General features: G+C 34.8%; 4 protein-coding genes across 10 annotated transcripts in view; 1 reads left to right on the top strand and 3 right to left on the bottom strand.

Moving 5' to 3' along the window:
* The window catches only part of LOC110465271 (cyclic AMP receptor-like protein A), an 11,132-nt gene extending 1,359 nt beyond the window's left edge, over nucleotides 1-9,773 (bottom strand). Inside the window, exons 1-13 of the mRNA XM_021520979.1 lie at nucleotides 9,508-9,773; nucleotides 7,946-7,998; nucleotides 7,274-7,328; nucleotides 6,940-6,996; nucleotides 6,599-6,659; nucleotides 5,837-5,924; nucleotides 5,571-5,660; nucleotides 5,122-5,160; nucleotides 4,350-4,428; nucleotides 3,879-4,009; nucleotides 2,125-2,201; nucleotides 1,304-1,374; nucleotides 1-1,185 (exon numbers count right to left, since the gene is read on the bottom strand). The exon at nucleotides 1-1,185 is cut by the window's left edge and continues 1,359 nt beyond it. Coding sequence (XP_021376654.1) covers nucleotides 1,057-1,185; nucleotides 1,304-1,374; nucleotides 2,125-2,201; nucleotides 3,879-4,009; nucleotides 4,350-4,428; nucleotides 5,122-5,160; nucleotides 5,571-5,660; nucleotides 5,837-5,924; nucleotides 6,599-6,659; nucleotides 6,940-6,996; nucleotides 7,274-7,328; nucleotides 7,946-7,998; nucleotides 9,508-9,579 — 1,002 coding nt within the window. The 5' untranslated portion in view covers nucleotides 9,580-9,773 and the 3' untranslated portion in view covers nucleotides 1-1,056. The remainder of the gene's footprint in view (nucleotides 1,186-1,303; nucleotides 1,375-2,124; nucleotides 2,202-3,878; nucleotides 4,010-4,349; nucleotides 4,429-5,121; nucleotides 5,161-5,570; nucleotides 5,661-5,836; nucleotides 5,925-6,598; nucleotides 6,660-6,939; nucleotides 6,997-7,273; nucleotides 7,329-7,945; nucleotides 7,999-9,507) is intronic.
* A 2,232-nt stretch (nucleotides 9,774-12,005) lies between these two features.
* On the bottom strand, nucleotides 12,006-28,603 carry LOC110465306. 4 transcript variants are annotated; one of them, XM_021521023.1, is made up of 3 exons: nucleotides 28,441-28,603; nucleotides 15,432-15,680; nucleotides 12,006-14,894 (listed from the first exon to the last, which is right to left on the bottom strand). In XM_021521023.1, exons 2-3 carry the CDS (start codon nucleotides 15,567-15,569, stop codon nucleotides 14,103-14,105), a joined length of 930 nt encoding a protein of 309 aa, XP_021376698.1. In that variant the 5' UTR covers nucleotides 15,570-15,680; nucleotides 28,441-28,603; the 3' UTR covers nucleotides 12,006-14,102. The 4 variants fall into 4 exon arrangements, with proteins under 4 accessions (XP_021376698.1, XP_021376700.1, XP_021376699.1 ...); XM_021521025.1 differs by lacking the exon at nucleotides 28,441-28,603 and adding an exon at nucleotides 16,918-17,013; XM_021521024.1 differs by lacking the exon at nucleotides 28,441-28,603 and adding an exon at nucleotides 16,859-16,959.
* Nucleotides 28,186-40,589, top strand: LOC110465308 (oncoprotein-induced transcript 3 protein-like). 3 transcript variants are annotated; one of them, XM_021521028.1, is made up of 8 exons: nucleotides 28,186-28,282; nucleotides 33,238-33,312; nucleotides 34,158-34,184; nucleotides 34,485-34,673; nucleotides 35,833-35,997; nucleotides 36,451-36,549; nucleotides 39,559-39,661; nucleotides 40,302-40,589. In XM_021521028.1, the coding sequence occupies exons 2-8, from the start codon at nucleotides 33,246-33,248 to the stop codon at nucleotides 40,399-40,401; spliced, it is 750 nt and encodes a 249-aa protein (XP_021376703.1). In that variant the 5' UTR covers nucleotides 28,186-28,282; nucleotides 33,238-33,245; the 3' UTR covers nucleotides 40,402-40,589. The 3 variants fall into 3 exon arrangements, with proteins under 3 accessions (XP_021376703.1, XP_021376704.1, XP_021376702.1); XM_021521029.1 differs by lacking the exon at nucleotides 28,186-28,282 and adding an exon at nucleotides 32,316-32,419 and having other exon boundaries at nucleotides 34,485-34,646; XM_021521027.1 differs by lacking the exon at nucleotides 28,186-28,282 and adding an exon at nucleotides 32,316-32,419.
* Nucleotides 40,590-44,598: 4,009 nt separating this feature from the next.
* LOC110465316 lies at nucleotides 44,599-70,174 on the bottom strand. 2 transcript variants are annotated; one of them, XM_021521047.1, is made up of 7 exons: nucleotides 69,894-70,174; nucleotides 52,639-52,784; nucleotides 52,060-52,223; nucleotides 50,738-50,898; nucleotides 48,222-48,287; nucleotides 47,568-47,624; nucleotides 44,599-46,760 (listed from the first exon to the last, which is right to left on the bottom strand). In XM_021521047.1, exons 1-7 carry the CDS (start codon nucleotides 69,997-69,999, stop codon nucleotides 46,429-46,431), a joined length of 1,032 nt encoding a protein of 343 aa, XP_021376722.1. In that variant the 5' UTR covers nucleotides 70,000-70,174; the 3' UTR covers nucleotides 44,599-46,428. The 2 variants fall into 2 exon arrangements, with proteins under 2 accessions (XP_021376722.1, XP_021376723.1); XM_021521048.1 differs by having other exon boundaries at nucleotides 46,635-46,760; nucleotides 47,572-47,624.
* Between the last annotated feature and the right edge of the window lie 1,915 nt (nucleotides 70,175-72,089).

Below are 72,089 nucleotides of genomic sequence, written 5' to 3'. Positions count from 1 at the left end.
CAAGCAGCCGTTACCTTTTGTTCATTACTTACACGCTGCTTTATACTCGGTCTGAGTTTACTAAGCTCATAAAGGCAATATATCAATAAATAAATGCCTACCACTTTATTAAATACACTTCAAAATGACTAATTTACATAACCACTGAATTTTTCATTTGGTTAGATTCCTGTTGTCATCTGGGTCAAAGAAATACTGGAATTATATGAGTACCATAATGCCGCACCTTTATCGAACAATGATAATACAAGGTATGCTTATCACTACCGCTATGGAGGTACCCTGTCTATTGGTATAAAAAGCATTCGATAACTAAAAATAGTGATACTCAAACTAATGTACATACGTAGAAAGAGATTTAAGCACCAATGTGTGAGACATCGCGTCCAAAAAATACCTATTCTAGTGATACTCCTTCAATATCAATTGATACATGTAATACTGACTACAGCGCAATGGATAAAACTATTAACATATACGAGTGCAAATGACCTACGTGTATACGATGTTGCCAGTGCGGTCAGTTATTGGTGCCCACATGACGGGTATAGCGTTGCCGCAGATCATATGAGTGTTCAGGAGCTGTAAAGTTATAGTGTTGGTTCTTCTGTCAGATATGAACGTCTACGACGTTTACAGTGTTGGCTGTTCTAACACATTTGAGCGTCCACGACGTCTGTAGTGCTGGCTGTAGTATCTTTTACGAGTGCTCATGACTTCTAAAGTATTGGTCAAATATGTGCGTCCATGACGATTATAGTGTCGAGTATATATACTATATGGCTGTGCTACAATGTATTATATAAATACTTCATTCATTAGAGTGTGAAAGTGCCTAGGGTCACTCAAAGGGTATCACTGTCACATGAGGGTGACATCATATCCGACTCAATGTTAAAGTGAATGTGACAGTGTTAAAAGAACAATTTTCCCGACCAATCATATAACAGGATTTTCACTAGAGGCATAATAAAATAGATGAGTGTCACGACTTCTATAGTGTTAATTTTAGAATCATATATGCGCATTAAAGACTCTGATGTATTGTCATTGACGTCATATATGGGTATCCATGATTTCTATAGAATTGTTTGTGCTGCCAGCTGGTGGAGAAACAGTAATTTCCTCTTCTATCACGTATTCTTTTATTAAAGCCTTTTTTTTAAATCTTGATTGAAAAGCCATCTGTAAGTAGAAAATTAAAAACTTAGTATGTACCTTAACCTTAATATTAAAAAACTGACTCCTAAAATTTTTTATCAACAGGGATTATCGCAGTATCTTGATCAAAATATAACCTCACCTTTATACCAGACCAGGTAAGTTGACTTATTGTGTCCTTGTCAGCACCAAAAATCATTGCATTTATTGCACCTAGAATGGAAAATATACACGTGCAAAAAATCTACTCAGCTGTAGGCAGCACACAAGCAATGGCTTAGTGAATGTTAATGTTGAGAAAATAAATGTACACTGGATTGTTTTAAAATTATCAAATCATCTAGTCCATATAGTTTAATGTTGAATACATTTGCTTACAATTTCTGCGATGTTCTTTGCATTTTTACATGCAACTGTTATTTTTGTTTTTACTTAAATTTGCAATAGAAAATTGTTAAGAAACATCGCCAGAAAAAATGTTTTCCAACTATATCGAATGTATATCTTGATAAGAATGTGTCCAGTAAAGATGTGTGATATGTTGATATAAAATTTTAAGATGAAATGAACTACGAGTTACACAATTCCTGATATTCTACATAAGCGCGTGTATAGAGGAAATGTGTTACCGTTTACCCTTTAAGAGTTATCCCCCTTATTATGTTTCTTTGCTACATATAGTAAAGTACCGAAAAATCATCGGATTGTTAAGCAGGCTTGACGTTTCAGACGTGTAACATTTAAAGAAAAAAATACATTTTAAGAAAGAGACACAATCACAATTAGTTGAGTTGTGTATATATTTATCGGAATTTATTTGAGCTTTTTGTAGCAAGATAAGATAACTACATAACTAGAGGAATAGAGCATTTTAATGTGTATGAGAATATATTTTTGTGGAGAGTAAGAAATGTATTAACCTTAACTAGTCATTGTATGTACAAATAAATGGGGATACTTTACCTTGTAAGGGGGCTGTGATACACTGTCCGAGGATCAAAGCAAATACAGGCTTGTCCTCGTGGATAGCATTTTGTATCCTGTCAAAGAATAATATATATTTTATCGTATATTATTATTAATATTACATGCTCAACGGCAAATCAACACAAGAGAGATAATTAGGGCCTTAAATATGGTCGACAAAAACAAATGCAATATAAAAATAACAAAACGTAAAGATAAAAGTTAACCCGGCATGGAACATGGAAACGATGAGACACACGTATACACAAATACTAGCACAGAGTAAAAGACATAAACATGAACATTTTATAAAAAGAAGTTGAGCTTCCCCTGCACCACATTAGACTTAGTAGTAATGAACACTTTTGACACCTTTGAAGAAAAATACGTTAGTATCGTATTTATAGCATTAATAATATAGCGTATATTACAAAACTGTAGCTTTCATAATGTACTTCATTATGTATTTAAATAGAATGCAAAAACAAATTGCCGTAAACATGTGTTGTTAGTAAACTTATTGATATCAAGTAATGGGATTGTTCAATAAAAAAGTAGTTTATATATAACATTTATATTTGAATAATGTTTTCAATAAGACATCAATAACATACTAGTCTATATTTTCCGTATAAGGAATTAAATGCAATTTATTATTATTATTGAATTAACTGAATTAATATATTGTTTCGGGTAAATAATAAACCATTGACTAGCCAGAGATTCCTCTGGCCCCGACACCAGACTTAGACATTTTGACAGATAGATGTCTGGTGTGGGGCCAGAGCGCACTGCTTTATGAAAACGTGGAATTCTCCGACACCGTTTGGTATCGGGGAGTGACTAATCAACAAAAAGACGCGGCCTGGAAATCTTCTAAACAAGAATATTATATTCCGTTTTCTGTCCAGATCAGTACGGTTTGTTGATTATTCACCCAATGACCTACAAAAATGACGCTCGCTCAGGTGGGAAATTTTGAACGATTGAAAATCGAGGACACTACTGATGGAATTTTGCAGCTGTTGGTGATAATAAGAGCTGATTTGGATCAATAAATAATGCATTTATCGATATATGTGAGGTATGTATTGTGTCATAGTAGATTTTTGTTGTCAGCACCTCATAGCTCCCCGATACCAAACGGTGTCGGAGAATTCCACGTTTTCATAAAGCATCGCTTTGGCCGCACACAAGACATATATCTGTCAAAAGTCTAAGTCTGGTGTCGGGGCCAGAGGAAACTAGGGCTATCCATTGACATATATTATGTATGTAATTTAAATTAATAAATTAATGCCTTATTTGATATATCCCTTTCAGCATTGGCTAAGGTTTACCAATAGCGAATAACTCTTAGATGATCACAAAGTAGTAGAGTACTGATTTATGTCAAATTAACGATGATTGACGTGTGTATATTATGAACCGTGCCACTAATAATATGATATTTAAGGTATCGTTAAATTGGAGAAAAAAAATCACCTTAAATGACCACAGCCGTCGATGGGCTGTTCAACATAAACAAACAAACAAACAAATTTGGAAAGAATATTGATACAACCGTATCCCGATATCTACTATGAATAAATATATTCAGGCAAAACATCATATGCAAAAGACATTACGTTTACAAACATATCAAAATGTACATTCAGGGTAAATTTGCAATGAAAAACCGGTTCATCATATAAACATAGAATACTAAATCATAGCTACTCTTTAGAGTACTTAACTATCGTTATAATTACCTGTTAATAAGTGGTATAATATTTATCAGTAAGTAAACCAGTGGGTAAAAACGCAAAGCCGTTATGTCGTTCCGCAATTGCGCCTTTTTCTGTTCCACATCCGGGTCATACGTCCCATGCCACGTTGATGCCTGTTGGATAATTCAGTCAGTAAATGAATCGGCTAAGAAAAAAGGAAGGAAAATTCATTGCAAAATATTGAAGCCAGACCGATCTCATTTAAGTGCTGGCATATGTGTGAGTCACTACATATTTACAAACAAATAGTACACTAAAAAAATTTTGTTATTTTCTTACAAGAGATAATGTCTTTTTAAATGATTTCGTTGCTAATAATAACTAGCTCTGATTCTTACCTAAGTTAATATTCACTTAATATTTGAACTACATTAAGGAATGCACCAACAAATCATCTATTAAGGAAGACAGATATCTACTTATACGTACTAATATATAGAATATACCTCCTACCTTCCTGTTCAGCGTGTAAACTATATACAGGTAGACCACGATCATGAAAAATATACCAAGAAAGAGCGGAATGTACCAACTGAAAAAGGAAAACACGATATTGTCAATTACTTGAAGTTAGAACGATAAATCATTAGTAAACAAATGAAATTGTGGAATGACGATACTTCACGAATACTTCATATGTGATGGACAGTTTCGGGAAGATTTCTGTGCATGCATACATCCGGTTACTATGCACTGTACACATACAAACCCAAAAACTGACTGCTGAAGGAGAAGGGGATGTAGCATTAGACAGCTACACTACCATCGTGTGAAGTGTTGTGTACAACGGGAGCTAATTCATTCATTGGCCACAGGAATGCTTCATTTAGGCAAAGTGTCTCTTAAAGACCGCTCATGACAGAAGCGTCAACACTGCCAGTAGTCTCGCTTTCGCACGGACAAAGTCGCTAGACTACTATGTCAGCAGGAGTATATATACCACCTCAATCATGCAGTAATGTATTACTTATTGCGATATCAATCGTAGGTACTTGCTTCAATGCACTGATTAGATACAACAAGTAAGGTGACCGATGATCATCACTTTAACTTTTAAAGATACTATATGCTTCAAACGCATGTTACTATATGCTTCAAACGCATGTTACTATATGCTTCAAACGCATGTTACTATATGCTTCAAACGCATGTATCTATTTTAAGCTTTACGCGAACCGCTTTTAGGTATTGTCGATTTGTTTCAATATTAAGACATAACACTCACAGAAAAAGTCGCTCCAAATCCCATTCGTCAACAATCCAGCTGTAAATATATAATGTTAAAAAGGAAGAAGCAGTGGTTAATAATATATAAACATTATTAAAGTGTAACACCAAACAGCGCCTACCAGTAACACATCTGAGTAATGATGGTGTTTCAGATTCAAAAAGGCCCTACTGAAAGTTGTATAGGATGTGTCACTTAATTAATAAATTAGTGAATTCGGTATCATATAAAGTAATGAATTATCACAACTGACAACATGATTTCCCTAGTAGCAGTCGAGATACATTATACATACTTTAAATGTACACTGATCCAAAGACAAGAATTAATTCAGAATAACATTCAAACATATCACCGACAGTTGAAAGATGACGTGAAGTATCTCCCTTGATTTAAAAACCATAGTTGACAGATTAGAAAAGCTTATGAGAATCCTTATCACATACCACCATGCTCCTGCAGGGCCATAACGCCCAGCTATGAGAGGAACCAGGGATATCACTAGAGGTATTCCCCAGCAGTTCAAACAGAATATTCTATAAGGAAACAGAAAGTAAAGGAATCAAAAAAGATTAAGGGAGGAGTTAACAATGTGCTTTTATTGATTTAAAACGACAACAAACATTTCATAATTTTGCACATGTCATGAAACATATCAATTAAATGGACTCGGTGTAACGTTTAGCTGGACACTATATCTTCCCGTACTTACTTTTCCAGTCTCTCTGATGATTCCATCCTGACGACGTTTCTATACAGATTGCACGTAATGTGTACGTCCCAGAGCAGCACTGCCCAGTCTGGAGGACAAAACGAAGGGTAACAAGTCACGGAGCGATAGTTAAATGGAACGAGGAGTATAAGCTTAAACCAGTTATGATTATATATTATTATTGATTTTGTTTTTAAATATCGGAAAAATATTCTTACACAAAACGCACTTAATGATTTGTTTATTTTCTTTTTGAAATTCATTAAAATCATTTTGATAATCTGAGCTGATTAAGCTCGATAACAGTCTTAGTAAAACATATAATAAACTAATGATGACCTCTATACAGATTGATGACAAGTTTGCGACTTTATTGCTAATGAAACTTTACAAAACAAACCCTAGATATTCCTTCAAAACACTTATACAGAATGTATAAAAATCATATATCTACGTTTTATGTTAAACAATACATGTGCACTGCTGTTTATTTATGGTAACGAGTTTTGACACTATTTTACCATAGGCATGACCACAGGTTGTGATGGGTATAGAATTACCTTCGTTATTGAGAGAGAGGTACGTCGGTTACAATTGTAAAAAACAGCAAATTCTAGAATCAAAGTATTTTATCTTTTCATTTTTTGTAGATAAGTCACCATTCATGATTCAATGTGTTGCATGAACATGCTGATTAAGAAAATATTTGTGGATATTCTAGCATAAATATTTTAGCTTAAGATACTTTATTCACATACTTACGGAAATATGTAATCCAGAAGCCTTTAAAAACACAGATGGGGCCCACGGGATACACACCACCCTGTTAAAAGTACAGCAAGAGAGCTTTGTTAGTAGTTTGATTAACGTTTAACAATTGGTTAACAATTCACATTTGCTTTAATCAAGAGAAACATCAAAGTTAACGACCGCAATTAATTCCAGAATCTCAAATAAAAAATTAAAAATAAATAAGTTCCGGAGTTAAGAGTTGTAATTGATATCTAAGGTATCCAAAATATATACCTTTCTCAGCTTAAATGATAAAAATAGCATTCCTGAACATGTAAATATTGGAAAGATAACTAAAGCATTATAATTACCATCATGAAGAAGATGGCGTGAAAGAAAGCGGAAATGCTTAGATACACGATCATCCTCTGAAATGAATAGAAAACAGAGACCATGTCCTTATTCCAGCTGTTTTTGATTTTTGTTTTTTGTTTGCGTTGCTTTTTATCCATTGATAACATTACGTTTTTGCCTTAATAATTGTATGTTTGGTGTATTATGATTGATATGCTGAATCTAATGAGAAAACTTTAATTTTTATGTAATTAGTCTACAAATCGTTAATTCGCATGGAATGACAATATTGTCATTTAAAGGAAATGATTACATATGTAATGAGATACAGATGTGTACACAGTTATATACCTGGACAAACGCCGTGTACTTTCGGAACAGCCATGTTATGGACAGGACAAAGGAACTGTGAGATATAAACACAACACTTGATTAATTCATTTGAAGTTACTGCATTTGGCATTTCCATTGCCAATCAAACCTATTGAAGGTGTCTTCAAAAATTAAAAAAAAAAAGTCATATTGAGCAAGATTTAGAAGAACTACGGAAAGGTTTGATAACGACGAGACCTGGTTGGCAATACCTCCGATTTACACCATTCTCTGAACAACTTATATGTAAAATGTTATCATGGATAAGTAATACCGAGTTTTCGTTCCATAATGAGCAAGTGGTCAAGCTGGATATGCGATATCATTTCATGCAAACTTGACTAAACCATGCAAATAAAAAGTGAGTTTATCCTTTACCACAAGCTAGGCAGTGTGGACACTTACTATGAAGACTGATGCACTGGTACATTTGACACTTAACGCAATCTGTTAAGCTAATAGTCCAGTTTGACTAAACATGCATGTAGCGGTAATACATATTGATGTATCCTGTTTCAATGCGACAAGAGAGACTTTAAGTTACCCAATTAGGACCACAAGTGTGAACATCACATAATAATGATAGACATATCGGCGGTAACAGAGAGCGTGTCTACCAACAAAACAGAGGTTACTTTAATAAAAGATTACCTTCCAACGAGGGATAGACCTCCGGCAATGCCTCTGGTGTAGAGCAGAATATCCTAGCAACAAAATGTTTACCGTTTTATAAAACATCAGATGAAGCAACAATGGTGTACAAAAAAAGACTCTAAAACATTCAAGCATGCTTATTTTACACTTCAGTGTCGTCGTATTGAAAATTGCCCTCTCGTTATAGTGTTTAGTGTTTCGAAAGATGAACGTTACACACACACTGGTGACGGCACTTTAAAATTTGGTAATAGATCAAGTATGGCAAATCTGAGTTACACTGCACCATACATGTGTTCGTCCTCCTAAACCTCACCGGTGATGCTAGGGGCCAAAAAGTACGAAATTGTCTAAACCACTGTGGAAACAGAAGGGCAAGTGCGTAAAACCCCTTAATTTATGCATTTCAAATTTATGCGAGTACTGCTAAAATTCAGATCAAATAATCTGTAACGTTTGTGTATCATTACCCCTGCCACTACTCAAAAGAGAAGACGGTGGCTTTCAATTATTCAACCAGCAGAGTCTACCACATTGTATCTTGAAAGATGAACGTAACACACACAGAGGTGGTTGCACCGTTAATCTCTGGTTATATACAGTAATACAAACAATGAATTACATCGAATTATACAGCTGTGTCATTTAAGGACTCATCGGTGAAGTCTCACGTTCTGTTGTCGGTATTTACGCTTCGAGTAATTAAATTTCAGAAAGTGAGAATGAATTAATTACGGAAATATCTAATTATAAATTCACGTGGCTTATGTCTTCCGTAAATGCTTAAAACAACATTTCCGTGTGTTTATTTAGAGCAGAACATAACATGTACAACCAAAATGTAACTATTATAAAATGAACCCTGATCAGTAGCGGCATTACAGGCGAACACCATCCTCATTTGTTATCAAAAGTAACTGTTGGTAAAATGTTATGACCAAACAATCAAACAAGCAAATTTGATTATAACCCCATTGGATCTGTCACTGAAACATGGTTGTTTTATAGTAAATCTAGGATGATGATAATAATAATAAGGAAAACGTTGATGTCAATTCCTTAAATGACCTTAGCTGTTAATAGGATGTTAAACAAAATAAAACCAAACCAAAGTGATGATTATAATGATGATTTGAATGTCATATAATGATGATGATGATGATGATGATGATGATGATGATGATGAGGTCATGATAAAGATATATGGGTGATGATGATGTGTGAGTGTATTGGAATGCAATGAGCGTGTATTTGGGTGAAAGGGAGCATGAAAATGAACATTTTCTTTCGGCTCTTCCCATTATGTTGACTGTTACAAAAGACAAAATGTCCATGATCCAATACTCCAATGGGAAAAGGGAAATTGAGAAGGAGTGTATCAATTCGCTCTACGTATTTTCAAGTACTATTACCGATCTGTAGAATGTCAGTAAAACACACATGTGTACATGTATATACAATGTACGGTGCCGTTTAAACCTCATACAGTAATCAGTAAAGCGTAAACAGTAACACCTGTAAATAGGTATACCCAAATCCATAACAGATTTTTTACTTACACAGTAACTTGGCGTCGTTGGAAACAGCAAACAGGAGACTGTCGAATTGTCTGTGGAATCATTACCCGCCATTTTATTTACTCTGTCGTCTGCTTCTCACTGAACAAAATGTCGTTTCATGTTCCACATGAACTTCCGGGTCTGGACAATTGTTTTACCCTTGTAACCCGACTAAATCACGGTTGGACGAGCAAGACAGGATAGTAGTATGTAATGTCTGTATTTATACACACGAGTCGTAGTCTTTACATGGGTGCACATACAGGTGTGCACATAGCCGCTAATTGTACACAGGTAGAAATAACCATGGGACCTAACTACAATACACAGACGATTATTGATTTCCTGGCGGTGTTGTGACGTATATTTTCCATTTTAATGAGTGAAGCATCAATGCTATATCATACACATATGATATAAGATTTGTGAGATTTAAACAAAAATCTGATGCTATCCGTGCAATATAAAACCAAGTTAACAATGCTACACAGCACGATGGTATGATGAAATTGTGGATATGATTTTCTTAAACATAATACTTTTATTAGCACTATTTCCTCTGACTTAATGAAGTAGTTTAAACACTTTTTGCTCTTAATGAAAAGCGTTTATAGATCAGATTTGAGCTTGATAAATATAGGCAATGTAACACTGAATTTAATATATACAAATATGCATATGTAGATATTGTGATACTATGGCACTGCAATGTAACCGAATTATAATTTAATTTTCAATATACTGTGATTTGATCATATTTAGGTCATACTTTCATGCAGTTTCATTATTTCGTAAAGTACATCAGGAATAAAAGGCTGATATTTCAACAAATAAAATGTACAATTTACAATACAATTGAGGAAAATTAATATAATTGTCTTATTTAGATCATTTACGTTCCATCTGCTATCGTCTCTAAAGTTTATTTGCTCCTTGATGACATGTAGCACGGTTGATGCTGTCCCATTGCGGGGCGATGATACAGTAGATTGTTTCCTTAATCGCCCACGATCAGTGGCCATTTTTTCGTCAAATTAAGTGAAATACATTTCCGACAGAATACCGATAGACTTTCAATGGGGACAAACTATACATTTCTAGTGCCAGATAAATGTGTATGTTATTATATATCGGACTTTGTATCAGGGATTTAAGAATTTACATGGAGTAAAAAGGCGCTTTTTAGTAATGCTTGTCAAATAAATTGTTTCGTTTTGTTTTCTATTGTATTGATGAATGTTTTGTGTATATCATTTTTGTGCTTGATACTTGTGTGTTGTAAAATTTCTTTAGACTCAACGTGGGATTAGTACATGTTTAAGACTATGCTATATAAGTACCAATATTTGATCATTATTTTTATTCGTGCTCAAGAACTTTATTGTGTTTATAATTAAGTGCTTATGACCTAGACGTTCTGTGCTAGTAGTACAAGGGTTCGTTGTATATGCTATAATAGTTCTTATGACAAAAAGTATCTGTGTGTGATAAACGGTAAAATGTATTGTGTATTTGTATTGCAGTGATGAAGATGTGTCCATGAATAAAAAAGAACTTTCGCGAATCAATCGCATGTCATATATCATCCAAATATCAAAAGCACTGCAAACTCATATACACCGTCTACATTGAAGCATACAAAATATTGACTGTAAAGTGTAATGTTAAACTTTATTTGGTTTTTATTTTCGTACTTTCGAAGACAGTTTCATATATATGTTCAATAATCATTAACATGCTCTCAGATAATTCAGTGTTGTTGTTTTTTTGTAAATATGAAGCCGATAAAGTACAAGGTACTCTCAGTATTATCACATAAGGTAAATAAAAAAAAGATTTTTTTCAGAATAAAATGTGTAGTTTTGTCAAAATGAGGTCATTCATGAATTTGATTCACCACTTTAACGTTTATATTTCAGATTGGTCTCCAACCTGAGAATGACGACAATACATATATGAAAGCATAACCCAATGTAAAATTTATCGTTATGCATGTAAACTATTACGATGATAGCCACCAGGAGGCCCTACGTGCGTACTCCTCGGCGACAGGATTGCCAGCCATCCTTCATCAACATTGTTGCCAGCAGGACTATATTTACCTAAATTTACCTTTATACAGATAGCTTGTGTACCATTGGTAGGTTCGTGTTGAACATAATGGCACCTGTTGCTGAAGTAATGGTTCAGTTCTTTATCGATATACTTATTTGTTTTAAAATGTTTCCTTGTTTCATATTTCTAGTGATAATTTCTAGATATATCGGGGTCGGAAAAACGGTGTTCCAAAGAGAAAAATCACATAACTATTTTTTATAGAGAACATTTTTATTTATACAAGGAAAAATATAACAAGATGTGTGTTGTATGGACAGTAACAAATGTCTTTAGATATGTTAGAGCTATGAACAATAGGAACTGATGGATAAATGAGCATCAATATAAGATTCGTTTCATCATATACCAAATAGACACAAAAAACAAACATTATCTTGTATATTTAAAAAAAAAAAAGCATAATTAACTAAAACTGCATGCCAGGTAGGAATGCACAGAAGCAGATGTATGCCATTTTCGATAGATATTTGTGCCAAGTCAGTAATATTTTAATATTCACATCTTAGTGGGAACAACTGCTTCGCCGGTGTCATTTTTCTTCGTTGTACTCATGTTCATCAAGAGAAATCACGTTCTTATGTCACAAACATTGCCCTTCTGTTCTTGGTAAGTGTTCATACACACGAACGGGAAAACAATGTGACATTTCTGGTTGATGATAATTTCTTTTATCAGAATTTTATATTTACAGCAATTGATTTGAAAGATCTTATAACGACTTCCATTTTTTTTTTTTTTTTTTACTTTTCACAATATATTAGCTAAAGATGGCGTTATTAACTTGGTGAAATTTAGTTTCGCTAACACCTTGATATACATTGTGTATTTTTGATTATACGTGAAACTTTAGGTAGAAGATGGCTGTTTACATGATGATTGAGGTAGATTGAAAGCATGCTACTTATACTTTTATAGCTAGTCAAAAAAGGGCCCTGCTTATAAATCTATACAATTTTAAATAATATATCAAATTATACAACACATTAGATGCAGATTATTTATATCGAAACAATAGAAAAAGGTGTGCTGTTCGCATTAATATTTGGGATGATTTTGTTCAATATATTACGTTTGTCAAGGTACAATTTGTTTTTCATCTTTAGTTTCATAATAACATGTATTCACATGTATATGTATTATACACATTTCATTGAAATAATGAAATAATAGTCGTAATTCCTTTATCTTAATATTGCGATTTGACTTTTTAGTTGTTAGTTCCAATGATTTTAAAACAATTGTATTACAAATACAACGTTTCTTTTGATGTGGCATTGTATGAACACATCAGTTTAAAATGAAAAACACGGAACGAATGAAAAGAATTCTAAATTACAAAAATATAATTATTGAATATTAAGCTGGACTATGTTAATAGTTAAAGAAATGAGATACTTTAAATGATAAAAAGATCATGAAAACAGCATTATCTCGTTCGAGAAAATAACGATGATAAGAATCTTTCAAGGGAGAAAATCTGACATAGACTATATTTATATAGAAGCGTATATTACGATAGCACTTTGATAAACAGAAATCTTTCAAGGGAGATAACTCTATACAATGGTATTACGATAGACTGATAGCATTTGTACAAATAGAGCATGCAGAACTGTTGATACAATGTATGGCTTACTGCGGACGGAAATTCCTATCTAACCGTAATTAATTGATACAAAATATGTATACCGTTGTGGCGAACATTTATAGGCTCCATACCTATATAGATATTATAACGTATTTGGTAACAATTTATACCAATCATTCATATAAATACAGATACATTTAAAGAGTAACGTATATAAAAACATATAACATTAAATCGAATTCCAATATATCTTAGGAATAAAAAAAAAGTATATGTTACATGTTGTACATTGATCTCTAACAAAGTTTCTTGAACGTAATTCAATATATATTGATCATTACAAAATTGTCATTTTCAGAGTATTTCATTTTTAACATGTCATGGTACAAATTAATCACCTAACGTTGTTCTTAAACAAAGAGGAAATGCTTACGATAATATAACCCAATATACAAATAGATATAGAGAAATGTTTAGTGAACAAATTACCAATAAGTTTACCTTCTACATCTGTATTTATACAGACCAACAGTGTTAAGAGTTAACCTATATGTAACAGATCGTTTTTACCATGTCAAATGCCCGGTATGTTACGATAATAACGTGACTCCAGTTTCATGACTTTTCCCTTACGTTAGTTACTTCCGTAACTTAACTTCCATAATAACTTATTGATAATATTTCTTTTAATCCTGAACTGATTTGTTTTTAAACTCCAAAAATGCTTTCTATGGAAAAAAAGTTGAAGAGTGTTTACTTACGTTAGGGAACATTTTCGAAACTAGGATTGTACACGGACCTCTATTGTAAACTACGTTGTAAAGTCAAAATCAGAACTCAACCGGATATACACACGTAACAAGTATACCGAGAAGTCGACAGGCACGTCTCAGTACCGGTAGGTTTTGTAAGCCCAGGGTGTCCTGATGGCCGGATCTACAATATAGTTAACGTTCAAATGACTGGCGTCAACCTCGACCTGCTTAAGTCGATGGTCAATTTCGGACAGCAGCCTCTGATTGTGATACAGTTTTGCCTGGTCTCTCACGTTGGTTTCTAGAGCAGTCTTCATATCGATCTCCTCCCGTTTCAGGACTGCCATAGCCTTATCAGCTCCCAGGCGCTGGGACACGAAGGCGCGATGGACCTCTTCTACGTGACGCGGAACTCTCTCTAAATCATCTGACGCGTACTTATCATAGTAGGATAAGGATTTGCGCAAGGGAAGGTGATACTCAGTGGGTAATATGTGTGACGACAGATAGGGAGAGCTAACCCTAGCTGGAGGTGCCGGTACGTAGGGACGGTAGGTTGAGAGCTGCATATCTGACCTGTAAGGCCTGGTAAGGGCAGTGGTTGCGTATTTGTCGGTGAGGAGGTCCACTTCCCGTCTGTGTTGTAGGCCTGGTAACACGTCTGTCTTAGCAACGTACGCGTCTGCTAATCTGGAAATATCCATAGAGATGGGTAGGTCGACGTACTCCCGCATAGTTTTCACCATTCCGTGGGTCCTGCTGAGGCCTTTGCCCCACGCTTCCTGGATCGGTGTGTTCAAAAGAGAGTCCGCAATCCATCCATCATTACATAACTTTAGGATAGTGACGAATTTTCGGAACACTTCCATGCTTCTACTGCGCAATACACCTAGCAACGTGGCTATTTGTGCTTGGTCGGTTTGTTTCTGAAATATACAATATAAAAAGTTAAAGTTTCTTTGATGCAACAATACTAACAAGGTCGAAGGTAAGGTTATCTGTGCATAACAACTATAAGGACTAGCATGGTAAATGTGTGGATGTCTGTAATTCAACAATGAAGGGGGCTAACGAATATGTAACATAGCATAAGGCTTAATTATGTTCTGTCTGTTACATAAGACGTTCAGGATGGAGAAGACAGATTTTTCAATTTACACATTCAGCAGTAAAAAGACATTGTGAAAATGCTGTAAGGCTTACCAATTCGTAATGCATAATAACTTTTTTAGCTAAGTCAAAAGCAAATAGACATATGCCAAAGAGGATCGTTGTCTTTTAGGTGCGATAGAAATAATCTCAAACCCATTTCAATTGTATCTGAATTCTCACTAATCTCTTAAGATAGTTTTATCAAAACGGAATACAACAAATATACTCGTTTTGAATCTTTTCTGTGCAATCTCTGTAACCTACAGTATATTAATTATAGGTTAATATAATCGGAAGTGACGTAAACTTACGATGAGCGAGTGACGTGTGTAGTCATTGATTATGCCGGCCTCGTACAGACGGTCAATCATGGTGACAGTAACAACCAGATGACGTCGTAGGAATTCCCAATTTCTGTCAATCACTAATTTCACGCGCGGATCTTCCATGATTGAGAAACAAGTTATCTGTGGCACTAAATGATAATCGCTGAATTTGGCACTTAGTGATTCTTGGATGTCGGCAAATTACCACCAGCAGTCCCTTGTGTTGTCTTCCTCCTGCAGAAATGAAATATATATATATATATAAGCGATTCAATTGTTCAGTATCCACAGGTGATGAGACATCAAAGCAATGTAGTTATTGTATTTTTCAATATTCATTACATTCAAACAAGTGTACAGTAATTCCATAATTCATTCGATTTAATCCCATGACATTAAATAATGTATTACAACAACAGTGAGCTATATAAAAGACTGAATGAAATTCAACATACACTGTACATTTAATTATCCGGGTCTGGAAAGGTCATGCACAAATGTAATTTCATAATCCATGCTTTTATATTGATCAATAATGCAAATCGATCAATGACAATGTATCAGTTTAATTTTATTAAATCAAAAATTACGTTTTGTGTTCAGTAACTTCTAATTATGTTAGAACCAATCAGCTACGAGACAGCACGTGTCAAATGTGCCTGATCACGTGTTTTGTCTCACTCTCTCTTTAACAGCTAATTGTTATCCAAATATAGGTACATATATTGTGTATACTCGGGGCCGTGTGTACACCTGATATAGATTTTGTATAGTATGTACATGTAGCAAGGCTTAATCGCTAGGTATGGTTACCTACTTAAAGAGGTATAAAAATAGTTCGTCACCTGAATTTTTTTAATGTTAAGACAAAATTACGAAAAACGTGTTTCTGAGTTCAAGCACTGACACGTCCATATATGCATATGTATACAAAGAGCGAAAACAAATACACTGTACTTTGTTAACAAAGAATAAACAGACATATTTCAGTGATTTGGTTAATTTTCTCCATATTTATAATTATACTCCCTGATAATGCAGACCTAATGTAAGATTCCATTCACTAGAGGAAACAAACACAAAACGTTGTCATAGCAACAACACTGTTGACAAGAATTTTCCATGACATTACGTAAACGTGCCTGTACACGTTTCGTGTAGAAATGTTAGTTATTGTTCATTATCTGTATCATACATCCCGAACACCAGAAACCATCATTTACCATCACAATAAGAAGCATGTATGCTTCGCAATATATTTCGTAACAAAACTATCACGTACACATGCATTACCCGTACACACATATATCCGTTTTCGCGCTATTGTTGACTCTATCATATCTTCTAGCACATAACAACTGTAGAGCTGTCGTACGTGATACATGTTTATTACTAATTGGTAATTAGCCTACCTTGAGTGTCAGTACCTGTAGTTGAACCTTCAAAAAATCATATTCCAAATATAACTCACATTATATTTTGTCGTTGTCACCTAACACATGCGGAACAATATATAGAGTAGAGGCCGTCGAGTAGTTATTGATCAGTAATCTACCAGAGTCAACAGACCTGAGCCCAGCGAGAAATCGATTGGTTTTGTCAATACACATCACCAATCTACCTTTCTGGCTCGTAGACAGCACTGTTAGCTTAACGCTAATGTTTGTGACTTTGTTCTAGGGTAATGTTACAGACATGCATAACAAATTTAACATCAAATATTGAACTTAGTCAAAATGTATTAAATGTTTACAGTTTTCAGGATAACTTACAAATAATGTACCTTAATGTCAATCAGGAAGTCTGATTGAAGTTGTGACTATCATGATTTAATATATAACACTTTTTTCTTTCATTTTAGATGTGTTCAAAAGGTTTCAGTGTAAGATGAGGGGATTCAAGGAGGTCATCAACAAAAACAGTATTTTACGATACAGCAGTTGTATACCTTATTTATACAGGTGTTTTTTTTTACTTAATAAAGCTAACAAAACCATCATAATCATATCTCTATCAGCTTAAACAGTAGTACATGTTTATATACTGGATTTATAAAATTTCAATGGAACGTATTCTATATAAGTAAGAAATTGTGTCACGTTTAAAGGGAATTGAACGATTTTAAAAGGCAAATAATTGAAAGGTAAATCGCTAACTAATATTAAAGCTCACTGCTCTAACTTTCCTATTTGTTTTGTATGTCGGTACCGTAAATAGACTTTGTGTGTCGGTTGGCCGTCTTTAGATTTTGTGTGTCGCTTGGCCGTCTTTAGACTTTGTGTGTCGGTACAGTAAGTAGACTCTGTGTGTCGATACAGTTAGTAGACTTTGTGTGTCGGTACAGTAAGTGTACTTTGTGTGTCGGTACAGTAAGTGTACTTTGTGTGTCGGTATAGTAAGTGTACTTTATGTGTCGGTACAGTAAGTGTACTTTGTGTGTCGGTACAGTAAGTGTACTTTGTGTGTCGGTAAAGTAAGTGTATTTTGTGTGTCGATACAGTAAGTAGACTCTGTGTGTCGATACAGTAAGTAGACTTTGTGTGTCGGTACAGTAAGTAGACTCTGTGTGTCGATACAGTAAGTAGACTTTGTGTGTCGGTACAGTAAGTAGACTCTGTGTGTCGATACAGTAAGTAGACTTTGTGTGTCGGTACAGTAAGTAGACTCTGTGTGTCGATACAGTAAGTAGACTTTGTGTGTCGGTACAGTAAGTAGACTCTGTGTGTCGATACAGTAAGTAGACTTTGTGTGTCGGTACAGTAAGTAGACTCTGTGTGTCGATACAGTAAGTAGACTTTGTGTGTCGGTACAGTAAGTAGACTCTGTGTGTCGATACAGTAAGTAGACTTTGTGTGTCGGTACAGTAAGTAGACTCTGTGTGTCGATACAGTAAGTAGACTTTGTGTGTCGGTACAGTAAGTAGACTCTGTGTGTCGGTACAGTAAGTAGACTTTGTGTGTCGGTACAGTAAGTAGACTCTGTGTGTCGATACAGTAAGTAGACTTTGTGTGTCGGTACAGTAAGTAGACTCTGTGTGTCGATACAGTAAGTAGACTTTGTGTGTCGGTACAGTAAGTAGACTCTGTGTGTCGATACAGTAAGTAGACTTTGTGTGTCGGTACAGTAAGTAGACTCTGTGTGTCGATACAGTAAGTAGACTTTGTGTGTCGGTACAGTAAGTAGACTCTGTGTGTCGATACAGTAAGTAGACTTTGTGTGTCGGTACAGTAAGTAGACTCTGTGTGTCGATACAGTAAGTAGACTTTGTGTGTCGGTACAGTAAGTAGACTCTGTGTGTCGATACAGTAAGTAGACTTTGTGTGTCGGTACAGTAAGTAGACTCTGTGTGTCGATACAGTAAGTAGACTTTGTGTGTCGGTACAGTAAGTAGACTCTGTGTGTCGATACAGTAAGTAGACTTTGTGTGTCGATACAGTAAGTAGACTCTGTGTGTCGATACAGTAAGTAGACTTTGTGTGTCGGTACAGTAAGTAGACTTTGTGTGTCGGTACAGTAAGTAGACTCTGTGTGTCGATACAGTAAGTAGACTTTGTGTGTCGGTACAGTAAGTAGACTCTGTGTGTCGATACAGTAAGTAGACTTTGTGTGTCGGTACAGTAAGTAGACTCTGTGTGTCGATACAGTAAGTAGACTTTGTGTGTCGGTACAGTAAGTAGACTCTGTGTGTCGATACAGTAAGTAGACTTTGTGTGTCGGTACAGTAAGTAGACTCTGTGTGTCGATACAGTAAGTAGACTTTGTGTGTCGGTACAGTAAGTAGACTCTGTGTGTCGATACAGTAAGTAGACTTTGTGTGTCGGTACAGTAAGTAGACTCTGTGTGTCGATACAGTAAGTAGACTTTGTGTGTCGGTACAGTAAGTAGACTCTGTGTGTCGATACAGTAAGTAGACTTTGTGTGTCGGTACAGTAAGTAGACTCTGTGTGTCGATACAGTAAGTAGACTTTGTGTGTCGGTACAGTAAGTAGACTTTGTGTGTCGGTACAGTAAGTAGACTCTGTGTGTCGATACAGTAAGTAGACTTTGTGTGTCGGTACAGTAAGTAGACTCTGTGTGTCGATACAGTAAGTAGACTTTGTGTGTCGGTACAGTAAGTAGACTCTGTGTGTCGATACAGTAAGTAGACTTTGTGTGTCGGTACAGTAAGTAGACTCTGTGTGTCGATACAGTAAGTAGACTTTGTGTGTCGGTACAGTAAGTAGACTCTGTGTGTCGATACAGTAAGTAGACTTTGTGTGTCGGTACAGTAAGTAGACTCTGTGTGTCGATACAGTAAGTAGACTTTGTGTGTCGGTACAGTAAGTAGACTCTGTGTGTCGATACAGTAAGTAGACTTTGTGTGTCGGTACAGTAAGTAGACTCTGTGTGTCGATACAGTAAGTAGACTTTGTGTGTCGATACAGTAAGTAGACTCTGTGTGTCGATACAGTAAGTAGACTTTGTGTGTCGGTACAGTAAGTAGACTTTGTGTGTCGGTACAGTAAGTAGACTCTGTGTGTCGATACAGTAAGTAGACTTTGTGTGTCGGTACAGTAAGTAGACTTTGTGTGTCGGTACAGTAAGTGTACTTTGTGTGTCGGTACAGTAAGTGTACTTTGTGTGTCGGTACAGTAAGTGTACTTTGTGTGTCGGTACAGTAAGTGTACTTTGTGTGTCGGTACAGTAAGTGTACTTTGTGTGTCGGTACAGTAAGTGTACTTTGTGTGTCGGTACAGTAAGTGTACTTTGTGTGTCGGTACAGTAAGTGTACTTTGTGTGTCGGTACAGTAAGTGTACTTTGTGTGTCGGTACAGTAAGTGTACTTTGTGTGTCGGTACAGTAAGTGTACTTTGTGTGTCGGTACAGTAAGTGTACTTTGTGTGTCGGTACAGTAAGTGTACTTTGTGTGTCGGTACAGTAAGTGTACTTTGTGTGTCGGTACAGTAAGTGTACTTTGTGTGTCGGTACAGTAAGTGTACTTTGTGTGTCGGTACAGTAAGTGTACTTTGTGTGTCGGTACAGTAAGTAGACTTTGTGTGTCGGTACAGTAAGTGTACTTTGTGTGTCGGTACAGTAAGTGTATTTTGTGTGTCGTAACAGTAAGTAGACTTGGTGTGTCGGTACAGTAAGTGTACTTTGTGTGTCGGTAAAGTAAGTGTACTTTGTGTGTCGATACAGTAAGTAGACTTTGTGTGTCGGTACAATAAGTAGACTCTGTGTGTCGATACAGTAAGTAGTCTTTGTCGGTACAGTAAGTCGACTCTGTGTGTCGATACAGTAAGTAGACTTTGTGTTTCGGTACAGTAAGTGTACTTTGTGTGTCGGTACAGTAAGTGTACTTTGTGTGTCGGTACAGTAAGTAGACTTGGTGTGTCGGTACAGTAAGTGTACTTTGTGTGTCGGTACAGTAAGTGTATTTTGTGTGTCGTAACAGTAAGTAGACTTGGTGTGTCGGTACAGTAAGTGTACTTTGTGTGTCGGTACAGTAAGTCGATTTTGTGTGTCGTAACAGTAAGTAGACTTGGTGTGTCGGTACAGTAAGTGTACTTTGTGTGTCGGTAAAGTAAGTGTACTTTGTGTGTCGATACAGTAAGTAGACTTTGTGTGTCGGTACAATAAGTAGACTCTGTGTGTCGATACAGTAAGTAGTCTTTGTCGGTACAGTAAGTCGACTCTGTGTGTCGATACAGTAAGTGTACTTTGTGTTTCGGTACAGTAAGTGTACTTTGTGTGTCGGTACAGTAAGTGTACATTGTGTGTCGGTACAGTAAGTAGACTTGGTGTGTCGGTACAGTAAGTGTACTTTGTGTGTCGGTACAGTAAGTGTATTTTGTGTGTCGTAACAGTAAGTAGACTTGGTGTGTCGGTACAGTAAGTGTACTTTGTGTGTCGGTAAAGTAAGTGTATTTTGTGTGTCGATACAGTAAGTAGACTCTGTGTGTCGATACAGTAAGTAGACTTTGTGTGTCGGTACAGTAAGTAGACTCTGTGTGTCGATACAGTAAGTAGACTTTGTGTGTCGGTACAGTAAGTAGACTCTGTGTGTCGATACAGTAAGTAGACTTTGTGTGTCGGTACAGTAAGTAGACTCTGTGTGTCGATACAGTAAGTAGACTTTGTGTGTCGGTACAGTAAGTAGACTCTGTGTGTCGATACAGTAAGTAGACTTTGTGTGTCGGTACAGTAAGTAGACTCTGTGTGTCGATACAGTAAGTAGACTTTGTGTGTCGGTACAGTAAGTAGACTTTGTGTGTCGGTACAGTAAGTAGACTTTGTGTGTCGGTACAGTAAGTAGACTCTGTGTGTCGATACAGTAAGTAGACTTTGTGTGTCGGTACAGTAAGTAGACTTTGTGTGTCGGTACAGTAAGTGTACTTTGTGTGTCGGTACAGTAAGTGTACTTTGTGTGTCGGTACAGTCAGTGTACTGTGTGTGTCGATACAGTAAGTGTTCTTTGTGTGTCGGTACAGTAAGTAGACTTTGTGTGTCGGTACAATAAGTAGACTCTGTGTGTCGATACAGTAAGTAGTCTTTGTCGGTACAGTAAGTCGACTCTGTGTGTCGATACAGTAAGTGTACTTTGTGTTTCGGTACAGTAAGTGTACTTTGTGTGTCGGTACAGTAAGTGTACATTGTGTGTCGGTACAGTAAGTAGACTTGGTGTGTCGGTACAGTAAGTGTACTTTGTGTGTCGGTACAGTAAGTGTATTTTGTGTGTCGTAACAGTAAGTAGACTTGGTGTGTCGGTACAGTAAGTGTACTTTGTGTGTCGGTAAAGTAAGTGTATTTTGTGTGTCGATACAGTAAGTAGACTCTGTGTGTCGCCACAGTAAGTAGACTTTGTGTGTCGGTACAGTAAGTAGACTCTGTGTGTCGGTACAGTAAGTGTACTTTGTGTGTCGGTACAGTAAGTAGACTTCGGGTGTCTGTACCACAGTAAGTAGACTTCGTGTGTCGGTACAGTAAGTAGACTATGTGTGTCGGTACAGTAAGTGTACTTTGTGTGTCGGTACAGTAAGTAGACTTCGGGTACCACAGTGAGTAGACTCTGTGTGTCGGTACACTAGGTAAACGTTGTATATCGGTGCATTAAGAAGACGTTGTGTGCAGTTAGTAGACTTTGTGTGTCGTTTTCATTCAACTCTTCCGATTTCAATAATATTTTTTTGTTCAAACTTTACGTGAATATTATTAAGTAGACAACAGGTAGGTATACAATTTAACAGGTACAGGATAAAACGCTGATACACCGTCCCAAATAAGACTATACTCACAGGAGTTCCATTTAAAGACTTTTTTCTGAGTCATGGATCTACGTAATATAACAATACGCTTACTTATTGAATTGCCGTGTTAGCGGTATATTGATACAAGTTTAACATTGAGACATTTAAAACTTGATTTTGACGTTGTTCAATTATATCTAAATCATTTATGAAAGACAAGTTTATATTTGCCGAAAATCGATGTTTAATGTATGAAGTAGATTGTTTTTGAACTGGGACGTGTAAATATATAATAAACATGCATCTCTTATCAGACCTTCACCCAAATTACAGTGTACATATTTGGGTCTCGTTGAAACTCATATATAACGACAGTCATGCTATCGCACACATCATACCTGTGATTTGTGTAAGAGTAGTTTCCCTTATATAATCCATAGTTATCATCCACAAACCTATTCGATTATCACTACCCAAAAACCAAGTCAAGAACAACTGTCCAAAAACCTAGTCCATTCTTGGAAAGGTGGAACTCTTTTCAACAGAGGTCAGCATTCATTTAAATGTATCACTCAACACAAATAAGGTCATTCGGGCCAATAACTTTAGTTAAAACATGTTAAAGCGATGACATCAAATGAACGAAATGATAAAAGACAAACGTCAACTTGAAAACAAAAAATGGCTTTGGTTAATTTGATCTGTTTTAACAGACTAACAGTTTTAAAGAGGTTAGAGTTGTAGAGTTATTTACTGATTCGAAAACAGATTTAAGATTTGCTATTTTATTATAAAAAGTTTCTCTTGTTGGCTGAAGGTCAATGCACTCTGATAACAAGTGTTTTACTGTAAATGGTTCTTTGCATGCTATACGTTAAAGCTGGTCTTCCGATTGTAGGTTTTACAATGATAATCGCGCTAACAGACTTGTTGGGGCGCTTTTTGCAAAATCGAGGGGAAAAGTATCCTTTGTTGTGGAAGAATACCGTCACATTTATAAAAAACAAATCGTTATTTATGGACCCTAAAGCAATACAGCAGCCTCAACATTAAAGGACACAATATAACACATCGTCAACTCAAATGGACAAAAAATTACACAGCTCCAACACACGAAGACAAAATATACCACAGCGACGAAAACAGAAGACCACGGCATTCATGGACAATATGCATATACCACAGCGTCATCACATAAGGACACAATATAACACAGCGTCTTTAAACATAAGTAAATGTCTTAGTATGAATAATGTTAGAGAGCTATCCAACTTAGGAAAATATTTATATTTAGCATTTAAGGATGTACACCTCTGAGAAGTCAAAAAATTCCTGTATTAAACTTTTTTTCTTATATTGATTTTTGGAAAAGGGAGATAATGACATAGTAGAAAATGCAAAAAAAAACTATATGTCGGTGTGTTCGTTTTTGTGCTATGATCGGTCAAAGATACCAATTAAACACAATATGTGATTTTAGGTGAATTTTCGGGTTTTGACCATTTGCAGAACAAATTCATACAATTTCTTCCAAGTGTGTTATCAGATATGTATGAATGTTTGTAGAATTGATAAAAATATTGTTTTCTTTGAAACTATGGAAGTAAAATGTCTTAAACTTATTCATTTTACTCAGAAATGCGATTTTAGTTACCACTACCCCTTATTTTTTGATGAAAAAATTGCATTTTTTGCCGATTAAACGCTTGATATAAAAAAATCCTGTAATAAACTTTTTTTAGTATTCAATGAATCAAAAGAAAATGTGTTTCTCTTTCTAAAACAGCCACAAAAATGGGGGGTTGGTGTGCTTCTTTTTTTGTCCCATTATTATTTGTGTTATTTTTCACCTTTTTCGGGGTCAAAAATCTAAAGTGCTTCAGTAACCCTAATATGTAATGTGTTACTTAAGTCTTGTTATATGCTCATTATTGAACGATGTTTTATGTATACTGTGATGTCACTATCCTGTCTATTCTAATTATGTTTAGAGAATGTTATATGCATATATGTATGTACCTATAAGCCTAAGGGCTTTTGACTAATAAAGAACATAGAACATAAACATGTGCTGTAACAAAGTATCAGGTGTGACAGTACGTATGGACAATGTCACACCTAGTACTCAGGTTTATGGTAGATATAGGATTAAAAACAATGGTTACATTACGTATCGCTACATCAGCCAGGAAGAGAGTTGAACAAAAACTGGTAAAGTACATACAACATTTACTAGTTAACATGTGCTTTCATCGTCAGAGTTTTATAAATAAATATTACACTGTCTAGTAGACCCGTTCCTGTTTAGAAAACAATCTACAAATATATATACAATCGGACCGGTTTGACGAGACGAAAAATTATTGAGAAATAAATGCTGTTTTCTTTACATTTCCTGAACTTCGCGTTTTCTTTGTACATAAAAGCTGTGTAGATACTAATTCTTGTTTACGCAAAATTCACGTCTATTTATATACATGCATAATGAACGTCAGAAACACTGATGGATAGGGGGCATGAATAGCATCGCGGTACCTATAGAAATTCTTATTGAGAGCAAATGCAGGTGTTGTTCAAAATTTAAAAAAATATGAGAATATTGATGCATATAACTTGAGTTTCACTTCTTTTTCATGGTAGAAAGAAAGGCAAAAGCCAGACTAATTACGATGAACAAAATTCTTAACAACAAAGTTGCCATTATTCCAAACGAGCTTGTTAGAACATACACACTTCAGTAGATTTCCACTTATAATGACCAGTACAGAAATTCATTTCCTAGGACTATCAGAACATGGAATTCACTACCAGAACATATAGCTCAGTCACCTGACTTCAACTCTTTCAAAACAGCTCTGTCTGACTACCAACAAAAAACTACCCTCAGCCAGAGTCAAATCTTGTCAGAGCTGTACATAGTTGTATCCCCCATTCCCTTCCCTACTACTGGTAGACGACTGTGTAGGTATTGTCGGCGGGGGTTACACATTCCCTTCCCTACTACTGGTAAATGACTGTGTAGGTATTGTCGGTGGGGGTTACACATTCCCTTCCTTACTACTGGTAGATGACTGTGTAGGTATTGTCGGTGGGGATTACCCATTCCCTTCCCTACTACTGGTAGATGACGGTGTAGGTATTGTCGGTAGGGGTTACCCATTCCCTTCCCTAATACTGGTAGACGACTGTGTAGGTATTGTCGGTGGGGGTTACACATTCCCTTCCCTACTACTGGTAGACGACTGTATAGGGATTGTCGGTGGGGGTTAACCATTCCCTTCCCTACTACTGGTAGACGACTGTGTAGGTATTGTCGGTGGGGGTTACACATTCCCTTCCCTACTACTGGTAGATGACTGTGTAGGTATTATCGGTCGGGGTTACCCATTCCCTTCCTTACTACTGGTAGATGACTGTGTAGGTACTGTCGGTGGGGGTTACACATTCCCTTCCCTACTACTGGTAGATGACTGTGTAGGGATTGTCGGTGGGGGTTACACATTCCCTTCCCTACCACTGGTAGATGACTGTGTAGGTATTGTCGGTTGGGGTTACACAGTCCCTTCCTTACTACTGGTAGATGACTGTGTAGGTACTGTCGGTGGGGGTTACACATTCCCTTCCCTACTACTGGTAAATGACTGGGTAGGAATTGTCGGTGGGGGTTACACATTCCCTTCCCTACCACTGGTAGATGACTGTGTAGGTATTGTCGGTGAGGGTTACATGACTGTGTAGGTATGGTCGGTGGGGGTTACACATTCCCTTCCCTACTTCTGGTAGATGACTGTGTAGTTATGGTCGGTGGGGGTTACACATTCTCTTACCTACTACTGGTAGATGCCTGTGTAGGTATTGTCGGTGGGGGTTACACATTACCTTCCCTACTACTGGTAGATGACGGTGTAGGTATTGTCGGTGGGGGTTACATGACTGTGTAGGTATTGTCGGTGGGGGTTACACATTCCCCTCCCTACTACTGGTAGATGACTGTGTAGGTATTATCGGTCGGGGTTACACATTCCCTTCCCTACTACTGGTAAATGACTGTGTAGGTATTGTCGGTGGGGGTGACACATTCCCTTCCCTACTACTGGTAGATGACGGTGTAGGTATTGTCGGTGGGGGTTACATGACTGTGTAGGTATTGTCGGTGGGGGTTACACGACTGTGTAGGTATTGTCGGTGGGGGTTAACCATTCCCTTCCCTACTACTGGTAGATGACTGTGTAGGGATTGTCGGTGGGGGTTACACATTCCCTTCCCTACTACTGGTAGATGACTGTGTAGGTATTGTCGGTGGGGGTTACATGACTGTGTAGGTATGGTCGGTGGGGGTTACACATTCCCTTCCCTACTACTGGTAGATGACTGTGTAGGTATGGTTGGTGGGGGTTACCCAATCACTCGCCTGCACATGCCTTCTGCCATGTATCTTTTTAATCTCCAAACAAATTATTACAAAATTGTGTTTTTACATAAATGCCACCTCCAAGAAAATCTGATTGCGACAATTGCACTCAAACCTAGAACTTGTTTGCGAGGTTTATATGTATCTAAGCTAGTTTACACAATATCAAATTTACCTTTAGCTTACCATGTATATGGTGTAATAGATTGTGTGAAATTACTCAGGACACCTTAGTTTAGGTCCAAATACAGCTGTAACAAATTATCACTTCCCTGTGTTTAAAAGCCACTCATGACATAGTTCATGGTCTTGTAGGCATTTTATGAACAAACACATGGATTAGTTTGTGTTAAAATTTACAACACATTTAGTATTATATAACTACATTTGTACATGTATACACTACCTAGAGTTCTTAACTACGTATTTACTTTACACGTTAATGTCAGTCGTCTCTATAAAGTGTACACGTACACGTGTTTCACTACATTGACTAACCACGTTTTAGCTTATATACAAATTTATGTGTCATAGGCTCGCATTGGATACTTTGCAGGGTCCACCCTACCGTCCTCAAATCAGTGATCGTGTTTTGACATAGGACTCAGATAATTCGTTACTTAAGTTGTGTTGGGCCTATTACGATGTATGTGAAGAGTGAAATAAGCTGTTGTAAGTGTCTATATCAACACTGGTAACTTATCTTGATGTATATGTTGTCTGTACTATCTAGCAAGGCACGATAATAAAATGAGCCCCCCCCCCCCCCCCCCCCCCCCCAACAACAACAACAACAACACCAACAAGCAATGATGGTATATACATGTACTACTTTTGAGAGTGGTTAGGGGATTGCATTTTTTAATTAGTGGTGATATAACTAGTTTAGGCCTACTATCTTCACATCATAATAGGCCCACACAGACCTATTGTAATAACTGTCAGTCCCGTGTGTACAAGAGGGAGACAGTGATGTTTGTAATGAGGGGTGGTTGTGGTGGTGGTCGTGGTGGTGGTGGTGGTCGTGGTGGTGAAGGGGTTTGGGGCTACACCTATCGACTACATTAATATATATGCACGTAATCAAACGAGGACTGGTCAACATTTGCTAGGTCCAGAAAGACACCGAACTTAATTCGCTGGGAGTGGTCCACTTTTACCTGTCAACACGTAAACGCCTAACTATGTCTTGAGTTACCGTAAGTATACGCTGGTTATACATCCGTGAACTACAGTACCACACCCATGAACTACAGTACCACACCCGTGAACTACAGTACCACACCCGTGAACTACAGTACCACATCCCGATATAAAAGTTCACATATACACATCATTCCATCACATTATTTCTTACCTTCAACTTGTCTGTGCTCTGTAGTCGTCTCCCTAGGCGGACGTTGTCACTTAAACGTTATGAATGCTGTATCTGTTAAAAATACCAGTAACTATAGGTGATCAACAGCTAGCTATCTACCTGTTTAAATACCCTGAAAGTAGTATACTGGCATTGAACAAAAACCACTGGGGCGAAACGCTATTCTATTCATAACGCCATACACAGGTACTTCGCTATATTTACCTGTACGGGTGTGTGGTATGTACATGTGTGTATACACACATATATATAGAGTGGGTGGACGGTCGAATTCATGAACAGGTTAGCTCGTCCAAGGCCTTATATACCTAATACCACACATTAATGCATTGTAAGTTAATACACTCAAGTTTCAAGTTTTATTCGAACTTAAGGCCATTGGCCCATCAGTATACAATCCATATTATACACAAATCATGGACAATGTACAGAGAATGAAGACAATCACATTCCATTATAATACCCTTAATTTGTTTGCCTCATAGATGAATTTTCCTAGTATACACAATTCTTAAATATTATGGACACTCAATAACTGAACGACTTTAAACACAGATGTTTTTTTCCAATAATATCTTTTGATAAAACGTGATCTGAGACTCAAGTGAATACTTTAATGTTGAGCTGGCAAAAGCACAATTACACTGCAATTATTAATGGAATATGCTACTTTATGTACTTTATCGTGTTATGTACATTTACCATACGGAAGAATTTTACGTTAGGTTGTAAATACCTGCGTAATACAATGCAGCATTTGTTATGATTGGAAATAAATGATATTTGGTTAATTTCTACCAAGAGTTGTCGTTCCTTACGCAAACCATCGTATCTTGCAGCCAAGAATCTGGACGAAAAATACACTTGATTATGTGCATTTTTTTCTCGCCAGAAATAGTCTTCTTGGTTTCGTTTATATTTGTACATTTGCGCAGCATCTTTCTGTTACTATTTACACAGAATACAATGTAAGGTGAAAGTCTATAGCAGCATTAGATCAGCTGACAAACCAGGATGGTGTTTGAAAACACCCGTGTCATTGTCAATGTAAAATAATAACTAGAAGTTAACCAAATGTTATCAATTACTACAGATGGTAGCAAGTATTGCATTGCTAATCAATAAAAGCGGAAAACAAAGTGAAACATTCTCTAATTAGGACTTAAAGATAAATATTGATTATCTTTTTATTTTATTTCTTTATCTTTTTATGTCTATATTTCATTTTAGTTTATTTGATTGATTTTTCATAGTTCTATAACGAATATTGCTTTGCTGACAAATGACAATTAGTCATCAAAATCATGTTCAGGAAAAGAAAAAAAATATGTAGCATGTTTCGTCGACCTTTCTTCTTTGGCCATGATGACCTCTACCGTGTGTTGATGGATGCATGAATACAATAACAATGGTCACTACTGATTAATTCAGATGTGGTAAGCATGTCTCCTATCCTTTCAGATACTTAAAATATATGGTAAGAAATGGTGTCTTGAAGACAATCGTGAAAGTCTGGTCAAGATCAAAGCCTCGTTAATAGAAAAAGCCTGGCTCTATATATTTATTTTGTCAACGGCATTTATATAAATAGAAAACCCTGGTATAAAATCTGGCACGTGACAATCATGAGGAATGCCATGTAAGAAACCAAATATTTAAAATGAAAAAGTCAATGCAGAAAAAGCAAACGAAGTAAACATTAACTGTACCAGTCAACTTAAACTTGGGGGTAAAACATTATCGTGGAAGGTCGTCAAAGAGTTTCATAGTGATGTGACTATATTTGTAAGTGAGGAAGTATAGCGATCAAGCTTAAGCACTACTTAAGAGGTAAGAGAAAGAGTAAATAAGCTTGAGAGTTAGCAAATTGAAAGGGCCTGATTAAATATGTCAATATATCGTCTGAAGTTTCTGAGGGTTGTTTTTTCCATAAACTTCCCTTCGGCTTATGAATACGCGAAAACACATGCACCTGCAATTGTTCCTAATTTATTTTATATTTCAGTCATTAAACCTTTTATATAAATTACTTGTTGCCAATTATTACGGCATTGAAACGAATTGGACGTATATTCTGAAAGAGAATACTTATTTTCTTATCTGACGGTAGCCTTTGTATGTCGGAATTGAGAAAAGAATACTGTTACACGTACCCACTGTGTGTCCTACATCAAAGACGCGGAGAAGGGATTTACTTTTGTGCCCTCTACTCAGGGCGTAAAGCGCCTATTGCAACATTTGGGTTCTTTATCTTTTCTCTCTTCTTCCTAAAAACATTTTCTATTTCAGTGTTCAACGTCGCCCAAGTGAGGAAGGCAACGGGTTCCCATGCCGGGGCATACCAAAGTCCTTCCCAATGGTTACATGTAGTTGTTATTTCCTGCTTAGCGTTCAGAAATTAGGGTAATGACAACAACTGGTTCACCCGTTTTTTAAATAGTGTGACTAAGTGGAACCTGTGCTGGGTGCCTTCAGCATGGTATTTCAATGGGGTAACACTTTACAGTTGGCATAAGATCCACTCTATCGCAAAGAGTCTAATACACAAAGACATTCTGCCTCCAGCACAAACACATGGACACACATTCACGTATACATTACATACAATATGTACACTGAGAAAGCCTTCAAAGTACATAATCTATTGATATAACATTTAACCAAACCAGAGCCAAAACAAATGCCATGACGTTTTTAACAGCTTACTCCAGAAGCATAGATGGGTTCCAGGTACACAACAAAGAGACAGCAACTTTCTGGTTTTGTTTTGGTTTCTTGACGTCCTATTAACAGCTGAAGTCATTTTAGGACATAACTCCATATTTGTTATGCATGCGTGCATGTGTGTATGTGAGCTGGAGACAGGGTATTTGAATATATGTGACTCCGTGTGATAACGCGGATCTGATGCCCGATTTTAGAGTGCTACTTCACTGAATTGCCATGCCGAAGGCACCCGGTACAGTATGCCACCCGGTCAAATCATACTGACAACGACAGTCGCTATTATCCTTTAAAGCAAGGCACTTAAAAAGAAGAGAGAGAAAGACAGAAAGGTTATTAAGAAATAGAGAAAAGACATAAAGATTATATATATTCTAAAATGTAATTGATGTAATAAATCCCCATACTATTTTTAAGATACGAAGCAGAGGAAGCTGTTATTTTAAATACTCTTCGGTCTCTACTGTTGTCTTTTCATTTCGACTTAGAACCTTATCTATTATATGCTATAAAAATTATGACAAACAATGTGTATACATATATTGCATTGTAAAACATATCGTTGGCTAATTATCAACTTAAACTCTTTTAATTCATATACAAATAATGGATGCTTAAATTGATTATAAAATATTTAAAAATACTACCAGAAAATAATCAATGGACAATGCAATATCCATAACTTTGCACACTGTTCAAAAACTATTTTGTCGATATTTCGTTAAGTGACCTAACCTAGCATTACATTTTTTAGTTTGTTTAACAGGATACGGCATAATAATTTAGATTTTTTTTATTTCTTGCTTTAACATTGTGAATCCCTATACATCGAATTTTATTTTATATTGAACAGTCTTTAAAAATTATCATAGGAACTACTGTTAAATCCGCGTTAAGCTAACCAGACTTAAAAATAGTGTATTAACCTTGTATGGTTCAGTAACATCGGGTTGCGTAATCACAATAGGAGATCTAGAGTTTTGTATAATCGCGGTACCGATGACCTACCATACCTGATCTTTATCAATGGTACACTCTACTCGTGTGCAGTGGTTATGTCATCGCCTCCGCGACAAACACCATTTTGATCATAGCGTAACATAAGCATTCATAATGCATTATAAGCATTTGAAAAGTAGTGCTCATTCCTAGTTGATTTGGTTTATACATGTCAATAATATTGTCAGCAGACATTTTGGATTTTTAACTGATATGACCGATTAGGCCGCAGATGGTAAGCTCTTACTAAACAATACTAGTTTACGTGTGTGTTTTGCAATATGATGTTTTCTTTAAACCTAACCATTGATATATTCTTGTGTTCACAACCCTGTATTGTCAGTCTTGTGTCGCATTTTTACTGCTTTAACCAATCCGTACTTCAGATAGGGGCAATGCTCATTATGTAAAACATACAGCCGTATACCAGACTACTCATACACATGCATTAACATATAACAGACAATAAAACAAGTTTTAGCTACTAGTATTATAATTGGTGACTTGAATGTTCACCTCAGGAAGCAGGGCACACTCTATCCTACGTGTCGGTTCTGTTGCACTTTTTAATAACCGTATTGGTACGTCAGCATGTATGTTTGGGAAGGACCATTTTGATATTTATTCGATTTTTATCTCCATCCCTCAACATGTATTTTATCGTATCATGCTCTGATATTACTACTACTGTGACGTTTGTGCATGCATAAAGGGAACTGGGTAATTGGATGTCAATTTCCATGTATAATGAAATGTGTTATAAACAAACATATCTAAAACTAAAATAGAAATTTCTTTAAACACGGCATTATGAGAAAGTTCAATATTTTTGTATATTGCGAACTCATTTAATTTCGATAGGCTTAATATAACATGTACAAATCAACATGGAATGTGCGGTATTGATGGCCGCGTAAGTGTTTATTCCAAAACCATAACAGAAAAATAAGAATGAAACTTTTTTGAACTCGCAATTGTAAGTAAGACTTTGACATGTAGTACATCTAAGTTACTAGTTCCGCTTACTACTACTTTTTCTGTTTTTCTTTCCAGGGGTGACGATGGCAGAGCAAAAATATTTAATGTTGGTATCGCTTTTGATCCTGTTAATAACAGATCACAGCAAAGGTTGGTAAGCTCTTTACAGTGACCTACCATAGGCACTCGGTCAGTTGTTGTACACTTTATTCCATGAAATATTACAGTTTTTAATTAACAATTATAATTTTAATTCTCCATCAAATTTCGTAAAGCTGAAACACTTTTTAGACGTAAAGCAATCATCTATTATCACAATATCTGAATTGAGTTTTGATTTCTACATTAAGAGGAACCAGTGATTGTTCTTGGGGTTTATCTAAAGGGCCGTTATTTTGACAATGAATCACAGGGCCTACGACTGGAACGTTGACTTAAAATAATAGTCATAATCGTAATCAACAAATACTCATGGCAGATAATGAATATTTTTTATGCTATCATATTCGGTATAATTGTCAAACTATTTTCAGTTGAAATTCATAGGCAATATGAATGCCAACTAAACAGAGGCAAATCCAACATGAAAGGTGATTACTTTGCCTTATAGTTAAGAATAGTCACTGAAAAAGAACAAGAATAAAGTGTAAGAGCTACTTATTGACTGAATATATATGACACGTAACTGTAACTTTCTAATAAAACATGTAACCAGTGCTACTAGTACAAGTATAAGAAAGTAGAGAAACTCGAAGATAAAACCTAACGGGGTTCAGTTTAATCAAGTGAATCCATGTAACAAGGTGTTTATTTGTTTATTTGCAAGTGTCCGTGTTTGAAAAAAGCCTCCTTGTCACAGAAGGAAATACCCTATTGAGATATGTACACAAAATGTCTATGTATGTTAGGTTCTGCCTTGACATACCCGTACTGGTATGAGGTTAAAATCATTATTGCTGTGTGGACACAAATGGAATTATTATATTGTATTCCAGGTGCGATTGACTTCTGTTACCATACGGGTATGTATGTTTGATATAGAACAACGAATAAACAATTTCCTAACCAGTAGAATATCTATTGATCATAACATGTATGCTATCACAAGAAAATTCATAAGTAACAAAGGAAACTAGGTTATGTGTCTTTCTACGATTTTCATGTAATTGTTACATAAATTGATAAATCTTTAACAAAATATGGCAAATGTAGCCGAACAAAGAGATATTGTATGTGTAATTAATAGTGTATCCTTTGAACATCAATTATCTGCTTCCACAGCCAGCTGTACGAAACATGACCCTATATTATGTTACCCACAGATCCATGTACCGAAAGTGTGCCAACATTAGATGTGTTCGGACGTTCTACAAACTGTCCCTATTATGGCCGGAATGGTTTATGTGACTCTAGTCTAACTGAGGCGTGGTATAGGACGGATACTCCCATGGTCAACACGTGTCCAGAACAGTTGAACATATGTGGTACCTATTATCCAGTCTATCTGAATGGTATATAATCAGTTATGTATATAAATATTTAAAAAAAAATAGAAAACAATATATCTTTTGAAATCTCCAACATTAACCGGGAATAAACATCAGACTGTCACATGGAAACCTAAGAAGTTTCTTGCAGTTAAATATTTATTAAATATATTAATCAATTAAATAGCAAAATATAATTTTAAAATGGTTTAACTACAGAAGACCTCAGTAGTGGTCAAACACAATATCAATATGTTATTTATGGATCCTATTTGTAAAACAAACTGATCAATTCATTAGCGAAATTTTAAGGGTAGATTGATTACACAATATTATAATAATTATCGAATATTCTCTAGCTTGAATGTAAAGAAACGGTTTGCGAATGAAAGTTAGCATAAAGTGTGTTTTATTTAGTTAACAAACTATGCGTAACATTTAGGTATAAATGTCAACTGAAAATGAAATGTTCCATGACACATGCCATCGGGAAAAAACAGGAATTAGAGACAGAAACAATTGTATACATTTATATAAATGTTACTGTCTGAATATGACCAATATATAATCGAAGCTTGTTGATATATAACGACCAGTTATCTAGTCAGATAGCATATACATAAGTTGACTGATTTTTTGTAACAATAAAAATAAGAGATGAATGCCCTTTTCGGAGTACTGCATTTTGGTAAGAGAAGGTTGCACGAAAGATTTATGGGGTAAATATATATATATATATATATGACAGTAAATAACAGTATAGCTATGTATGTTCAGGTATGTGAGATATATATATACATTGTTGAAAGGTTACCGTATATCGTTAGGTAATTGTGTCGACATAGTGTCAATGATTAAAATAGTAAATCACAAGGTTCTTGTTCCAAAAAGGTGCCTTACCAAGTTCCAATTCAATTTAAATTTCGTTATTTTTAATGACCGAGCGATTTCTTTCATTCTTTCTCTCCTCCTCCCTTCCTTTCTATAATTTTGACATAATTTCACATTTTCTTATTAAAAAAAAAATCAGAATTTGAGTTAAATTTCTCACACTTCTGTGTTATTATATGGAAACAAACAATTATATTTACCCATTCTTACCAATATCAGTCTGTCCTAGGTAACATACAACATTTTATGTAAACTTGGTTCCGACGTTAATCTTACATTATATCCCATACAGGCAGTGAGCCGACAGTAAGTGACGGTATGGTGACTTCAACAGCCTGTATGAAAGGGTTCACCGGGTGTTGTGAAGAGGTGTACAATATCGTGCTGAAGAATTGTTCATCATTTGTAGCATACTGTTTACAACACACGAAAGGGTGCGCAGAGCGGTATTGCTTTGGTAAGACAGAACCATGCTTTTAGTATATTGGTATTTTTCCATTTTCTGAAAGTTCCAAATTCAAAAGAACAGAATCTTCATTTTAATGCATGTAATATAATGGAATCAAGTATTATAAAAAGTATCAATAAATGTAAATAACATATAAACCAAGTATACCATTCTTCAATATTACCTTTCAAAGAGGAACACACACACACACACACACACACACACACACACACACACACACACACACACGTGCTTGCACCACCTTTACAATATGGTTATAGACACAGTGTACAGAAAGGATTTGCACTGCATCATACAGCTGTTTCGTCAATATAATTATTTTACATCTGTCATTTATATTAGGTAATGCTTAATTCTATCTTAATATAATAGCCTAAAATCATTATATTATTAACTCGAAATATGTATTGAGATGTTATGTAATGCCCCATTTCCTTGAAGGCGATACAGGAGCTTGTCCTACAACAACGACAACCACGACGACGACGACGATGACTACGACAATGACGACGATGAGATCGTCTCCTGCATCGGTAGACGGTAAGCAGTACACCCATTAATGTAGTGCAAAGGTAGACAAGTTAGTTTTGTGATTGTTTCTTATCAATTAAATCAACTCGATTATAAGCAGATGCAAAATCATTGGCACTCTATGAAGTATTTGTTGAATAGTACCAGTAAGTCAGCACATATTACTGCCTTTGATGAATTGCAAAAGTTTTAAAATGTTTCACATATTAATACTATTTAACAACATTTGCATTACGTTTTACCAATTGGTATATAATTATGGAAGCAAAAATAATAAAACAATAGATTAATTATCCAATTGATTAACTTTAAAAATGTTAAAGAATACAGAAATCCCAGGGCTTTTCCGTCCCTGCAGGTAGGGCATAAGTATTGTACCTGCTGCCCCCATTGCATGATCGTAAGAAGCGACTAAATTTGGGATCTTATCTTTTCTTTTCTTTCTAAACAACTTTCCTCTTGTCCGTTGTCAGTATAATGTGACCGGATGGGGTGTCCTGCTGTGATTTCGGTAGTATGTTTCAGTGAGGTACAACTATAAAGTCGGCATCAGTTCCGCGCTATCACAAGGAGACAAACACGAACATATCACAGCCTCCCAAAACACACACGTATACACTGCACGCATGCATCTTGACACAGAGGAGGCCGTCCTTAAATGACCATAGCTGTCGATAGGTCGTTAAACAATACTTAACCAAACCAAACCAAATCAAACCCAGGGATTTTCCACTGTTGATAATTACCTTGCCAACATTGCAAAAGCACAGTCGAGGAAAAATACCGGTCACTTGAAACTATCTTTAAGGTAGAAAAACACCTTTTGTAATGCCTATTTCCCATATACTAGGGAGTCTAACAACAGCGCTTGACCAAATATAATCTTCGTTATATTAACTAATAGAGAAACACAATTTATGTTTGAACGCGAATAATAACATTTCTCAAAGAATTACACTTCAAAATAAAAGTGGAAGAGTCAAAGTTAACATTACATGTATCCATCAGTAATGACTGCAAGAATGTGAGTATTATTATTTCCGAGACTGTTGTCATGCAAATATTGCAATATATTAAACTGTTCGGTCCTTTAAACAAACAAACCAAACCTAAATACTCATCGATTCATAGATGTATTTGTAAAGTAACACACACAAAATAATTGTAACAACTTTGTTTCTGCATGCATATGTTATATACAGGAAAAAAAATGAAGAAAGTCTTTGATTTATTTAACTAATTCATATGGTGAAGATACAAATATGTATCAATTTATAAAAAAGCGCTGAACAAATGTGATAATGGTTTATATTTACCCATTTTAAAACTTACATATGTGTGCCTGTAACATGCTGTTTGTCATCAACGGATTGACATTTAAGGATCACCCAACCACTACCAAAATCTGTAATTGAGTATTGGAAACTGTTTCCCGGCATTACTAGAGCTTTAACAAACTAGTTCTGAAAAGAAAACCGTCCCTTGTGATGCATCTATCAGAAGGTTTAAGATGAATAAACAAATCATATTAATAATAGTGTTCTAAGTGTAAAAATGGCAACACTGGGCTAGACCATGATAGGAACCCCGAACGTTAGACTGCTAAGCTATCGCGCTAACGAATTGAGCTTCCGGGTCAACGAAAGAGTCCTGGCCCAATTGTGCTACAGTTATAACCAAATGGTAGATAAAGGGAGGTAACTGCATACAGGCAAAACACACAGAGCTTTAAATATCACTGCCATACTGCAAGAGAAACACAAGAAATTTCCTTTTAATTTTTTCATACACTTACTGTAGTAATCTCTTCTTCATTTCGTTTGGATATATCTGTGGTGAGACTAGGCCAGAGTATTATCGTTTATCAGGTAGCTTTGTTGGTTAGTTTTACCCCAGAATAGTACTGAACATCATATTTCATAAAGGTTCCGCAAGATACGCGTTTTTTATTTAACAAAAAACTATTCCCATGCCGGTAAAAAGTTTCATAATTTATAAATACAGTTTTGGAAGTAGAACAGGGATCGTTACGGATATTTTTACATTATTGTGTCACTTTTCCCTTCCAATATAGTTTCACCCTATACATATGTCTTTGCAAAGTATTGCAGCTTGGCTAATTTTGTAGTTTAAACATTGTTTTATTGAATAGTTAAACACATTTACTGCACACATAAATTCAGAATAATGTAAAAACTAGCGTATACGATGGATTAATAGTACACAATAATGCCTTGATTGTCTACAGGTAATCCAGAAGTATTATCAGTTAGGTAGCAGAGTACAGTAGAAATGGCCTGATTCTAAAAATAAAGGGCATGTCTCGGATAAATATGGATAGTGGATTAATGCTGCACAACATACTTACATATACCTATATCAATAAACTACATTTTGAAAACATTTTGTTTAGAAGAATGATTTATTTCCAGAAATGTTGTCCCCAGATTTTGGACTTGTAAAAACCGGGGTTGCCACAACAACAACAAAAATAAAAATTAAAACAAAAACATCATTTTTAACTCGAAATTTGATCCTGCCTTAAATTAAATATCACCTACTCGGTAACAGAAATACTCACGTTTAAGCATAGGTCATTACGGTGGATTTTTTCACATCATTTACAAATGTGCTGAGTACTAAAAAAGACTACATAAAAAGCTTGCTTTTGTTGTGTAGACACAGATTTGTAAATGGCCAGCACTGTAGTCTCAAACCAAATTCAATTTGTTTTCTTGAAAAATTATGAAGCCAAAATACTCTACTTTATCATGTATATGCCAATTTCAGGGCTGATTTGTTTTTGTTTTTAATTTGGCACATGTTACATTACAGGGTTTATTCATTGAACAAAAATATCCCCCATGGCCATCGTACGCAACTGTGCACTGCTACTTTAGTAAAAACGTTTTAAAGGCAGACAACTGTGACTTACTATAGAAGTGTGTGTTACTTGTTATACACCATTGCATGAATGTACTTGTCGTTGTTTATATCGATAGTTCTTATGAATTGTAGATACCGGCGGCTTGTCGACTTCGGCCATTTTTGGAATCATATTTGTTGCAATATTCTGTGTCTTCGTCGTCCCCGGAGTTGTTTTGCTGCTATGGCATTATCGGTTTGTAATAAGTAATAACTCATTGTAAAATCTGATTGATCTAAAACTTAACAAACGATATTTTATATATTTTAAATAGTTAACATGTATGGAACAATATTTTATCGTTGAGGGTACTCTCTAAATCCATGTATATTATATTTTGAGTACAGACAATATATGAACTCTTAAAAGCAGACAGAAGACCAAAATAAAGAGCAGTGTCTAAAATATTTTCATATTTTATGCTGTGCTGCATATATTTATGTTATATTTCATAAAATACAAGGCACATAATTCTATATTGATTCAGTTATTACTACTGTACACATCTGGTGAATCTTACGATAGTGATACAGCCAGCTTTATAATCACTAAAAATATCAATATTATTTCAGTAAACATTTTCAAAAAAGTTCCATAACATACAATGCACTTGTGTATTTCCCAATATAAATAAATATGTCAAACCACACAACTAACAATAAACATTTACCTCAGTTTACATACCAATTTTCATCATATCTAGAAGAATCGTGTTCTTATTATGATGTAAGAATATGATTTTGCATTATACAATCACTGACTTCATATCATTATGTGATAACGTGTTACCATGAAGTAAAACACTGTAATATGGTTCACTGTCTTTGACTTGCAGGAAAGCAGGCAAACGTCTCTGTCCAGGATCAAGTGAGATACCTTCAAACAAAGTGACCAGTTCACAGACATTTATTATGTCAAGTGCAGATGTATATTAAATGACATATGGCCCCTTGCCAAATTGTTCCGAAATTCAAAATTCTGCTTTAGGTAAAGTGTTTGCTGTATCCCTTACACTCATAAGTCAAGTATATTAAACTACGAATAAATGTTCCTGCATTAGACTCTTCACTCCGATTAAAATGTGCTGAATTTTTAAACCAATGTGATCTTCATTTTTTTGTCTGTAACTATATGTAAATTACATTAGAACCTTTCTTAATAGATGAACGTAACCCATATAAACGGGTGATTGCATTTTCAAACAGTTTGGTAAAAGATTTAGTACGCCAAACAAGAAGAAAACTGCATCATAAAGCTGTTTTGCCTTCTAGGACCCATCGATGGTGCTAGGGACCAAAAAGTTAGAAATGATAAATAACCCTTAATTATATGAATTTCAACAGTTAGAGAAATACTGGTTAATTTTAAATTATATATATGTTTTGCGTAAACATAGTCAGTGGCAACTAGGCTTTTTTTTTAACTCCAATGTTATTGTAAAACGATCTTCCCAGTTTAAAGCAGTGGTGCATCAACGCTTGATATTATTCGACTGAGATACATTGAGCCCATTTTGTCAGTCAGACTATAAATATTGTTAAAGTTACACTGTTTGCGCGGAGGAAATTGTTACTGTGTGTGTGCGCGTGTGTGTTTGGGGAGGGGTGCTAATACATGTATGTACGGGGTTTGACTTTGATTATTTGTTATTTGTTATATGGGCGGATTGGTCGAGTGGTTAACAATCCGACCTTCCAAACAGGCGGCCGGGGTTCGATCCCCGAAATCACCGTACGCATGGAATATTAGAGAAAGTATTTTTCTCCTGCCCAAACAGCTCCAACAACCCAGGTGGAGTATAAAATGATCTGGGGTTGGTGTTGCGGTATCTGTGCTGTAGCATTCAAGTGAGAAGGCACTATAAATGATACCGTTGGAAGCACGGTCCCACTACAAACAAAACACAATACATCTCCAGCACACACACAGGCATACACACATAGGGAGCTATTAGCCATGTGGTATAGGACTAGTAGTTAGCGCCTGATAAGGCAGCTCCTGCGAAATCCTCAATATTGTATTGATTAATATATATATGCTAATTGTATTGACTGTATACAATATCTATGTACTGTAAAGCGCTTTATAGTGGCTTATGCTAGCTAGATAGGGCGCTATATCAAATGTTGTATATTGTTGTATATTATTTGTACGTCTATGTAACTCTTCGATGATTCATTTTGGTAATATCCCCATAGGATGTACATCTAACTGTCGTGAGGTGATGTCATGTTTCCTACCTAGACCTAGATGTACAGCTAACTGTCGTGATATGATGTGAAGTTTCATAGCTTATTCAACAGATACACATCTGGTAGCAACAACTAATTTCTAGAATTCTGCAAATATTTTACTTGCCATACATGTAAAACATCCTCTGAGCTGTTTAACAAAAGTCACAAACCCTCTCTCACCGAGTCAAACAAATAACAACAGCGAACAGTTAAAGATTATTCAGATTTTATTCAGAAAATACACATCAGTAACTCAAACATATAAACAAGTTTTTAAAGAGTTGATAGAAATACATATACATATACAATTCACGTCTTTTCAATGAAACGGCCCTTAACGATATCTACAAGCCTACTAGCTGTTAGGGTGAAATTGTAAAAGTAAGTCTATGTAATTGCTGAGTATAATCATATATATGCAAATGGTCTTAAATGATCAAAGCATAGGATATATCAATAAAAAAGTAAGAACTTTGTGTCGTTAGTGTTATAAATGTTCATCCAATGATAAACAAAAATTGACACTTTGTTCTTAAAACTTCCAATGTGCCTTGATAAACAAAGATCTCATTATAGATCAATAGATTAATGATTAAAATTAACCAATTATCGTATTATTTGTGTCGGGAAGGATTAATTAAATCCAAGACAATTCACAGTGGTAGAGGAATAGCCAGGACGCACAATTATTATTTATTAAATAGAAATGTTCTTTAACTAGATTTCGTTTGTAGACACAACATCAAAATATTATAACTATTAAAGACTTTATTCAAACAGCAACTTGTTGAAACGTTCATTTAAATTAACTACCAGCCTTATAATTGTTCAGCTGAAAAATATCATATAAATATGTTATTGATAAATATAGTCAAATATTTACAAATAACAGTAAGAATTTTGTGATTGTGTATTGATAATAGTTTATTCATCCGACGACAAAACTTACTTGATCTTAAAATATTTACAAATATGTCTCAGTACACAAAGTTCACTTTATTCTTCACCATATCAAAGCTATGTAAACTATTTTACATAAAGAATGACATTATTCATGCCACTTATATCTACACGCATGTACATGCATACAAAACAAATGTATACATACAAACATACACGCATGCTCGAACGATACTATAGAACTCCTCTGTTGGACCTAAGGTCAAATGGATGGAATAGTTCTAACGTTTTGATGTCCTTTGTGTTCTAAAAACTGTGTTTGTTTTACCCTTAATAATGTCACAAAATGTACAGCTTTTGGCTTAAACAGATAATGTTGATTTAAATCAAAATCCCATTTAAAGAAAATATGCTCAGGCAAAATAGCCAGTTGTTTCCCTTTACATGTGGGAAATATAATAATTTCTGATATTTTGTCATAACAACATGAGGGAATTGTAAACAACAACATACTATCCACTATTTTATTAGAAATATTAAATATATAGATTTACATTTCTTCTATTTTTTACCTTGAATTTGAAACGAGCTTTTTTAACATTGCATACTACACTACATATACAAACATTTCTACGTAAGATATAACGCTATGAAACATAAATCAAACTCCATACATGTTCCTACATGTACCAATCATACACTCATATATTATAACACTTAAATACATCATAGAGACAAAAAACAATATCACTTTCCATATATTGGTATGTCAAAGTTAACATCCTTTAGAAATGTATCACAAAACATAAGATAAAAATCGTACAATTCAGCTGGTTGAATAATGATAATAATAAAAAATGGGGTTCTTATATACCGCTTCATCACAATTTGGTTGGTTGGTCGTCTCAAAGCGGTTCACAAATAATAGTCCATGGCAATAGGGACTTTGCTACCAGCCGATATCTTCCTCAATTCCCTGTGAAGCATACAGCCTGTGCTATCTTTTCGGCGCTCACAGCCAGTATTCAACAATTCAAGCACTGCCCAGTTACGTACTCATTTACAGCTGAGTAGACTGGAACAAGCGGAGTAAGGATATTTTTCAAAGATACAACACAGTGCCGTGACGTGACTCGAACCCGCAACCCTTCGGTCACCAGTCCGGCGTCCTACCACTAGACTAGCGTGCCTCTAAAAAAGGCACTAAATGTGTAATCAGGTGTTTCTTTTATCTACAACTGTATGTATGTGTGTATAACAAATATAAGTATGATATATGACTCTAGTTTTTTTCAAAAACTAGAGTAATATATCAAACTTATATTTGTTATACACACTTACATACAGTGTAATACATTAGATTATGTCAGAATGGAACAATCCAGCCTGTCTGTTTCCCACTATGACATCTCTTGGAGCTCTGAACAAGGATTTTTTCACGTTCATCCGAAATGGATGTTCACCCAATATGTAGTAACATTAGTAAATATCACGGTGATAGAAAAATTAATTAAGTAATTTAAATTCAGATTTCATTTAATGCCCATCTAAATGATAGCCCTGCTTGTATGTGTGGAACACTATTCGAAGATCGTGATCATTTTTTCCTGCATTGTCTTTTTTATACTAACCAAAGACTAATATTACTTAACTCTCTGTCAACGATGAGTGATGCTTTTCTCAATACCCAAACTTTTGAGACGTAAATATGAATGTAACTATTGTGGAGACGGTTCAGAATTACATTAGAGGCACCAGACGTTTTTATTAGATTCTTAAATAGCTTTGTAAAATAATCTCTCTTACAACAATTTCGATATTTGAAATATGTATTGTCAAATCAAATTCAAAGTACAAATAATCTCTTATTTTAATACTAAAAGAAACATCTGTAAAAGTAACATTTATATGATATGTATAAACTGTTATGTTTTGTAAGGAGATGGCTTATATAGGCTATGCCTGTTGCCCAATTCCTTTTGTACATAAGATCAGTACAATAAAATGTTCTGAACTGAAAATATATGTTTATAAATCATTTGTAAAACAAAATTAACCGACAAGTGTTTTTCGTGGATTTAATCATTTCTAAGCAGTCGACACATGATGATATAGAACGCGCATTACCTTAAAAAATGAAATTGAAAATAAATTGCATTAATTTTGCATATATAAGTTCGCTTTTCTCTTCTAAATGAAGCCGTACATACTTAATCAATAATTGTATATATTTTTTTCAAAAAACATACAAAATACAAGCAGCTTTCTATAATTTTTATAATTTTGTATACGGCACACCAGGAAGCAATCTTTTTATCGTGCCTTATACGGTATACAAATAATCTTTGCTAGCATTTTTATACACTGAATTGGTATTAACAAAAAATACGCATACGTTTTGTTAATACCATCTCTTGGGATTGGTAAATATGTATTGTACATAGCCTCATGTGTGACATTTCGAAGTGTAGTTCGATATGTAGTCAGTGTCTTACCAAAAACAAAATGACAAGTTAAGCATATATACATTAAAGTGTTAAAATATATACATAAAAGTGTTAAAATATAACCACAAAAGCATCTACAAGATGATTCGGCTACGCTTAAAACGCATGTACACTTAGATATTATTTATATGTACATGTTAAGCCTAACTAAAGTTAACCGTTACATCCTGTCCTGGAAGTACCAATGTAATGTATTATTACACAACAGGGATGTTACCACGGATTATAGATGATGTTTACAATGCACATTATAGACAAAGGGAATAAGCAATATTTCCAGTAATGCTATATATTTATAATTAGTACTATTGACAACAGAACAACATTCATGAAAACGTAACAATACAAATGAACTATAAAATTGCAAAAATACTTATATAAATGTGATATGTACATGTTGATGCATTGTCAAGTTAATTGCCAAGAAAAGTCGTAAAACAGAGATTTTTGTTTTGAAGTCAGTGCTAAAGTAAACTGTCGATTACGACAAAGGGTAACAAAGTTTATTGATATTATTACCATTTTTACTATTGTGAAATATTTTTTTAAACTTTGTTTAGAAGAGGTGTTCCATAAAAATCTTATTATGCAAATTATACCGTCGAACTCGCGGCGTAAATTTGTCAAAGCCAAAACCTTATCGAGTTGTCGAATAGGAATTTTTAATGTGTATTATCAAAAGATATCTTATGTATAGGCTGCTTTCCACAGAATACTCACCATGAATACACTCTTAGTGGAACCCTTCTGTTCAATAAGAACGATAACAGTGGTACCGATTACATTAAGGTATACGGACGGATTTTATTGCTAGGATTCATACAAAAAAAATGAGAAATTTATTTCAAACAGTTGACAGATATCACCTTTCGATCTATCACATGATGCCCCCTATCATAATTCTGTAGCTGTTCACAAACTGTCAACATTTTGTTATTAAATATTGTGAGTAAATGTTCCACACTTCTGTTTTTACTTCCTGTTTTAATATTGTTTATTATATCTAATAGCAGTATCTCAACATCGCATTCCGTAGATTTATCTCCCCTTGGTGAGAGTTATCCATAAAATAGGAATTTTGTTACTGAATTAAATATTAAATATATTATGCATTTCAGTATCTTTTCCGACTATATACTGTTTGCTGATTTTCTGCTACAAAATCTTTTGTATTAGCTGTTTTTAACCCCCTCCCCTCCTAGTTACTGCTCATTTCTCCGTCTCTTTACATACCAAAATATTTTCTTCACATCGTTTTTGGTATTGAAATTCACCTTTTCATTTGCTACCTCAATTCACCGTGATCTCCTTATCGTATTGTTTACCTCCAAGCGTTTTTCTTGATGCTCCGGATGTGCCGTCTGATAGACAAGAGATCACAGATAAGGAGAGACCCGACGACAAGGCCAAGCATGAGAATCCCAAGTATCCCAATGTTTGTAGCGGATGACCGGTCGTCAGTAGCACTACTCTTCTTTCTGATACCTGACGACAGCGCTGTCTTATTGACAGTCAGTTTCTGTTTCGTTTCCACAGTTTCCTCTGTCAATTTCTCCACCTTGGCTTCCTCTGAGCGGTTATCAAAGGCTGAAAGCGTTTCCCAGGATCTCATTTTCTCGAAATACGCACAGTCGCAGTCACAGAGTTCTTTCTCTGGCAAACACAAAAAGTAAATCTATATGAGTAAATCCATGTTAAGTCAATTGAATATAGCAGCATTTTTATTTAGCTTATTATACTCTTCGCTTTTCGGACGTTTAAATTATTTATTTTATAAAGGTTACATGCTTTCCTTTTCTTATTGGATTTGCCTTCATTTTAATCTTATGTTTGAGATAATAAAAAACGTTATGACTGACAAACTGTTCTCCTTTTCATCAAAATGAATTTTTATTCTTGTTATGGTCCCTTATGGACGCAATGACATTTGGTACACTTGAAATACACTAGAAAGCAAATTAAATACTTTTAAATTAATATAACACGAGAAAATAGAATATTTCCTATAAATGCATGCTTTCGAACTTAACATTTTTATCATCAACCTGTATCCCTCGATACCCATGTTGTAAGTTTTTATCAGTCAGTATTCGACATCTTTCTCGTAAATTTTCAACTTCAACAGATTTTATTGACAATAGAATGGTAACATGTCAAAAGGATTGGTCAACAGGCTTAAATCTCATGTAAGTGATCTCCCTTGGTGGTATAAAGACATAAATGAAAAGACACAGTTTACTGTCAATAATTCAATATGAGAAACAGGTGTCATAATTGGCTATATAGATTTAGACAAGGTAAAAAAGGTGTCGTGAATATCAAATCAACTGCGATATATGATCACCGTAGTATAAGCATGGATGTTACTATCACGAACGGGGATAGTTCACCAATAAAAAAGCAACTAGTTTTAATTTACGACAAGTAAGCTACAATAAGATCATATAAATGTAAACATACCTACGGCTTCCACACAACTACTATACTGGGTGGCATTCGTCTCCTTGCACGAGGCATCTATTTAAAATTTCAAACGTAATCTTTGTTGTAAGGTGACAATCAGAACAAAATATTTATAAGGTTTGGTATCCTCAGCTGTTATGTGCATTAACCACTAATGGTGTTAAGAAATATAGCCATACATAAATCACCATTTATATATTCATTTTGTGACAAATTAAAATTTCCTGGTGCATGTCTTTAAAGTTCTGTTTGAAAAGAATTTCTATTTTAAGCTTGTTATCAGAGTATCCGTATGACTTCTGTTGAAAAGAAATCAGTTTTGCTTGGTTTCTTTTTTTTAACAAATATGGCATAAGGATAAATGCAAATAAATTCATTTTAATGATCATGTTCAAGTCTCGATTTACGTCTTGAAATACCCGCTTAGTAAATATGAATAAATAACTAATAAGTTTTAAGCCGTAAGGATTCCTCAATCCTCCATTATTATATCGAAATATCATGCCTGCATAAAAAAAAAACACAAACTATTTTTTGTCATTAAAATTAATATTTGAAATATGTCACGAAATATTTATTAACAAATAAGTAGTTATACATACCGATTATATTATTAAAATTCTGTAACATTGAAAATATATGCTCACTTACCGTACGACATCTCTAGTTTGAGTGTGTCGAATTCATCGAAGGCGTGCTCCCAGCAATCCACCTCTCCTGATAAAATAATAATAAAAAAAATATTCATATTGCAAAACTCAGTAATGAAAAAGAGCGTGAGACGAGTTCTTCGAGCAATATATCTTCCTCTGTTTCTATACAAAACCTATATGAGGTAAAATTTACAGATTTGTTAAATCAACGAATTTTAATCATTATTCGCACTGTGATACATACAAAATGTACAGTCCGTTTGTACATAAAACCACATACTCAAAACTAAGCTTTTCTTTAGGAAATAAAATATTGATAGGCGTTTAAAAAAACGATAGATTTTTCGATAGAAATACCAGAAAACAATTTTGCTACCGTTCCGGAAAACAATTTGATCGAATAGAAAGTTTGATAAATAAAGTAATTTTTGCGAAAGAAAAGAGCCTTGAAATGAATAATAATAATAATTACAACATTTCGATATAGCGACCTAGATAGCTCTAAAGCGCTCTACGGTACATAGAGATACAATTCATACAATCAATACAATTAGCATATACATCAATCAACATAATTTTGAGGTATTCGCAGGAGCTGCCTTATCAGGCGCCAACTCCTAGTCTCATGCCACCTGGCGAATATCTCCCTATGTGTGTATTCCTGCGTGTGTTGGAGATGTGATGTGTTGTGTTTGTAGTGGGACTGTGCTTTCAACGGTATCATTTATAATGCCACCTCATTTGAATGCTACAGCACAGGTGACGCAACATCCACCTCAGATAATTTTATACTCCATCTGTGTTGTTGGAGTTGTGTGGGCGGGAGATAACACTTTCTTTGAATATTCGATACATACGACACCTTCGGAGATCGAACTTCGGCCGCCTGCGAGGCGTTTAGATGTGGTATATAAAGTTAACAAGCAACGAGTGATTATGTGTTTGTTAATCTAGAGACCAAACAACAGTTGATAACATTCCATATATAGTTGCAAAGCAATAAGTGATTATTTGTTGTATGTAGTTTGAAAACAGAGTCTAGGTATTAATCAGTGTTAGGTGAAGTTTCACATTAAGTACTAAGCGATGAGTGATTATGCGTCTCATTTAGTTATTAGCAACGAGTCGTTATGTGTCATATCTAAATACCCATCAACGAGGAATTATTTGAAATATCTAATTACAGAGACACGAATGGTTAATGTCATATCTAGTTACCCATCCATGAGTGGTTATATGTCATATCTAGATTTATAGAAACGAAAAAGTATGTGTCATATCTAGCTACATAGAAACCAAACATTATGTGGTATATCTAGTAACCAAGCTATGACATGTTATGTGTCATACTAATAACACAGCAACTAAAGGCTACGTGCCGTATATATCTAGCTACTTAACATGAATGTGTAAGTGTCATATATAGTTACCCAGTACAAGTGGTTACATGTCTTTTGTGTCCTATCTAGTAATCAAGCAAAGAGTTGTTACATGTATGTGTCATATCTAGTTACTAGCCATTTAATGTTATGTGTAATATCTAGTAACCTAGTCAGGAGTTGTTACCTGTCATATCTAGTTACTAGCCATTTAACGTTATGTGTAATATCTAATTACCCGGGAACGAGTTATTTTATGTCATATGAAGTTACAAGCAATGTGATACTATGTGTGATCTGTAGTTAACCAGTCAAGAGTGTCTATGTGCTATATCTAATTAACGAACAACGAGTTGTATGTGTCATATCTAATTACTAGTCATTAAATGTTATGTGTAATACCTAGCTACCCTGCCACGAGTGCCTATGTGTCATATCTAGTTACCGAGCAATGAATTGTTATGTATCATATCTGGTTACTAGCCAAGGGATGATATGTGTAATATCTAGTTGTCCAATCACGGGTGCCTCTGTGTCATATCTAGCTGCAAATACATGAGTGGTTATGTGCCATATCAAGTCATTTAGGTACGAGTTTTTACGAGTCATATTTATTTACCAAGCTAGAGTGATTGCGTGTCACATCTTGTTACCTAGCAACGAATTGGTATGTATTATATCTTGTTACTAGCCATACGATTTTATGCCTACGAATATGTATGTGTTATATCTAGTAACACAGCAGCAAGTGGGTATGTGTAGTATCTAGCTACACATGACGGAGTGGTTACGTGTCATATATTTTTTACAAAGATTGAGTGATTGCGTGTCACATCTTGGTACCCAGGAACGAGTGATTATGTGTTATATCGTGTTACCAAGCAACGGTTAAGTATGCGTTCGATCTAATTATAGAGTAACGAGTGGTACTAAACAGCGGGTGGTCTTAATACTTGAGCAATGAGTGGTTATAATTATGTGTCACGTCTAGTAACCTAGCAACAAGTGGTTTTGTGTCATTTCTAGTAACCTAGCATCAAGTGGTTGTGTGTCACATCTAGTTACCTAGCAACAAGTGATTGTGTGTCATATCTAGTTACCTAACGACAAGTGGCTGTGTGTCATATCTAGTTACCTAGCAACGACTGATTATGGTCCTGGGTAAGTGATGCGGAATCAAGAAACTTTACAAAGAAGAATCGAGGTCGCTCCTCTTCATCCGGGGAGTTGTACACAGCTGCGTATCCGCTGGAGGTGTCGTTGTTACGTGTGAGGATAAATTCAAAGTTACCAGCACTGCAATTAGTTAGATTAAAAATATAAAATCCATATTTGCAAGCTTAGAAATATAATTAATATGAATAAATCATATTATATTTGTTTCAATTTCAATTTCAATAAATTTTATTGTCAAAAGACAAACGGATTTGGCAGCAGGCAAAGCCTGTTCAAGACATCTCCAAACACAGTAACAAACAGTGGTACAAGCATAGACATAGACATTAAAATACATACAAACACATATAAACAAGTTGGTATTATCTAATAAATTATCAAATTATGGGAAACAACTTCAAAATCCTATTTTTAATATAATTGAATCTAATGGCTTACATTCTAACCTTTTATTTGATACCGAAAAGACATATGAAATAATTACATGTTATCAAGAGAAAAGAAAACAATTTGTTGATGGAGCTGCAGGTATAAACATTTGATGGGATTAAATAACCGCACCCAACAGATACAGGCCAAAAAGTCCATTGTATTATATTTGTTACGTTCTTATAACTGACTAGAATGTCAAAACGTGTAAGTGGCCAACACCTATTAGCCTAAAATTCCAACTTCATTTGGTATCAATAATTAGTTAAACGATGACAGAAAGTGCCTGCACAATATGTCATGCAATGACATCCACGAAAATGGTTCTTTTATCATTTCGGTACTAAAAATGTAAATCAATATCGTAATTTTATCCTATTTTTAGCAAGTAACCCTAATCCTACAATTAAAATGTATTTAAAAAAAGATACTCAACTACAAGTTAGTTAAAGAAACAAAAAGGTAATTGCCAAAAAAAAAATCTCCTGCCTCAAATCAATAGTAACACGATTTTGATTAAGAAATGTTACTTGATGACACAAAACATCAAGTAATTTTGACTTATTTACATATGTACACTTTTATTAAATGCCTCGTTACCATCTGATATTGCAATGTAATGTAGCACTAATATTTGCTTCCTATTTTTGTTTTCAAAACTTGCTTTGAAAATGTTATTTATACATTTCTGTTGAAATAAATGACATAGTGATGTCCTTGTCCAATGTAAATATTTACATAAATTATAAATCCGATTACGATTTACGTTTACGAGATGTAAATACAGGTAAAAGAACAATAGTAATGTACTCAACAGCAGTACGAATGAAAGGAAACCGTATTATAACCTACTTTAAAACGAGTTGCAATTTCTCTAGTCCCGAGTTGGTATCCAGAGGAGGCTTCAGGCTACGTATCGGGAGGCCCATAAAAGCGTCCAGTTGAATCGTCGGTCGATTGTCAAATAGTTCGATGGTTCTATTAGGGCCACCATTCGATAGAAAAATGATTCTTAGCTTCAAACGAAATATAGAAATGGATTATCGAATGCAAAATAGAAGCAAAGATATCATGATGCCTACAAAGTACATAAACCGAAAACGACATCCTATTAAATTGAAAATAACATGATCCTAACCACAACTGGAAATACGGAGACACATCAACAAATAGGAATGACGACAACAACCAACCAATAACTGGCACTAAGAAGGAACTGATGAGGAGATACCAAATAAAAGAGAAAGTCGTTATAAAATTAGATATGTTATACAATTAATAAAAAGACATTCGCTATATACACTGTATTTTATGGAAAGATAGAACAAGTATACATTTCTGTTCTAATTCACATAGAGAAAACAACATTTGACATATAATCTGTATGGTTTTACTTCAGTTTGTTTTCGAGACTTCAATGGAAACAAGTACCTTCTTGTTTGTACACTCCTTGTCCCTGAATGTATCGATCTTTCCGTCTCTGAAGGACCCCGTACTCATGTCTCCACATTCAAACCCCTGGAGGTCAAACATGTCAAACAAACTCAGGTTGCTTCCCCGCTTTATTGTGATGTATGCTGTAATATTAAGCACACAAGTAACCATACCATCTAAATCACTTTAAACAGAAGTTAGTGTGTTTTTTTCATATCACGTGTCATCCTTGGTCCTTCTGTCCGTCCGTTACATCTCAGAGAGTACTAGACAGCTTCTTTTCATATTTTAAACATGGTTTCCTGTAAAAACTTTCGTTTTGCAATATCTCTTATATTTCTGTATTGAAAGAACTGTCATGCGGTCATCTTAGATTCCAGGGTCACTGTTTGTTACCGCGATTTATTTAGGCCGTTAGGCGGATACTTACAACAAGGCAAATCTATAAAACAAAGTGTACTCATGCTGCTCTTGGGACTTAACTGTGCAATATCACTTCTATTTGCAGATGTTAAGATCAACATGGCTGTCTGGCGGCCATATTTAAATATATTATCGCAGCATATCTCAAGACTGAAACAGTGTCTTGAATTGGATTCAGGGTTGTGGATTTGTTCGCAGCATAGTAGTGGAAAATGTATATAATCTTGATCTTCGAGAGTGGGTCAATTTTAATCGATTTCATTATACTTTTTAGAATAGTTAATTGTCTACATTCTTTGCCACTACTTATATATGAAATTTTACATAATTTTGCTAGGTGTCCTATCAAAGAAAATGGTGTTTGACCTTATTTAGTCATTCTTACCTATGTTTTAGAATTTGACCTAGATTTTGAATAATTGTCACCAGCTATAGATATCTACATACTATTGTTCTTTTACCTTATTCACTGTGACACATTTTCAAATATAAACTACACAAAGAAATTGTCACCAAGGCTTAGAAATTTACATAAAACGGTTGCTTCATCATATGAAATTACTGTGAGCGTTTTCAAGAAAGAAATTGACCTGCATAGTTAAAATTGTCATTATAACATAGAATTGTCCATTTGAACAATCAGGTCTATTTGACTCCTTTAAAAGTTATCAGCGTGTTCACAAATTTATTAACATGGACCTATTGTTTGACCTAATCATGTCTTCCTGACCTGCTTTTTTTTAGTTAAATCGCACAGAATCATAGAACAACAGCATAGAAACAAAATTATAAAAACTGCATGTTCTTCATTATGTCCTACAATGTACGCCTCTAATGATGGGCGCCCAGATCCCTCTCAGATTTCTTGTCTTATTCAAATCGGCATAATCAAATATTACACAAAAAATGTACTTGTATCAATGTAAATACAAATCAAGCGTATCCAACTCGGACGAAGTTGACATTTTTTTAATTTTCAAAATCAATTATTCTGGTTATAAAATATCTATGTTATCAGATTAAAAAGGCGATCTTCAAATAAAAAAAGAGGGATGTTCATATTTCATATCTTTTTCCGTACAAGATAATATGTAAGTTCGCCCTACGTGCCATTACGTGACACTAAGTAGATGAAGCATTATACGGTAGAATCTAGTGCGCAATCGTTTAAACCTAGTTAGCTTAACAACAAATCTATACAAATTCACTCGTTTACTCTTCTTTGCCAATACAGTGCAAATTAAAAAAGAATATTTCCTGTAAAAATGAGTCTGAATAGATTAAATGTGATAATTTACAAAGGAAAGTACACATATATATATAGTCATCTAAGACTTTTTAAAGATTTCGCCAAAATAGAGGTGAGCGTGCTTTGAATCTTAAAACGAAATATATGAAGTGATGCAAATTAACACCCTAATGGTTACACCCGGAAACAACCGAACGGTTTGTTATGAACGTAAATTTATTATTACTCTCGTGAATGGAAAGGCAAATCTGTATAATGCTTATTCTTCATTACGTTATAGCATATTCCAGAATAGTTTAATTCTAACACGTGCTTTTACCTTTGCATAAGATTATAAAGAGAAATAGAATATGTGGTGTTTAGGAAACAAACTCAAAACTAATTAAATCAAATTACTCAGTAAATAATGTGAGGTATGTTATGCGGTTATATAAATACTGTTGTTTGCTAAATATGTTCGCTCATTATTTATTTATGGGTGGTAAAATAGTCATAGGGAAAATTATTAACTTCGATTACACAGAATACGATATCTACAGTATTAACCCCTATTTTCAAGAATTGACACATCCGAATCAATGCTCGGTAGAGTTTACTACAGTAACGTAGGGGTGAAAGGGTTAAATTCGTAGTATTAGCCACGTTGTTATATCTGTAATATTTGCCACATTTGTTTGTGTTTTTTTGCCATTTTGGTTATATTAGTTTCTACCACTATTGTTCTTGTTTATCAACTCTCAGACTATTGATTATCTGCACTTCCGGTTGATTAACAAGCTGTGCAGTTGATTAACACGCTGTGCAGTTGATTAACGATTCCGGCATTTTGATTGGCGATGGTACAGATAGGTTATCGGGTGAAGCTTTGTGGGGAGGGAAGGGTAAAGTTTTGGATATTTCAAATAACCAGGGTTTTCGAAGGTTTTAAATCAGACTTGAGTCCAGCGGTAAGATGATCACCGAGACCAGGTATAGATTTGATATAATCCCCGGGCGTGTCGTTCACTGGCAATGCCCCTCCCAAAGATCCTCCCCCAGACCTTAACAACGTTAGGCTCCGTCTCTTCCCGGCAAGAAGAATGCCCAATTCTGTTCATTGCCCAATAAAAAAAAACGAACAGTCTACCAGATTCCGATGACGAACTCATTAACATTGATATAGATAAATTCCTTAGAGATGAACAGAACAGAAACACACAGAAAAAGACCGAATCTGACATGAACAAGCTGTCAGAATTTCTCTGCCAAAACCTTAAGGAGACATGGCCAATTATGCCTCAGGAACTATGCAAACTTCTTTGCATATTTTTCATGAATGTGAAAGGAAATAGTGCCACAAAATCATTTCAGAACAGAGACGATTTCGATTGTTTTTATTATTATCAAATGTACATTTTTGATATATTCTTGTTTTGTGAAACGAAATAAATGTTTCATGGAGATTTAAAATGAATCTACGTGTTTTGAATATCAATGAGTTTATCACACTCTTGTATACATTACTACGCGTAACGAATTGGAGCCCCCGTCAGTAGGGGAAATAGTGGTAGAAACAATTTACATAACTCGTGTCGGTTGATTAACATGTTTATCTAACTCTCATTAATCCTCGTGTCTTTTTTTAAATTTGAAAATTAACTAACGAGAGTTAGATAAACATGTTAATCAACTAACATTCGTTGTGTAAACTCTATAGTATTACCAGATCTGTTGAATATGTTAAGTTTGAATTATTATATTTTATATTTTTAAGATATCTTATCGGTCTATTGTCCACCTGTATATACCTCTGCTATTGCCAACATTGCTAAATTTCAAGTATTGTACTCGCTATTATATGTAATATGTAACTGCTCTAATAACTATATCTGTGGTTTGATCATAACAATAATTTATCAACCCTCGTGAATACAAGAAAGAAGTGTCTCATGAGGAACGACCATATGAGATAACTCTATCCCATATAAGTGCACTCGGTTATCTCCGATTCAGGCACGTGTTCTTGACTGGAAATCGAATAGTCAGTACTATTTATGGTGAGATACTGATACGTACATATGTAACGTCATTGTTATATATTTACATTTGCATGGCATTGTCACTATATAGCCTCTTTGAAAGCTGTGTCGTTGATGGGACTTTAATTACCATGCAGCACGGGACGCAATTCTTAGCGTATTAATACAACACTGACCGGAACTACAATATCCAATGTAAGTAAACATGACGGCAGTTGAAATATCGTTGGGCATTGTGAGACTTGACAATGTAATTGTAAATTTATGTGCAAAAGAAAAAAGAAAAGAAAAAATACTTTTATTACAACAAAAACAAGACCAAGGTTTTCAATATCGTACAAAATGCACATCAGTTGAAATCACTAATGCCGGCATTGGAAACAATTTTAATGCAATTGATCAGAAATATCGTCTGTTACATTGCACTGGTAAACAGGGGTTCGTTACAAATGTCTGAAATACACATATTCTATAGACCTACTGACACATATGTTACAGACCTACTGATATGAGTCACAGTACATAAACATTTCAGACATTTGTAACAAACCCCTGTGCTCCGTCGCAAGATCATTCACTTCAAACGCTATCAGTTTCACGCGTCTCGCAGCCACGGTTTCCTCAGTTTCTGAAGACCTGTCAAATAACGAGGCTATTATAGAATCTACCGACTGTAGTCAAATTCCCATACAATCAACAAATAAATTCACGTCTGGATTCTTCAAAATGAGCAAAGCGAAAAGTTCGAATTAACTTCAAAAAATAACTCCCTCGTGGAGGGCAAGGTCGGATTAACGGTGTTCACTGAATTTATCCATGCGCGAAATTTGTTCCGAGGAAAAAGCGAAACAATTTCATATCTAACTTTCAGCTAAAAGTTCTATTGATAAACTTAAATCACCCTATAGACATATTATACGCAATTGTATTGATACTGAATTGTTGAATAAAATTGAAGTATTTGTTAAAATTTCAAAGTACTACTTTGTTTGCCAATCAGCACGCGACAATACGCTGTTCAAACTATTGAACGAACTTGTGTGGACTGTCGATAAGGCGGGCATTTTTAATTTTAAATATAAATTATAGGTTAAAAAAACATAAGAGGCAGAGAAAACGTAAATTTAAGTATTGAACTGTTTTTATATGGTATTTATGATCTATTTGAATGACACAGCTTTGCAAGCAAACAAATCATAATGCGCGCTAATTCAATGCTTAAATGAAGCATAACGTCATAAAGTGGCATTTTTTGTTCAGCATAAAAAAGACCACTGTCACATTCGACTGCACCTCACAGAAATAACCACTATTAAAAGACTTGTTGTGGAGCTTTTCCAAACCACTTGAATATTAAGTTTACTTCCGTTATATACTTTTTTCCTGTTCTTTCCTAATCTTCTTTTATTTATTTCTTCTGGTTTCCGAAAATTTATAATCTATTAATGAATTCACAATAACATCGCGCCTTTTACATAGTTACCGGATACAAATTGGGATAGAAGTAGGCAAGCATTGTTTAGTGATGGGGATAGAAGTAGTCAAGCATTGTTAAGTGATGGGGATAGAAGTAGTCAAGCATTGTTAAGTGATGGGGAGAGAAGTAGTCAGGCATTGTTAAGTGATTAGGATAGAAGTAGTCAGGCATTGTTAAGTGATGGGGATAGAAGTAGGCAAGCATTGTTTAGTGTTGGGGATAGAAGTAGTCAAGTATTGTTAAGTGATGGGATAGAAGTAGTCAAGCATTGGTAAGTGATGGGGATAGAAGAAGGCAAGCATTGTTAAGTGATGGGATAGAAGTAGTCAGGCATTGTTAAGTGATGGGGATAGAAGTAGGCAAGCATTGTTAAGTGATGGGGATATAAGTAGTCAAGCATTGTTAAGTGATGGGGATAGAAGTAGTCAAGCATTGTTAAGGGATGGGGATAGAAGTAGTCAAGAATTGTTAAGTGATGGGGATAGAAGTAGTCAAGCATTGTTACGTGATGGGGATAGAAGTAGTCAGGCATTGTTAAGGGATGGGATAGAAGTAGTCAGGCATTGTTAAGTGATGAGATAAAGTAGTCAGGCATTGTTAAGTAATGGGATAGAAGTAGTCAAGCATTAGTAAGTGATGGGGATAGAAGTAGTCAGGCATTGTAAAGTGATGGGATAGAAGTAGTCAGGTATTGTTAAGTGATGGGATAGAAGTAGTCAGGCATTGTTAAGTGATGAGATAAAGTAGTCAGGCATTGTTAAGTAATGGGATAGAAGTAGTCAAGCATTAGTAAGTGATGGGGATAGAAGTAGTCAGGCATTGTAAAGTGATGGGATAGAAGTAGTCAGGTATTGTTAAGTGATGGGATAGAAGTAGTCAGGCATTGTTAAGTGATGAGATAAAGTAGTCAGGCATTGTTAAGTAATGGGATAGAAGTAGTCAAGCATTAGTAAGTGATGGGGATAGAAGTAGTCAGGCATTGTTAAGGGATGGGGATAGAAGAAGTCAGGCATTGTTAAGTGATGGGGATAGAAGTATTCAGGCATTGTTAAGTGATGGGATAGAAGTAGTCAAGAATTGTTAAGTGATGGGGATAGAAGTAGTCAAGCATTGTTACGTGATGGGGATAGAAGTAGTCAGGCATTGTTAAGAAGCATTGTTAAGTGATGGGGATAGAAGTAGTCAAACATTGTTAAGTGATGGGGATAGAAGTAGTCAGGGATTGTTAAGTGATGGGGATAGAAGTAGGCAAGCATTGTTAAGTGATGGGGATATAAGTAGTCAAGCATTGCTAAGTGATGGGGATAGAAGTAGTCAAGCATTGTTAAGGGATGGGGATAGAAGTAGTCAAGAATTGTTAAGTGATGGGGATAGAAGTAGTCAAGCATTGTTACGTGATGGGGATAGAAGTAGTCAGGCATTGTTAAGAAGCATTGTTAAGTGATGGGGATAGAAGTAGTCAGGAATTGTTAAGTGATGGGATAGAAGTAGTCAGGCATTGTTAAGGGATGGGGATAGAAGGAGTCGGGCATTGTTAAGTGATGGGATAGAAGGAGTCAGGCATTGTTAAGTGATGGGGATAGAAGAAGACAGGCATTGTTAAGTGATGGGATAGAAGTAGTCAAGCATTGTTAAGTGATGGGGGTAGAAGTAGTCAGGCTTTGTTAAGTGATGGGATTGAAGTAGTCAGGCATTGTTAAGTGCTGGGATAGAAGTAGTCAAGCATTGTTAAGTGATGGAGATAGAAGAAGTCAGGCATTGTTAAGTGATGGGGATAGAAGTATTCAGGCTTTGTTAAGTGATGGGATAGAAGTAGTCAGGCATTGTTAAGTGATGTGATAGAAGTAGTCAGGCATTGTTAAGTGATGGGGATAGAAGTAGTCAGGCGTTGTTAAGTGATGGGATTGAAGTAGTCAGGCATTGTTAAGTGATGGGATAGAAGTAGTCAAGCATTGTTAAGTGATGGGGATAGAAGTAGTCAGGCTTTGTTAAGTGATGGGATAGAAGTAGTCAGGTATAGTTAAGTGATGGGGAAAGAAGTAGTCAGGCATTGTTAAGTGATGGGATAGAAGTAGTCAGGCATTGTTAAGTAATGGGATAGAAGTAGTCAAGCATTAGTAAGTGATGGGGATAGAAGTAGTCAGGCATTGTAAAGTGATGGGGATAGAAGTAGTCAGGCATTGTTAAGTGATGGGATAGAAGTAGTCAGGCATTGTTAAGTGATGGGGATAGAAGTAGGCAAGCATTGTTAAGTGATGGGGATAGAAGTAGTCAAGCATTGTTAAGTGATGGGGATAGAAGTAGTCAAGCATTGTTAAGTGATGGGGATAGAAGTAGTCAGGCATTGTTAAGTGATGGAATAGAAGTAGTCAGGCATTTTTAAGTGATGGGGATAGAAGTAGTCAAGCATTGTTAAGTGATGTGGATAGAAGTAGTCAAGCATTGTTAAGTGATGGGGATAGAAGTAGTCAGGCATTGTTAAGTGATGAGTATAGAAGTAGTCAAGTATTGTTAAGTGATGGGATAGAAGTAGTCAGGCATTGTTAAGTGATGGGGATAGAAGTAGTCAAGCATTGTTAAGTGATGGGGATAAGAAGTTCTAGTCTTGGGTGTAGGATTTTGGTTCGGTTCTGACCCTAATTCTGCTTCTTCTGGTAAAACTTACTTATCCTCCATAAATACAAATAATTGACCCTTTTCCTATGCGGTATTTATTATACCAACACCCCTATACTTTTATACCAACATTTAGGTACATTTAATATTGTCCACCATGTTAAAGTAAAATCTATGATATTATTAACATATATTTGCATTACGGATTTTGTCCCTGTTTTTGTATTTGTACAGGTTCTATTATTTTGAAGTCACTATTTATTATAAGGGTGCATACTTATACTGCGAACTCTTTCTAGAGGATCATAAAAAATTGTTTTGACTGAGTCACATACCAAAATGTTTAGAGATTTTGACATTATAAAGCATTCCTGCTATTTGTTCGTGAAGTTTGAAATTCTAAATATTTAATAAACCGAATACTAATGGGTTTGTTTCGTTTCACTTTACTTATATTTTACCCTTGAGACAGATGACGCAATAGCGTAATGGTATTCGTTAACATATTGATTAATACAGTGAAACATGAGTGCCACAAAATCAATTCAGAACAGTGTCGATTTCGATTGTTTTTATTATTTGGTACATTATCAAATGTACATTTTTGATATATTCTTGTTTTGTGAAACGAAATAATTGTTTCATGGTGCTTTAATATAATCTACGTGTTTTGAATATCAATGAGTTTATCACACTCTTGTATACATTACTACGCGTGTCGAATTGGAGCCCCCGTCAGTAGGGAAAATAGTGGTAGAAACAATTTACATAACTCGTGTCGGTTGATTAACATGTTTTTCTAACTCTCGGTAAACCTCGTGTCTTTTTTAAATTTGAAAATTAGCTAACGAGAGTTATATAAACATGTTAATCAACCAACACTCGTTGTGTAAACTCTATAGTATTACCAGATCTGTTGAATATGTTAAGTTGGAATTATTATATTTTATATTCTTAAGATATTTTATCGGTCTATTGTCCACCTGTATATACCTCTGCTATTGCCAACATTGCTAAATTTCAAGTATTGTACTCGCTATTATATGTAATATGTAACTGCTCTAATAACTATATCTGTGGTTTGATCATAACAATAATTTATCAACCCTTTCAAAATATTGAGGCATACAGTTTCGTTAGTGACACATGAATGATATTTAAAAGGAAAGCATGTACCTCATGGTTTTGCTCCTATTCGGATAATTGTGACAGAAACAGGTAGTATCAATGGAAGCATTTAAAATCACGTGTTTACAAATGTGAGCAATGTAACATACATCAACATGGGGACAATACTTCATACTAATATGGACAATACAACCTGTATAACAATCTGGGTTATACCAAACATATACCGATATGGAAAATATAACCTGTATAACAATCTGAGTATACCAAACATATACCGATATGGAAAATACAACCTGTATAACAATCTGAGTATACGAAACATATACCAATATAGACAATACAGCCTGTATAACAATCTGGGTTATACCAAACATATACCTATATGGAAAATATAACCTGTATAACAATCTGAGTATACCAAACATATACCAATATGGGCAATCCTACATGTACAACAATCATAGTATACCAAACATATACCAATATAGACAATACAGCCTGTATAAGAATCTGAGTATACCAAACATATACCAATATAGATAATACAGCCTGTATAACAATCTGATTATACCAAACATATCAATATGGGCAATCCTACATGTACAACAATCTGAGTATACCAAACATATACCAATATGGGCAATCCTACATGTATAACAATCTGAGTATACCAAACATATACCAATATGGGCAATCCTACATGTACAACAATCTTAGTATACCAAACATATACCAATATAGACAATACAGCCTGTATAAGAATCTGAGTATACCAAACATATTAATATGAGCAATCCTACATGTACAACAATCTGAGTATACCAAACATATACCAATAAAGACAATACAGCCTGATTAACAATCTGAGTATACCAAACGTATACCAATATAGACAATACAGCCTGTATAACAATCTGAGTATACCAAACATAAACCAATATGGGCAATCCTACATGTACAACAATCTGAGTATACCAAACATTTACCAATATGGACAATCCTACATGTACAACAATCTGAGTATACCAAACATATACCAATATAGACAATACAGCCTGTATAACAACCTGATTATACCAAACATATCAATATGGGAAATCCTACATGTACAACAATCTGAGTATACCAAACATATACCAATAGAGACAATACAACCTGTATAACAATCTGAGTATACCTAACATGTACCAATATAAACAATACAGCCTGTATAACAATCTGGATTATACCAAACAGATACAAATATGGGCAATACTACATGTACAACAATCTGGATTATACCAAACATATACCGATATGGAAAATATAACCTGTATAATAATCTGAGTATACCAAATATATACCAATATGGAAAATATAACCTGTATAACAATCTGGGTTATACCAAACATATACCGATATGGAAAATATAACCTGTATAACAATCTGAGTATACCAAACATATACCAATATAGATAATACAGCCTGTATAAAATCTGATTATACCAAACATCTTAATATGGGCAATCCTACATGTACAACAATCTGAGTATACCAAACATATACCAATATGGGCAATCCTACATGTATAAAAATCTGAGTATACCAAACATATACCAATATGGGCAATCCTACATGTACAACAATCTTAGTATACCAAACATATACCAATATAGACAATACAGCCTGTATAAGAATCTGAGTATACCAAACATATTAATATGGGCAATCCTACATGTACAACAATCTGAGTATACCAGACATATACCAATATAGACAATACAGCCTGTATAAAAATCTAATTATACCAAACATATTAAGATGGGCAATCCTACATGTACAACAATCTGAGCATACCAAACATATACCAATATAGACAATACAGCCTGTATAACAATATGAGTATACCAAACATAAACCAATATGGGCAATCCTACATGTATAACAATCTGAGTATACCAAACATATACCGATATGGAAAATATAACCTGTATAACAATCTTAGTATACCAAACATATACCAATATAGGCAATCCTACATGTACAACAATCATAGTATACCAAACATATACCAATATAGATAATACAGCCTGTATAACAATCTGATTATACCAAACATCTCAATATAAGCAATCCTACATGTACAACAATCTGAGCATACCAAACATATACCAATATAGATAATACAGCCTGTATAACAATCTGATTATACCAAACATCTCAATATAAGCAATCCTACATGTACAACAATCTAAGTATTCCAAACATATACCAATATGGGCAATCCTACATGTACAACAATCTGAGTATACCAAACATATACCGATATGGAAAATATAACCTGTATAACAATCTTAGTATACCAAACATATACCGATATGGACAATATAACCTGTATAACAATCTGACAATCTGAGTATACCAAACATATACCGATATGGACAATATAACCTATATAACAATCTGACAATCTGAGTATACCAAACATATACCAATATGGGCTATACTACATGTATAACAATCTGGATTATACCAAACATACACTCATATGGGCAATACTACATGTATAATAATCTGATTATACCAAACATATACCAATATGGGCAATCCTACATGTACAACAATCTGAGTATACCAAACGTATACCAATATAGACAATACAGCCTATATAACAACCTGATTATACCAAACATATCAATATGGGAAATCCTACATGTACAACAACCTGAGTATACCAAACATATACCAATATAGGCAATCCTACATGTACAACAATCATAGTATACCAAACATATACCAATATAGATAATACAGCCTGTATAACAATCTGATTATACCAAACATCCCAATATGGGCAATCCTACATGTACAAAAATCTGAGTATACCAAACATTTACCAATATGGGCAATCCTACATGTACAACAATCTAAGTATACCAAACATATACCAATATGGGCAATCCTACATGTATAACAATCTGAGTATACCAAACATAAACCAATATGGGCAATCCTACATGTACAACAATCATAATATACCAAACATATACCAATATAGATAATACAGCCTGTATAAAATCTGATTATACCAAACATCTTAATATGGGCAATCCTACATGTACAACAATCATAATATACCAAACATATACCAATATAGACAATGCAGCCTGTATAACAATCTGGATTATACCAAACAGATACAAATATGGGCAATACTACAGGTACAACAATCTGGATTATACCAAACATATACCAATATGGGCAATCCTACATGTACAACAATCTGAGTATACCAAACATATACCAATAGAGACAATACAACCTGTATAACAATCTGAGTATACCTAACATGTACCAATATAAACAATACAGCCTGTATAACAATCTGGATTATACCAAACAGATACAAATATGGGCAATACTACATGTACAACAATCTGGATTATACCAAACATACACTTATATGGGGAATACTACATGTATAACAATCTGGATTATACCAAACATATACCAATATAGATAATACAGCCTGTATAACAATCTGATTATACCAAACATCTCAATATGGGCAATCCTACATGTACAACAATCTAAGTATACCAAACATATACCAATATGGGCAATCCTACATGTATAACAATCTGAGTATACCAAACATATACCAATATGGGCAATCCTACATGTACAACAATCTTAGTATACCAAACATATACCAATATAGACAATACAGCCTGTATAAGAATCTGAGTATACCAAACATATTAATATGAGCAATCCTACATGTACAACAATCTGAGTATACCAAACATATACCAATAAAGACAATACAGCCTGATTAACAATCTGAGTATACCAAACGTATACCAATATAGACAATACAGCCTGTATAACAATCTGAGTATACCAAACATAAACCAATATGGGCAATCCTACATGTACAACAATCTGAGTATACCAAACATTTACCAATATGGACAATCCTACATGTACAACAATCTGAGTATACCAGACATATACCAATATAGACAATACAGCCTGTATAACAATCTGAGTATACCAAACATAAACCAATATGGGCAATCCTACATGTACAACAATCTGAGTATACCAAACATTTACCAATATGGACAATCCTACATGTACAACAATCTGAGTATACCAGACATATACCAATATAGACAATACAGCCTGTATAACAATCTGATTTATACTAAACATACACTAATATGGGCAATACTACATGTATAACAATCTGGATTATACTAAACATACACTAATATGGGCAATACTACATGTATAACAATCTGGATTATACTAAACATACACTAATATGGGCAATACTACATGTATAACAATCTGGATTATACTAAACATACACTAATATGGGCAATACTACATGTATAACAATCTGGATTATACCAAACATACACTCATATGGGCAATACTACATGTATAACAATCTGGATTATACCAAACATACACTCATATGGGCAATACTACATGTATAACAATCTGGATTATACCAAACATACACTAATATGGGCAATACTACATGTATAACAATCTGGATTATACTAAACATACACTAATATGGGCAATACTACATGTATAACAATCTGGATTATACTAAACATACACTAATATGGGCAATACTACATGTATAACAATCTGGATTATACTAAACATACACTAATATGGGCAATACTACATGTATAACAATCTGGATTATACTAAACATACACTAATATGGGCAATACTACATGTATAACAATCTGGATTATACTAAACATACACTAATATGGGCAATACTACATGTATAACAATCTGGATTATACTAAACATACACTAATATGGGCAATACTACATGTATAACAATCTGGATTATACTAAACATACACTAATATGGGCAATACTACATGTATAACAATCTGGATTATACTAAACATACACTAATATGGGCAATACTACATGTATAACAATCTGGATTATACTAAACATACACTAATATGGGCAATACTACATGTATAACAATCTGGATTATACTAAACATACACTAATATGGGCAATACTACATGTATAACAATCTGGATTATACTAAACATACACTAATATGGGCAATACTACATGTATAACAATCTGGATTATACTAAACATACACTAATATGGGCAATACTACATGTATAACAATCTGGATTATACTAAACATACACTCATATGGGCAATACTACATGTATAACAATCTGGATTATACCAAACATACACTCATATGGGCAATACTACATGTATAACAATCTGGATTATACCAAACATACACTAATATGGGCAATACTACATGTATAACAATCTGGATTATACTAAACATACACTAATATGGGCAATACTACATGTATAACAATCTGGATTATACTAAACATACACTAATATGGGCAATACTACATGTATAACAATCTGGATTATACTAAACATACACTAATATGGGCAATACTACATGTATAACAATCTGGATTATACTAAACATACACTAATATGGGCAATACTACATGTATAACAATCTGGATTATACTAAACATACACTAATATGGGCAATACTACATGTATAACAATCTGGATTATACTAAACATACACTAATATGGGCAATACTACATGTATAACAATCTGGATTATACTAAACATACACTAATATGGGCAATACTACATGTATAACAATCTGGATTATACTAAACATACACTAATATGGGCAATACTACATGTATAACAATCTGGATTATACTAAACATACACTAATATGGGCAATACTACATGTATAACAATCTGGATTATACTAAACATACACTAATATGGGCAATACTACATGTATAACAATCTGGATTATACTAAACATACACTAATATGGGCAATACTACATGTATAACAATCTGGATTATACTAAACATACACTAATATGGGGAATTCTACATGTATAACAATCTGGATTATACTAAGCATACACTAATATGGGCAATACTACATTGATAACAATGTGAGCAATTCTTCATTGATAACAATGTGTGATACATGTATTACATCTTTAACAATGTGGCAATACTATATATATACACACCATGATGGCAATGTAGGCGATAGTACGTATACACAAATGCGGTCAAAACTACACATATGAGTATGTTTGCACTTCTACGCATACATATTTCACAATATATTTTCATTCGCAAATATGAAAATAAAATCAACTGTTCATATTTTACCAATATTTGTAATTATAATGAGTTGACATGTACCGGATCTCTGTGGTAAAAAAAGAAGGACGTGTCAGGTTTTGGTGGCGGAGATAAGCCCGAGAACACGACGATAACCCGTTGACCTGCAGCCAGTTACTGTCCGCAGGTCAGCTGGTTTTCTTCGGGTTATCCGGCGATCTTCCGCCACCTAAACCTGACAAGTCCTATCAAAGCCATAGCAATTAAAATGCCGTAAAACACAAACAAACCAAATTTCACCTGATGAAGCGAAATAGTTTGAGACGACGTTCAAGTTTAGCGTATACAAATACACATCTATATTACTTAATGATTAAAAGAATCTATCGCTACTGGTTGTGTAAGATAGAGAAATCTCAACCCGAGGACTAAGATTTTTTGTCCAGAACGAGGCAGTCTTTTAATGTGAAATGAAGGTTAACATGGACCCAAAACACTTACAGGCAATTTGTTGATGGATTGTTGACGTGACGTCATTGAATTGTTGAAGTGACGTCATGCCATTGTTATGAATAGGGGAATCCCCCCGTCTCAACCCTAGGGCGGAGACAGATAAATCTAGCACCGACAAAACGGGAGATAAATCTGTCAGGTGTGGGAGAAATGTTGGTCCTTAACATATAGCTCTGAAGGTTCATGTTTCTGCACTGGTTTAATCACAGAAAATTACATTTTTGTCAATGACGTCATTATACAATTCATAATGCTTTCGAATAGAAAGCGTGTATGTTCGCGAGAGACCGACTATTGATTTTCAGCATGAACTGTTGATGCCAAACTGTGTTAATAGCATTTTTACATCATACCTTTACAATGTCAGTAGAACGAGAACATTGAGCCATATATTGATAAATAGTTAATTCAATCCTTCTCAATAATTATTTAGTTTCATCATAAATAAGGAGAAATCAAACTGTCTTAATAAATATGTGACAAAACAGTTATATTGTAACGTTAAAAGAAAGAAAACAATGGTTTATTGTTTATTTTATCGATATGTGAGTGCGATAAGTTATCAGATAAAGACGGGCATACAGTACCCAATTTGGTTCAAGGTTGGCGTTAGCAAACCAGAGTTAATAAAATATCAGATGTAATTTTCTATATAACTCGAAGTGAAATTAAAGGACCTCGAAAGGTTTTTGTTGCCAGTTCTCAGAAACTTTTTAATCTGTTTAACCTCGTATGAAAATCAAACAAGTCGGCCAGAAGTGAGGCATGGCTTGTGTGTTCATAGGAGTGCGAACAGTCTAATGCTAGTGCTAGGAAGGCTTTAAACCAAATCTTTTCTAGCTTTGTTATTTTTTATATACATTATAATTTAAATACTTTACAACCATATATAAATATGGCCGTTCGAAGTGTACCATGAGTCAAAACGACCGTAACAATAATTAAATGGTACTTAGAATCGATGTCAGGATAATGGAGTGGTTAAGCGTATTCTCCCATCGGTGAGAGATAATACCTGAGGCCCACTTGTATAAAACATCTCAACTCTTGAGATTTTCTGAAGTCTAAGAATTCCCATAGACAATTCATTGCTTGAGATTTTCCTTAACTTTGAGATGTTTTATACAAGTGGGCCCTGGTCCTTACAGAATCGGCCTCAAAAACTCATTAGCAGCTTTCGGGTTATTTTTATGCGATGGCCTCTATCTGGCCCCTACGTTCTGATGTCCTCTGTTTCTATTGACAACCATTATATTACTGATAAATGTAAGTACAAAGTAATGGATCAGACAAATAAATATCGTTAAAGTATAATACATCTATAAATAATGTATCTTTAACCAAACTCGTCAATCCTCATTGATAATAAAACAAAAACAAAATTTCTAAGAGCATACAATGTATGCAGGGTTCGATCTTCATATCCAACTATCATTTAAATTCATAAGTCTTTTAAACATAGCAATTAAGGTTAATAAACATAAAAATGAAACTGTTGATGATGTGTAAAAAACAAATATATCGAGAAACGTCTTCAACAAGAGCCGCTATATTAGTATCAGGTAACATGACGAGTATAACAGTACAACACATCATACAGTACATAAGGCAGGACCGGCTATCTGAAACAATTATTAGTATGACTTACCGGAATTTCGTCCTCCAGTTGTTGCGGTAGTTATCCAAATTGTTAGACACGATAACAAGATTCCTGTAAATGGAAGATATCTGAAATGGACTTGTTGTTTCCACATATTTGTTTTGTACCGAGATATCGGCCGTCGTATTAGCTACCTATATTGCAAAATGACAGACAGCAGCAGCAGCGCCCTTGTCATTCAGACAACGTATCGAATACACAGCACAGAACAATATTGGAAATATGTATGCATACTTAAACAACGCATAACTAAGGCGGATGAAGGTATATTCGCACAGATCCCAGTCAGCTGAGATATTGACAAAATCATTAACTATATAGTCCGCGACGGTTTTATATTAATAGAAACAGCATAGGTCGAATGTCAATTGATGATCGTTTAGCACGATAAACAGCCTTTTCGACATTAACATATTTTTTGTGATTGTTCTTTGCAGACAGTGGTGAAAAACAATTTAATTACAAGTTAATCATGAATGACCAGACCATGACCATTCTCTAACACGCTTAGCATTGTTCAGTTGGAGCTTGGTTAGTATTCATGTTTTATTCAGGTGTTTTAGTATCTTGGTTCAAAGACTAAAAGGCAGTTCTTTAATTATCACAGTACACATTGTCAGATGCACGTAACACACCTACACACACAGTTTTTTTTTTGTTTTTTTTTTTTTAATGGGTATAGAAATAGTTTGCTAAAATGAAATACACTGCATCATATAGTTGTTTCGTACTCTAGGACTCAACGTCGATGCTTGGGGCCGAACATTTGAAAATCAGAATTTGTCTAAGCCACAGTTGAAACAGAAGTTGAAGTGAATAACACTCGTAAATTTAAAAAAAATCGAAAATTCAAAGGTGTAAAGGTTCATTTCAAATTGGTTTATCTGTGAAATGTGTATATTATGAAGCGTGCCAGTGCTCAAAACAAGATAACTGTCTATCGAGGATACCTCATTGCTCGGGCTAAAACATCACCCAGCACAATCTACCATAGTTTATCGTTACAGATGAACGTAACACACCTTTTAAATTTATAGATCTATATATTGTCAAACAAGTTGGAAATGTATACGATATATGTCAATACCACAACATTACATACAGAAACAATATCATCGCTTTTAGAAAGTAGATAGATTTCCGGCTCATCTTTCGCGTTTGATTTCAGACACTGATATTTAAACACTGTAATGTCGATTTATCCGTGGACATATTATATAGAGAATATTACATGGTAAAATCCATATCACATGCCATATTAGCCCGATGACCCAATATCAGACCGAGGGCTTTACCCCGAGGTCTGATATTGGTCGAGGACTGATATGGCATGTGATATGGATTTTACCATGTTTTATTATGTTTATCAAATACTTGAACATACATTTTTGGCGATCATTTTTTTTCAATTATTAATTACGAACTTCAATTTCAAGCAATTTTTCACCAGATATCATCGATAGAAAATGTATATTAGAAAAAAAAGTGGAATAAATGCCAATTTTAGCGGTCGGATGGGAAATCGCACAGAAACAAAACAATATAAATTGTAACTTTGGTAATCAACACATTTTAATGAAATAAAAACACAATTGCAACAATAGAAATATGAATAACTGTCGGTTTACGTTAATCTTGGTGTCCGATAATATGGCCTATGTCCATTTGATGATTCTATCACATGTCCATCTGATCAGCTTTACTTATGGTCTGATTCTCATTTGACAAATTAATTTAATCAGATTCAGAATCATAAACAACGAGTTCAAAATCATCTCACCTTGAGCCGAACGTGACATTATTTCATAGAATCTCGTCTGCTGCGCACGCATAGAAACGGCACGATAACGCCAGACGTGTTCCGGACCCAATAGTCACGAGGTGTTCCGAAAATCCTGATATGCATTTTCCGACCGACCGGTCTGATACGTGATATGCATTTTCCGACCGGCCGGTCTGATACGGGTCACGTGATTTTAGTCGTATCATATAGGGCGGGAATCGCGTATTTAGTAGTAAGTATGTGATAATTGTTCATATATCCCTATTGTAGGCTTATTATTGTTTTAACCTACTAATATTAGTCTGCATTTCATTTGATATCGAACCGTGACGTACTCATTCAGTAATTATTTGTCAGCATATCAGATGCGTTTGGATCTACAAAGCAAATAGTTTGTTTTT

This window comes from Mizuhopecten yessoensis, unplaced genomic scaffold (assembly GCF_002113885.1).
Source record: "Mizuhopecten yessoensis strain PY_sf001 unplaced genomic scaffold, ASM211388v2 scaffold11069, whole genome shotgun sequence".
NCBI classification, from domain to species: Eukaryota; Metazoa; Mollusca; class Bivalvia; order Pectinida; family Pectinidae; genus Mizuhopecten; species Mizuhopecten yessoensis.
This window is presented reverse-complemented; position numbering and strand designations above follow the sequence as displayed.

Coding starts and splice junctions, on each gene's coding strand:
- LOC110465308 (XM_021521028.1), top strand. CDS start 33,246: ATGGCAGAGCAAAAATATTTAATGTTGGTATCGCTTTTGATCCTGTTA. Junction 33,313..34,157: donor AATAACAGATCACAGCAAAG/GTTGGTAAGCTC, acceptor ATTGTATTCCAG/GTGCGATTGACTTCTGTTAC. Junction 36,550..39,558: donor GTCTCCTGCATCGGTAGACG/GTAAGCAGTACA, acceptor TATGAATTGTAG/ATACCGGCGGCTTGTCGACT.
- LOC110465306 (XM_021521023.1), bottom strand. CDS start 15,569: ATGGAAGATCCGCGCGTGAAATTAGTGATTGACAGAAATTGGGAATTC. Junction 14,895..15,431: donor ACACACGTCACTCGCTCATC/GTAAGTTTACGT, acceptor TGTATATTTCAG/AAACAAACCGACCAAGCACA.
- LOC110465316 (XM_021521047.1), bottom strand. CDS start 69,999: ATGTGGAAACAACAAGTCCATTTCAGATATCTTCCATTTACAGGAATC. Junction 48,288..50,737: donor CCATAATCAGTCGTTGCTAG/GTAACTAGATAT, acceptor TTATTTTATCAG/GAGAGGTGGATTGCTGGGAG. Junction 47,625..48,221: donor CAAACTAGAGATGTCGTACG/GTAAGTGAGCAT, acceptor AATTTTAAATAG/ATGCCTCGTGCAAGGAGACG.